The sequence below is a fragment of the Aedes albopictus genome, chromosome 2 (assembly GCF_035046485.1).
Source record: "Aedes albopictus strain Foshan chromosome 2, AalbF5, whole genome shotgun sequence".
NCBI lineage: Eukaryota > Metazoa > Arthropoda > Insecta > Diptera > Culicidae > Aedes > Aedes albopictus.
In genome coordinates this window covers 147,109,899-147,178,445 of record NC_085137.1, presented here as the reverse complement: position 1 = coordinate 147,178,445, position 68,547 = coordinate 147,109,899, and the positions used below count along the sequence as shown (strand labels likewise).

Genomic DNA, 68,547 nt, shown 5'->3' with positions numbered 1-68,547 from the left:
TGAGTTACGATATTTGTAGTAGGCGGCGGGCGTTCTTTTACCTTGCAGAGGTGTTAAAGCTGAAGTAGATAAACATAGGGCGACTGGGTCGCCATATTGTATGAACTGATTTTGAGTTTAAGACAGCGAGCAGGATTCACAGTTGAAGAGACGTAAAATAACCAAGAACAAGAATATTAAGAAGGACCTTCGCAATGGACTTGAAAAAGTTTTTGTTTGCTGAATTTAAAAAGAGCAGAAAAGGCTTGTTTGTCACATACAGCGCTTTTATCACAGAGTTCTTTAATTGTAATCTCATTTCAGGGAAAGTCGCCTTATCTAGACCAAATAGTAGCAATCTGTTCTTGTTCACTTTTCTTCAAATGGGTTTTATCTCATTTTGACTTTGATTTCAAAGTACATAAAGAGATTGTTGCATTGCATTGATGAGGTAAAGGACGAACAGGTAAGATGTCGCCTTTGGTTATTTTAATCTTTGACCTTATATAGCAAGGAGCTCAAATAAGTTATGTACGACAAATAAATGAAGAGCAGTGGTTTCCAAGTTTTTATTCAGCAAGACTGGTCGGGATTCTGCTAAACCGAACCAAAGACAATTTTTTGAAAAATTGAGTTTTCTCAACCATTGGATGAAGTATGAGATGATCTTCCTTCCATGTAAAAATCCAGTAATTCTGACAGCTCGTCGTGGAGTAAATTTAAAATTTCTGTGTGGCAGAACATACAAAAAATAAAATTGCATCCAACCAGAGTGAACTGTAAACCATTCTATAGAATCAGCGAAATGTTTCAGTTTTGGTCCAGAAGATGAACATTTCAAGTTCTCCTCATTACCGTCAGATTTCTTACTTCTAGCCGACTCATAGTAACATACTTTGATAGAATTGAACACGTAATTAGAAACTTGGGTGTTGGAGGATCCAATTATGTTTCGATGGCGCTGAGCGCCATTTTCCCAAATCACATTCAGCCAGACCGAACCAAATCCACTGCATTTTAGAATCAATTTATTCTGAACAATACAAAATTCAACAGGTTTTGAATACCTGCAATATGTCGACACTCCTCATACTGATAATTTAACACAAAACCGTCAATGAACAACAAGGCTAATTAGAATAATAGAGCTTGAAAAAAAATCAAACACTTGGTTCACTTTGGCTGATCGAAAAATAGCGTTTTCACGAAAAACCATCCTTAAGAAGAATGTTTAGAACTTGATTCAGACTTAACGACTGACCTTCAGCTAGGTGAAAAGCCCTAGAGGTAACGCGCTTGGTTATCACTGAAATGATCCAAGTTTGAATCGCTTTCATATTTTTGATTGTTGATTTTTGTCTTGATTTTTGTCTTAGTTCACTTTGGCAGAACATTTTCATGGTTTTCTTCGACCAGCATAAATTTGAAGTACACAAATTGCTCCACCTTCACATCTTAGGACCTCAGGACATGCAAGGATATCATTTGACATAATCACACTTGCTCTGTGCCTGCACATGCACTGCCTATGAAAAAAAAATGGGTGGGAAGGGCTGAATTGTTCATATTTCAAACTTATTTTGAGACCTCCGTGCTACCATACTATACGCGTCCTCTCTGATTCATGTAAAGGATTGTGAGTGATATCGATTTCAAACTTCATAGACGATGAAAAATCGAGATTTTTTTCACAATCCGAATGGTTTTCTCTGAACCAAAGAAACACAGTCAGCCACACTGAACTATAAACCATATTCCAATGTTTTTGTTCAGCCAGAGTGAACTGAGTGCAAAGTACAGAGAAATTAAATGTAATTCAATTAATTTACATATATTCTTCATTTCTGATGGTAAATAAAGGCTTTTAAGTTACATGTGTGCGGAAAAGTTTCAAATAATCTTAGCTTGTTGTTTATTTGTGAGTGGTTGAACTTTAACCTTAAATATTTCGGAATAAAGTTTTTGGCTTTTAGTTCGGTTTAGCAGAACCCCGGCCATCTTATAAAATTATTTTACAGCCTGTATTTCATAATGTACAGCCTTAACATGAGTGTGCAGTGGCTCGACAGCTGGAAAGCATGTCAAACTATAGCATAGTATTTTTTTCCTATTTAGTATCAGTTTGCGTTGATAAGCAGCAATGGAGAGATACACTGCCCATATTCGCATAGGTGACGTAAACGCCACATAAGTCAAAATCCACTTTTTTAGCTTAACATATCCTACACCATGTATAGCATATGCTCCAATTATTAAAAAAATGTGTTTGTTCTAAAACTTGTGAGTATATTGAAAAGAACCTTTTGACGTAACCACCATGTGGTCGCAATACTGACGTCTGTGTACAAGAAAACTATAATCTCCCCACAAAACGTTATTGAACACAATTTATTGAGATAATTTATTGACATAAACATAATTTATATTTGAGATATCTAATTATTTGATTTCAGATGCCTGAAAATCATTTTCAATATCAACAACTTTCATAGTGAATATTATCAATTATGTTCAATACTTATTATGGATGCAAAGTAGATACAGAAACATTTATGATGCTTTAACAACAACATGCGAATAATATAACAAATTGATACTTGAAAGCCTACAACTCGTAATGGTGAGTCTACGCTGATTGAAGTAATCGTTTCCACTGGTCTTAGTCCTGGATCAATCGCTTCCAGTCGCCCTGAGATTTTGGAGCCCCTTAGGGCCGTAAAATGCAGTTGAGGAAGACTTAAAAGGCCAACGTGCGCGCCCTACCACGAAGCCACCAGCTCCTTCCTGGTTCTTTGCTAATCTATCTATCTATCTATCTATATCTATATCTACATCTACATATATATAAAAATGAGTTTGACTTCCCTTTGAGGCAACAAAAGTCACGAACGGCTGAACGGATCAGGATGACCCTTGCACAGTTCAATTCGTATTCGTGGTGGCTGTGTTTATATGTAGAAAAAGTTACGAAAATCATTTAAAAAAGTATAAAAGTTGTGAAAATACTGATTTTTCATGAGCTGGGAACAAAATCAACACGATCGAAATGAAACCAATCTAGAGTGCGGTGCTGCAATGGCCTTAATAGTTGTCAAATCACCGCAACTTGGCAAGACAAAGTTTGCCGGGCCAGCTAGTATGGTATAAGTTTGTCACTTCTCTGGCATACGAGCTACGTACCCAGCCCACCGCAGCCTGCCGTGTTTTATCCGCTTCATTATACATCAGTTAAACGATTTTGTCAGCCTGTTCCGGGGACACATCTTTTGTTCATCTTAAATATATAAGTAGATTTTCAAGCAGTAGTTTAGTGATGAACATGATTGAATTAGTTAAAGTCAGTTGGTTACGGTCAGTTAATGAGAGCAAAAAGTTTGTGGGGCTGACAAAATTGGGTTCATACTGTATCGATTTATTTACATACTTGGTACAATTCGTAGTTCATGCAACGCCGCCATATACCGTGATCCTGGTTAGCGGCGAGTATTGTTCGCAGTTAACGTGCTTCCTTTAAATTACTCTAAAATGGGTGTTTGTTAAATCTCCTAAGTATAGAATCTAAACACCTCATGTATGATCAGTTATATTTTTTGTATGGATAGTTGTGGTAGATCTCTATCGCTTCCTCTGAATTACGACGTAAACTCCTCAAACCCCCTTTCAGCTACTTACTAAGTGCTTGAAGCAAACTCATTGAAACCCGAAACGTGAGTTTTTGTGGCACCTGATTGATTAATGAAATAGTAAACTCATGGTTAGCCATGAGTAAAATCATTCCACAGCAAAACTATTATAAGTTTTACGTTTTGTTTCAAAACCATCATTGAAACAATACTACTGAACTGTTGTGGCTTTTCAGTCTAACAAAATTGAAACGGTCAGGAGTTTGGCATAGCCGTTTTAATCCTGTTAGACTGAGAAAGCCACAACAGTTCAACATTTCTTCCCAGTCGTAAACATCCTCCAAAACTTAGATAAATTAAATCCATATCTATCTGATTAGGCGTTCGGTGTATGAGCTTTTGATGTTTACTAATTTAATTGTAAAAACTTAGTGTAGAGGAATAGTACAAGGTTGTTAAAATGAAATTAGTTTCGTAACATTTCGTAATTTGTCGAATATGAGAAAAAATAAATGAGGCCCGCGGGTGACACTTAATGTTTCAGTTTATCAAGTAAATCTAAAAAAAATGTAAATATTACTAATGTATTTCTTAATAAATAGTTACGTACAACACCATATTTTGGATAAGGCATAAAATAACCTTTTCAACATTGACTGCCTTAATTGCAAGGTGCATTGGAAGAAGCCGTTAGGATCCATCGCAGAGCCTGGGGATTAATGTTAATTCCGGTATTTTGCACACATTAAATGAAATAAGAAAACTGGTCGGCGTAAAGTCCAATTGGACTAGGCGATTTTTTGGACAGGTAAAGATAAGCCAAGGAATCATAGTATTTCAAAAAATAATGCACGTGCTTTGATATCCCAATTTCTTGCAGGACATTTTCACATAATCATTGAAAAACAGTTGGTCCGGTCTGATTTAAATGAGCCATTTTACGAGTGACAACAATGTTGATGATGATATCGATTTTCACGGGTTATTGGACGCTACCTCCTGTCAAAATTCATTCATAAAATCGGCTCGTAAAATGGACTATTCGACCAACTGTGAATCTTACTACGATGCCCACGCTTTATGGTACGCTCGACCGCACTATCAGATAGTTCACATTTTCAGAATGTGACGTGTTAGATTTTTTCTGAAACCACGGTTAGTACATCTTCTTTCGAGTCGGGACTGCTGCTTATCAACAAAAAATGTATTTAACGCACGAATACGGACATTCAGCCGGAGACCCGGGTTCGATTCCCGTTCCGGTCGGGAATTTTTTTTCGACTTCCTGGGCATGGTGTATCATTGCACATGCCTCACAATATACAAATGCATGCAATGGCAGGCAAAGGAAGCCCTTCAAATAATAACTGTGGAAGTGCTCAAAGAACACTAAGTTGAAGCGAGGCAGGCCAAGTCTCAGTGGGGACGTAGAGTCATATAGAAGAAGAAGAAGACGGACATTCCGGAAAAAAATCTAACACGTGTTCAGAAAACGGGTACCGTAATAGCTAACATAACGGTCATAGCAATCTGGTTGTTACGTCAACTTATCCGTGTAATCATTCATCAAAACGACTGAATGGTCGCATAAACTGACGTACACGTTTTCAATATGGAAAAATTACATGAAACATCTTAAAATCATTGCGGCTCACTTTTTGTAGCTGTAATTCACGAAACTGACAGATTATTTCATTCAAATAGTCGGTACATATGTAAATCCGGAAAAAAATCTATAAAATCGTGTTTTCCCATCAGAGGAGACGTTGGTGGTTACATCGACTATGCGAATATGGGCAAACAGGGGATAGACAAAATGATCGGGACAGGAAAAAATTTCACCTCTCAAAAAATGGTAAAAGAGCTGTAACTTTTTTAAAAGTGCATCAAATAATCTATATTTTTTTCTGAAAGTTGAATAACTAGTTGTGTATCGATGGTAAAAATTTGAGAAAGATCGATCTATTCTACATACAGTTAGAAAAATTCTAGAAAAAGTCAAAATTATCCGATAGCCAACTTTGAACTGTTATATCTTCGGTTTCAATGAACCGAATGCAATGAAATTTTGAGCGTTTATGATTCATATAATGAGCTTTAAAAAAAGTTTGACTAAACTTGAAATAATTAATAAGAAAAAAAAATAACAGCGATTTCATTTATTTTATGATTTTTTTTAATTGGTCTAATTTTCATATGTTTCCCATTACTTTTTTCAATTTATTGCCGATTATTTTGTTACTTCTTGTCAAAACATATTCATATGGAAGTCAATTAGAGGGAATTTAAATAAACTATAATTACCATAATTTCGAATTTTTAAGCGATGTTGAAAATTTCGATGACTTGGTGTTATATCAGAAAAATAGACTAAACGCTATAATTTTTTTCCGTGTCAACAATTTTAGGTTATGTCAAAAGTTTTTGAAAGCTTATTATATATGTCATAAACGCTCAAAATGTCATTGATATTTGGTTCATTGAATCCGGAAATAAAACAGTTCAAAGTTGGCAATCGGATAATTATGACTTTTTCAAGAATCTTTATAACTTCATGTAGAATATCCCGATCTTTCCCAAATTTTGACCATTCATACACAACTAGTTGATCAACTTCCAGTAAAAAAATTAGGTATTTTGGTGCACTTTGAAAAAAGTTGCAGCTCTTTTACCATTTTTTGAAAAGTAAAAATTTTGCCTGTCCCGATCATTTTGTCTATCCCCTGTATATTAAGGGGCTACAGTTGACTCTCTACATCATGATATTGCAGGGTCCATCGAGATAGGGAGAGATCGAATTCAAAAACCCATTTTTTATTGCATACTAGATTGAAAAATCGGTCGTAACTAGTAAAAACCGTCAACAAAAAGATGGCACCTCCCAGAATGTTTTGCACCTGAGAAACGAGATCTAGTAACGTATAAAAATGGACCTATATCGACATACACTCCCGTTCAAAAGTTTGGGGTCACCCCCTCAAAAACATGTCATTTTTTTATGCCCATATCTCCGCCAATTTGCGTCCGATTTCAAAACCCTAGGTTTCATTCAAAAGATAATAAGTCAAAGAAACTTTGAACATGATTTAAAAGAAACTTTTTCAAAAAATGTTGTATGTAAACTTAACCCAAAGTTGCCAAATTTTCTTAAAAATGAATATAAACTTACGGCAGTGTCGCTGGAAGTTGGGTCGCCCAAATTTTAAGATGAGAGCGGTAATATGACCCATTTTCTATTAGCTTTCAACTGCTTTTTACAGAACTTAGCTAAAAAATCTAGAAAAAAAGTTATTAAGTAAATTAATCCTTGATATCATCGACCAAAAGTTTGGGGTCACCCCTCAATATGATGTATCGGCCAAAAGTTTGGGGTCACTTTCGTAAAACATGGAAAAGTGATTTTGGTGATATCTTCGTCATCTATAGTTCAATTTTAATTATTTTTGGCTCATTTCAAAGATAATTAACTAAATTTACGTTTGATGTCTTCAACTTAACGTATTTAACGATTTTTGTAAATAAAAATGTTATGTAAAGTTAGCACATTTTACCACGCTTCAAAAAATGAGGCAACTTTACGTTAAGTTTTAGTATGTAAATTTCAACAAATATGTGTGGTTCAATGTCTATGCAGTAAGTATCATTCATTTTGTTTCAAATAAGCCAAGAAGAATTAAAATTGAATGAAAGATGACAAAGATATCAACAAATCACTTTTCCATGTTTTACGATAGTGACCCTAAACTTTTGGCCGATGCAGCATTTTGAGGGGTGACCCCAAACTTTTGGTCGATAACATCAAGGAATAATTTACTTAATAACTTTTTTTCTAGATTTTTTAGCTAAGTTCTGTAAAAAGCAGTTGAAAGCTAATAGAAAATGGGTGATATTACCGCTCCCTTCTTAAAATTTGGTCGACCCAATTTCCAGCGACAGTGCCGTAACTTTATATTTATTTTTTAGAAAATTTGGCAACTTTGGGTTAAGTTTACATACAAATTTTTTTGTAAAAGTTTCTTTTAAATCATGTTCAAAGTTTCTTTGACTTATTATCTTTTGAATGAAACCTAGGGTTTTGAAATCGGACGCAAATTGGCGGAGATATGGGCCTAAAAAAATGACATGTTTTTGAGGGGGTGACCCCAAACTTTTGAACGGGAGTGTATGTAGAGAAAATCTAGAACAAAAACGAACGAGATCACATTGAAATAAAGAGATATCAAGATAAGGAGAGATCAACACGCAGAAAGGTAAAATGTATGCAGATTGAGGGGACCGACCAAACGATTGAGAAATATCGAGATGCAGAACATTGACATGTGGAGAGTCGACTGTGTTCATAAGCCACGTAGTCCAAATTTTGGCCATCTCAGACTCCCCCTCCCCTTCGTAGACTTTCGTCCATACAAAAATTTTGAAATTTGTATCGAGCGTTGATTTCGGCGAGACCTCCCCTCTCCCCTCAAAAGTCTACGTGGTTTATGAATGATTCCTAATGCACACAAACGGGTGAGCTCGTTTCATGTTATTATAGTGAAAATTGAAAAAAAAAAGAATCGTTATACAATAACAAATAATTAAGATCGCAAGTAGATCTTGGAGTAGATGACGTTTTGAATTTGATCAAATATTGAGCGACCATCTGAAACGGTACCTAGGGAATCGCGCCACTTGGGCGGTGGCTTCTATATTCGTCTGTTTTCCAATATAACTCAGTCAAATTTGAACCAATTGACACAACTTTTGGAATGTGGTGAGATAGGTATAGTATCTACCCGTGTACAATATTTCAAGTCAATTGGTTCAAAATTGACTGAGTTATAGTGGAAAACAAACGAATATAAAAGCCACCGCCCAAGTGGCGCGATACCCTACGAAATGTGTGCGACTTGCTTAATGCTAATGGTTACTTTTTCAGTGGTAACCAGGTAAATGATTCATTCGTAACAATTTCTCATACGCTTTTTCGCCAAGGAAAGCACCCCATTAAACCCTATCCAATTTCCAACTCCAGATATCTATGAAAAAGAACCAAGTTCTTGAGCATATTCTGAGTAGATATCTAATCAACATTTCTTCCCTATCCCCGCCGATCGTAAGGACCTGGCCAGGTGTCAAGAGTTCGTTAAATGAAAGATTTGTCAAGTCACAGGAAACTTTTCTGACTCATTAAACGTCTCTATCGACAGCCACCCCAGGATGTATACGGTCGGCTATGCTATGCTATGCTATATTGAGCGACCATCTGAAACGGGTAGTCGGTTGTCTATTTTCCACGTAAAACGCTGCAGTCATATCACTTTCAAAGTGAATCCCGACCTTACGTGCCTTTCCTAAAAACTAGTACACCTTCCTGTGCCCTATGGTGGAGAAGTAGCGGTAAACGCTGTCTTTTACATAACAGATTGGTACAACTGTTCCTTCCCTCTTCTAAGTGGAAGAAAGTAGCTGACGCCGAAATTGTACCGCTAAAAATATCTCTGAAGCTTGCACAGTAAGAATGGTATGGCCACTCCCAATCAGCTTTTTTTTTTACTGGACACTCCAAGAGGACCAGAGCCTAGGGAAACACGAGAGGAATTATAGAGGAATTCCTTGATTGATTCTAGGACTCCTCCAGAAATTATTGCAAGAATATTTACCTCTGGAAAAGACACAGCTGAGATTCCTACAAAAATCCTGCTGTGATTCCTTCAGGGATTTCTACAAGGATTCCCAGTAATTCCTGCTGGAAATCCACTTGAGATTACTTCAGCAAGCAATACTTGCTGGGATTGTTCCAGGAATAATGCTGAGATTCATTCAGGAGTTTGGTGAAATCCACCAGGAAGTCTTGCTGGGATTCCCCCAGGAATGCTTAGAGGACTCCCAAGAGCAATAAGTGAAGAATCTCAGCTGAAATTTCTAGAACAATCTCTGCAAACATTCCTGAAGAAATATTAGTAGAAATATCTGTAGGAATCTTTGCAGACATTTCTGGTGGTATTCCAAGAGAAATTCATAAAGGAATCCTTTGAGAAATCTCTGGAGAAGTTACAAGAGGAATTTCTATAGAAATCCTTGGAAGGTACACCCTCTGGAGCAATTGCTGGAGAAATCACATCAGGTATTTGTGGAGGAATACCAAGAGGATTTCTCCATGGATTCCTCCAAAAGTTCTGTTGGGGCAGTTTTCTAGTGAAACTGGCAACACTGGAGAAATACACGCAGGAAAATTGCCTCATACTTAATGGCAAATATCCATGTGCCAAACCACATCCAAAGTATATGCAACCAATACCCGATTACGCAGGCAAATTAGCGCATGAATAGTATGTGCTCTAATTGTATGAGTCGCACTAATAAGGCAATCCATGAGACAGACGCGATCAGCTGATTTTTTTTGTTTACCATGTATTTTTGACATTCGATGATCGGGGTGACAGTTGAACACAAAGGAATTTGTTAAGCACCGACGACACTTGACGAAACTTTGTTAAGTAGTACTCACACTGTGTTTACATTTTTGGCTGTCACCCCCATCGCGATAAGTCGTCATGGATTGCCTTATGGAAAACATTTGTTTACCCCCATTGCAAAAATCCCCATTGCATGTCCCGGACACGTAGAAGGAATGAAGATTTTTTTCCCAGTGTAGGAAAGTGGTCAAAACGGAGGCGATGAAGTGAGCAATTTGGAAGTACAATCCCTTTGCAAACGTCGGATTTGTACATTTAAATGTAAGTTCGAAATAATGTAGATAATTAGATAATAGTTCGGAAATAAATAAATATTTCAGCACAGACAAACAGACGTAACACTCTTCAAAACGGCTTGGCACATGCATTTAATGCTCAATTCAAATTTTATTTGATTTGCACGATCGTTCCACCAGATGCGCTAGTGTTCGATCGCTTTGACGTTTGCCAGTGTACACGTTGCTGATGCAAACGAAAATTACAGGCAATTTGTGTAGTAGTGTGCGTGTCAGCAAAACGTCAAATCGATATCCATCATGGCTGACAGTGTCACGTGCGGTTCTACTAACAGGTGGCAGTGTGGTCATGAAAATGACACCGGACAAAAGTTTTTGATGAATTTCCTCTAAGAGTTACGTCTGTCTGTGAATTCAGCATTGAAGGTGCGTAACCGAAATGCTGCTGGTTGTGTGTGTGTGTGTGTGTGTTTTTTTTTCCCTTCTAAACCATAGGGGGATAAATCTGCTCATCAGACACCCTAACAGGAAGGTTAGGGTAGTGTGGGGATGAGGCCGTCTTCTACAATGCCGGTAGAAGCCAGGACTACTCTCTCCTCGACCCACTAAAACACATTCCTATGGTCGCCAAACCCTACGTCTCTCCGGAACCACCAAGAAGGTATTGCTTCAGAGAGGAGCTAGTGCATATCGCACCCTCAAGGTTAGCTGCCGTAGCCTAGCAGCAACGAACATCGATGACTCGCACTGGAGAGTCCATCACGATAGCATGCTGGCGCTTAGACAGTTTCCCGAGTGGTCCTCGCCACTCCCTTTGTCCTCGGAAGGCGGGCAGGGTCAACCCCGCCCGCGCCCTACTGCTGAGCGGACATCAAGAACTGATGCCCACATGCAACCCGATCTGACCTGCTGAAGGCAAGGGTATCACTACCCTTCAGGCCTTATCAGCTGCATCCGTAGGTTGCAGACAGCAGGGTCTCACCTACCCCGACCCTTGCCGGGGACCCCTTTCCAACCGCGGGCTCAGATCCAACCCAGTAGACTGACGCCACGACAGCACCGCTACCGGGACTTCCTCTCCGCGGCCACTTAATCGCTGTAAGGGTCGATCTCGACCGCAGGGCACCGGTATGACCTACGAAGCCGACTTCGAACCCCTGGACCACCTCTTGTACTGCATCTGGACTAGCCATTCTCCGAGTCCACGCGCCACCTCCTTTGTAGCTCCCAGACGATATGGGTGATAGCCGTTGAAACGGCATTCCAGCTAATCTCATCCCTACACATTCTCTGGACCAAGTTGTCCGGAGTTGTGTCCTCCCCGCATGTGGCAAGCATGCGGTCACGCATTGTGCGAAAACGCGGGCACACGAACAAAACGTGTTCCGCCGTTTCCTCTAAACCATTGCACACTGGGCATTCGGGAGAATCCGCATGCCCGAAACGGTGTAGATACTGTCGGAAGCAACCATGACCTGTAAGGACCTGTGTCAGGTGGAATGAAACTTCCCCATGGCGCCTATTAATCCAACTATCTACCCTCGGTATCAACCTATGGGTCCACCTTCCTTTGGTGGAACTGTCCCACGCGCGCTGCCATTTGACCATAGAGGCCATCCTGACAGTCTTGCGTATGTCTCTTGTGCCGCGCATTTCGAAGCACTCCATATCCTCACTGATAAGAATGCTGATGGGCACCATACCAGTAATGACACAGAGAGCGTCGTGTGACACGGTACGGTACGCGCTTGCAACCCTCAGACACATAAGCCTGTAAGTACTTTCCAGCTTCCGTCGGTAGCATTCAGTACTTAGCGCGGTACCCCACGCCGGGCCGCCATACCTAAGTATGGACGTAGCAACACTAGCCAGAAGCTTGCGCTTACTGGCGTACACCGCTGAGCTATTGGACATCATCCGGGACAGTGCCGCAATAGCTGTGGAGGCTCTTTTACAGGCATAATCGACGTGGCTACCGAAGGTAAGCTTATCGTCGATCATCACGCCCAAGTGCTTGACAGAGCGCTTCGACAGGATAGTGCATTCTCCTACACTGATCTCCGTCTGCTGCGCCGACTGCATGTTGTTAACAACCGTCACCTCTGTCTTGTGGTGAGCCAGCTCCAGTTTTCTGGACCGCATCCACGCCTCCACAACCTTGATCGAGTGGTCGGTAGTCAACTTCACCTCCTCGATCGTTTCACCGTAGACTTCGAGCGTAGTATCGTCGGCAAATCCGACAATCACCACTCCCACTGGGTACTCTAACCTCAACACCTCGTCGTACATGACATTCCATAACACCGGACCCAGGATGGCACCTTGCGGGACTCCTGAGGTTATGTGAAAGCACTTCCGACCCACCTCCGTGTCGTATACTAGTACGCGATTCTGGAAGTAGCTTCCGAGAATCTTGTACAAGTACTCCGGTATCCCCAGACGCAAGAGCGCATCAGCAATAGCAGCCCAACTGGCGCTATTAAATGCATTCCTTACATCCAGAGTCACTACCCCGCAAAAGCGAATTCCCCTCCTCTTAGGCTCGAGTGCTTTCTCGGCGGTTTTTGTAACCGACAAGATAGCGTCTACGGTGGACCTCCCCTTCCGGAAGCCATACTGGTTGCTCGAGAGACCATTTACGCCCTCAGTGAACTTCAACATTCTATTGAGGATGATCTTTTCGAGCACCTTCCCCGCCGTGTCAATCAAGCATATTGGTCTATATGCCGACGGGTCTCCGGGTGGTTTCCCCGCCTTTGGCAATAGTACCAGGCTCTGCCTCTTCCAAGCTTCTGGGAAAACTCCCTCGTCCAGGCATTTCTGCATAGCAGACCTGAACATCTCGGGAGCTTCTGCAATAGCTACTTTTAAGGCCAGGTTCGGAACTCCGTCCGGACCTGGGGCCTTACCTACGCTAAGGGATTTAGCTATCCCCGCAAGTTCCACATCGGTGACCCTTTCCTCATCGCCAGCCCCAGTCCCCGGCTGTCCTACGAAAGGAGGCCAAGGACTAGGATCATGACGCGGAAAAAGTCCTCCAATGATCCCCTCCAACATCTCTGGAGATTGCTCTGTAGGAGCCATCACACCTCTCGTCTTGGCCATAACGATCCTGTAGGCATCACCCCACGGGGTCGTATTGGCACTCTGACAGAGACCCTCAAAGCAGGCCTTCTTGCTTGCTCTTATCTCGGTCTTGAGCGCGGCTTTTGCAGCGGCGAACACCACCCGCCGTTCGTTTCGCTCTTCCTCTGATCGTGCTCGCTGCATCCGCCGCCTAGCCCGTAGGCAGGCGCGGCGCAGGTCCGCAATCGCGTCGGTCCACCAGTAAGCCAGTGGCCTCCCATTTCTAGGGTGGACTCTCCTAGGCATGGTCGCATCACACGCACGTGAGAGCACCGCTACCAGCTCGTCGCCGTCTAAACCGAGTAAGTTTCGCTCACGGCGGAGCGCTTCCCTAAATACCTCTTCGTCGAAGTATGATGTCTTCCACCTACGAGGGCTTGGCCTTGGCCTAGCCGCCTCTTCTTCTATCCGCTGTCTGCTGTTGTTGTAGTCGATACTGTAGCGAACCGCCAGGTGGTCGCTGTGAGTGTAGCCATCATCTACTCTCCAGTTCGAACTACTTGTTAGGCCAGGACTACAAAAGGTCACGTCAATAATTGACTCCGCTCCATTTCGACTATAGGTACTCTTGGTACCGACGTTAGCCAAGTCGACATCTAAGATGGCCAGTGTTTCTAGCAGGATCTGACCCCGCTGGTTCGTGAAACGGCTTCCCCATTCCACAGCCCAGGCATTAAAGTCACCCGCTATTACCACCGGCCTTCGCCCTGTTAGCACGGTCGTTAAGCGGTCCAGCATTTGCGTGAACCGCTCGATCGGCCACCGCGGAGGCGCATAACAGCTACAGAAGAAGACCCCGTTTACTTTGGCGACCACGAAGCCCTCATAGGTAGTAGACACCAACTCCTGCACGGGGTATTTACCCGTCGTCCATATCGCCGCCATTTTCCTGGTCCCATCCGAGGCCCAGTTGCCGTTGCCGGCGGGTACTCGGTATGGGTCCGAAATGATGGCGATATCCGTCTCCCACTCAGAAACCGCCTGACAAAGCAGTTGCTGAGCCGCATCACAGTGGTTCAGGTTCAGCTGCGTTACCTGCACTGTGATTTGTTGCTCACTGCGGCTTTCTTAAAGGCCGGGCACCCTGGACCACCCATCGCATGTCTGTTTTTCGAGGTTTTCCCGGTACAGATCATGCAGATGGGCGGACTCGTGCAGCTTTGGGCCTTATGACCTTCAGCGCCGCATCGCCTACACAGTTTGCGCCTGTCGGGGCCTTTGCAGTCCCACGACTTGTGTCCTGGTTCCAGACACCTGAAGCAAACCTCAGGTGGCTCGTGGAATGTCAGGTGACAAACACACCAGCCCATCTTAATACTCCCTACTTTAACGGACTTTTTAACATCCGCCACAGGTAGCTGAACCAGAGCTATCTGTGTCCCTGCTGGCCCCTTCCGCAGCCTGACGGCTGTGGCGGCCACCTGAACATCGCACTGTTGCCGCAGTGCCGTGACGAGCTCTTCCGCTTCGGTGATCTCGTCTAGGTCTTTGACCTTCAGAGTCGCCTCATGCGTAAGAGCCCTCACCTCCACTCCATCTCCAAGGACCTCTTCTGCCAGCCTCTTGTAGGCGGCGCCCTTGTGATCCTTCTGGCGCTTAAGCTCCAGGATCATTTCGCCCGTACGAGTACGTCTGATACTGCGTACGTCGGCTCCCAGACCCTCGAGCTTGGCGTCGCACCTCATCGCCTTCAAGACGTCCGAGTATTTCGACTGTTCGGTCTTGATGACGATAGCGTCACCTTTTTCGCGCCTGGCACCTGCCTTCCTACGCCTTGGCTTGGCGACCTGCACTTCTACCTGCGGATTCCCCTTCTTCTTCCTCTTCCGCTCTACCTTTGTCCAAGGAGGGTCCTCTCCTTGGATCGCCCTGCTCTGTGGCTGCTGAGGGCCCACCATTGGTCGCAACCCCTTGTTCCCATCATTCCGGGACGGGCCTGCCTTTTCAGGCCCACCCTTCCCAGCTTTCCGGGAACCCTGGCTGGGGTCCGACTTTCCAGCGTTACCACCGGCTTTCGGGGTTATTATACGCCTGGCCTTGCGGGCGCCGCCAGACAGCTCCTCACCTGACGGCTGCCTCGCCCGCTTCTGCGAATGCTTGTCGCTTTTGTCGCGAGCATTCGCTTCCACTCTCTTCGGACTACCCGCGAAGGAGAAGGCCTCCGTTTGCGTAAACTTAGACGCTTTCTCCTTTGCGGGTTCCGCCGCTGCTGCAGCCAGCAACGCAACCGCGTGCTCCTGCTTGGCATTATCGACAGACGCCCTAAGCCGAAGCAAGGCCGTTTTCAGGTCCTTGCTTATATTCGACTTAGTTGTCGCAAAGTCGATAATTTTGCCGAGCTTGTGTGTGTATGTGTGTGTGTGTGTGTGTGTGTGTGTGTGTGTGTGTGTGTGTGTGTGTGTTTTTTTTTTTTCCTCCCAACCTCCCCAGCAGAGAAAACCGATTGGAAAAACTCTGCTACACCTTGATGCCTCGATCCCCCTGGTACCACTGATATGCGACTGCTTCAGGGGGGGGCAATGCGCTCATGCGCTCTTCTGCTACTGTGCTCATGCACTTTTTGTCGCTCCTAATCTATACTCATACACGTCTCGTATTTTGCGTACTCCGGCTGGTGTTGGCTCGCCATTAAGCGGACAACATGCTTAGTTTCAAATTTGTTATTCTACACGTTCTAGGTACAACATACACACAATTTGTTATTCTAATACCACGCAAGGCATTCGGATCCTACTAACTTGCTCCGAACGGTGTCCTCCCCGTGCCGCCGTTGCGCCATTAAGCACTCCAGCTTTCCGCGCACGACTCGTGTAGTCCCCGACGGTGGATCTACCCTACGCCGACAAAGAGTTCCCCGGCAGTGGAACATCTTCCGAAACCGTTTCTTCCCAGACAGGTGCCGAGGTCTCTCCTGCGATTCCGGTTGGAGACTGGCTTCCGGTTCACAGGCGCCCCGACGACCAAATTCCGGTGCTTCTTCGCGATAGACTCGGTCTAGTCCCCGGCGGTGGCCCTAGCCTACTCCGACGGAGAAAAACCCCGGCGGTGGAAGTTCTCCCGATACCGATGTTTCTATCCCGACCAGTAAGGTGCCGAAGTCGGTCCGGCGATTCCGGTTGGTGGTGGACTTCCGGTTCACCGGCGCTCCGACGACCAAAAACCGGTGCCACGTTACGGACGACTCAGTCATGTCCCCGGCGGTGGATCATGCCTACCCGGATCGCGTTCCGCCGCTCTCTGGTCTTCGCGCCACTTCCTCTGCAGCGCGGACAGCATCCTCGTTACTGCTCTGTCGACAGCGTTCCACGTGTTTTCATCGCGACACATCTCTTCGACAATGTTGTCGACTGTCACTCCGCCCAGCAAGACGCGAATTTCTTCGAACCTGGGACATTCGAAAACGACATGTTCCGGTGACTCCTCCACGTTAACACACTCCGGGCAAAAGGGCGAAAGAGCATGCCCAAACCGGTGCAGGTACTTCCTGAAGCAGCCATGGCCGGACAGGAACTGCGTCAGATGGAAGTTCACCTCCCCATGCTTCCTATTCACCCACGCTGACACGCTAGGGATAAGCCGGTGAGTCCACCTGCCATTCGCCGAATTGTCCCACTCTTGCTGCCATTTAGCCAACGAGTTCGCTCTGACGATATCTCTTACGCTCCTGGTACTTCTGCGTTGGTAGCATTCCACGTCTTCGGCGATGGTGATGCAAATGGGCATCATTCCCGCGATAACACATACTGCCTCCGTCGAAATGGTTCTGTACGCGCTGGCGACCCGAGTGGCCATGAGTCGGAATGCGCTGTCTAGCGCTCTTCGATTCCGCTTCGTACTCAGTGCTTCAGCCCATGCTGGGGCACCATACCTGAGTATTGAGCCTGCTACGCTCGCCAGAAGACGCCTCTTACTACTTCGCGGTCCCCCGACGTTCGGCATGATCGTCGCTATAGCATTGACAGCCTTCGCTGCCTTTCCGCAGGCGTAGTCAACGTGCTCCTTGAAGTTAAGTCGATCATCGACCATCACTCCTAGATGCTTCAAAGCTCGTTTCGATGTGATAACATGCTCTCCGACTACGATCTCCATCGTTTGGACTGCTTTACAGTTGCTGACCAGAAGCACCTCCGTTTTGTGATGGGCAATCTGTAGCTTGACCCCAGTCATCCATCTTTCAACAGTGGACATTGATTCCGTCGCCAGCATTTCAACTTCTTCAAGAGTCTCTCCCATTACCGTCAACACGACGTCGTCTGCGAAGCCCACAATGACGACTCCTTTGGGAAGTTTTAACGACAGTACGCCGTTGTACATGGCATTCCAGAGTGTTGGGCCTAGTATGGACCCTTGTGGAACACCTGCCGTTACTTCTATAGACCTCTGCCCTTCGTTGGTCTCGTACACCAGTACCCTGTTCTGAAAGTAGCTCCGTAAAATCTGACACAGATAATCGGGAACCCGCATACTGTGTAGCGCTACGGCGATAGCCTCCCAGCTGGCACTATTAAACGCATTTTTGACGTCTATCGTTACCACAGCGCAGAATCGATCACCTCTCCGTTTTTTCTTGGACGCCTTCTGGGCATTCTCGATGACTACCCGAATCGCATCCACCGTCGATTTTCCCTTACGGAATCCGAATTGCATCGCTGACAGTCCCCTGTCACTTTCGACGTATTCTGTCAACCTGTTAAGGATGACCTTCTCTAACAGTTTTCCTAGGGTATCCAGCAGGCAGATCGGTCTATACGATCCTGGGTCCCCCGGCGGCTTTCCTGGTTTCGGTAGAAGCACCAACTTTTGAACCTTCCAACCGTTTGGGAAGTAGCCTTCATCCAGGCATTTTTGGAGAACCATCCTGATCATATCCGGAAACGCCAATATCGCCGTTCTAACTGCTACGTTCGGGATCCCATCCGGACCGGGAGCTTTCCCGATCTTGAGCCCCTTCGCAATTACCAGCAACTCTGCATTGGATATCCGAGCACCTTCGTTGGGTTCTTCTGCATTCTCTGCGTATGGTGTGGGAGGCCAAAACGTTGGGCCATGGTGCGGAAAAAGACCTTCCACGATCCTCCTTAGTTTGTCCGGGCACATTTCCACGGGTACTGCTGGACCTTTGAGCTTCGATACCACGATTCGGTACGCGTTGCCCCAGGGGTTGGCGTCGGCTTCTCGACACAACTCTTTGTAGCAGTTCGACTTACTCAGCCTTATCTCGCGTTTAAGAGCGGCTCGAGCTCCCCGAAAAACGGTTCGCCTTGCTTCTCTCTCAGCTTCATTTCTGGCCCTCTGGAAGCGTCTCCTAGCACGGAGGCAAGCAGCACGGAGGGTACTGATCGTCGCGTTCCACCAATACGCTGGCCGTCTTCTGTTTCTGGGCTCTATCTTCCTCGGCATTGCTATGTCGCATGCCGTAACAATCGCTTCCGTTAGTTCACCTGCATCAAGGGTTGCACCGCCGCACAGTGGCTGATTTCGTCATTTTAGCGCGCTTAATTAATAACTTTTTTACTATGAAGTTTAGCGTCATGGTGTCTTCGGGAAAGTTTTTCACTATAATAAGGAGCTTCTTTTGAGCTTCTGTGAAAAATGATCGATCCCCCTAAAAGTGAGATAGAAAATTTATTTTTTGAAATTTTCAAGATACGAGGTTGGTGTCTTCACAAAAGTTGTAGAAAATGTTGTTTGGAGCAACTTTGCCGAAGACACCAAGTTTGTAACTCCGTTACTTTTCAAGATACGTTGCGTTTTCTTTCATCGACCCCTTGAAAAAGGTTTTTGTGCAATAACTTTCTAAAAATTGATTCTACAATTTTCTCATGTTCTACAAAGTTATAGATAATGGTAAAACACACAACTTTGCCAAACGTGACATCCCGCTAATTCCAAAATTAAAATAGTTATAACGGTTTTTATAGTTTTTTGGGCCATATTTCAAGCATATATAACTTAGCTATAGGCAAATATATGCAAATTTCCTTTTACGCATGTGAAAGTACATGTAATTGCCTCTCTTAGAAAGCCAAAATCATCAAACTGTAAGAAACTGTAAGATGGTTTTTGTATAGAAACTTACATCCATTTATGTTACTCTTACATGGGATTCATATATATTTTCAACATATTTATTTGACGTTTCATGTCAGCTTGCATTTTTATTGTTATTGTAAGTGTGTGTTAATATAAAGAAAGGTTTGTGGTGCATTCTGGATCATTCGTGAAGTACGTTACATAAATACTTACCATCTAATTCTTTTGCCTTACTAACTCAAGTGCTCCACGTAGTCCACGAAAAGAGCGAATGAAGTGCGATTTCTTAAAAAATTCCAAACATGCGCGTGACATATTCTGTCAATGCTCTCACTAGTACATATCTATGTCTACATTGGTTATAGTAAATTATAAATCTTACTACACTTCAAAGAAAGCTGCTGTTAAATCGTGATCCGAAGAAAGAAGTTTCAATTTATGCGTTTTTTTTTCGTGGACTACGTGGAGCATTGTGAGTTAGTAAGAAAATAGAAGTAGTTGGTGAGTTTTTATGTAACGCACTTCATGAATGATCCAGAATACACAACAAACCTTTCTCTATATTAACACACACTTACAATAACAATAAAAATGCAAGCTGAAATTAACTGTCAAATAAATATGTTGAAAATATATATGAATCCCATATAAGAGTAAAATAAATGGATGTAAGTTTCTATACAAAAACCATCTTACAGTTTCTTACAGTTTGATGACTTTGGCTTCCTAAGAGAGGCAATTACATGTACTTTCACATGCGTAAAAGGAAATTTGCATCTATAACTTTGTAGAACATGAGAAAATTGTAGAATTAATTTTTAGAAAGTTATTGCGCAAAAACCTTTTTCAAGGGGTCGATGAAAGAAAACGTAACGTATCTTGAAAAGTAACGGAGTTACAAACTTGGTGTCTTCGGCAAAGTTGCTCCAAACAACATTTTCTACAACTTTTGTGAAGACACCAATCTCGTATCTTGAAAAATTCAAAAAATAAATTTTCTATCTCACTTTTAGGGGGATTGATCATTTTTCACAGAAGCTCAAAAGAAGCTCCTTATTATAGTGAAAAACTTTCCCGAAGCCACCATGACGCTAAACTTCATAGTAAAAAAGTTATTAATTAAGCGCGCTAAAATGACGAAATCAGCCACTGTGCGCCGTATGGCCGCAGCACCTCGACAAAGACTTCCTTGTCGAACTCTTTTGTCTTCCACCTTCGTTCGCATGTTCGCGTTCTCCTCGTCGAAGTAGAGGCTCGCCGGCCAATACTGTAGAGGATCGCCTGGTGATCACTGTTGGAATATTCCTCGCTGACTCTCCAGTTCATGTCTTCCGTAAGCGACGGACTACAGAACGTAACATCGATGATGGATTCACGGCCGTCTCTGCGGAATGTGCTGGCCATACCATCGTTGCAAAGCCTCACATCCAGCTTCGCCAGGGCTTCCAGTAGGCTGTACCCCCTAGCATTGGTGAGCCTACTACCCCATTCCACGGCCCAGGCGTTGAAATCTCCTCCGATGACTACCGGCTTCCGCCCGACCAGCGTGTCCGTGAGTGCATCCAACATCCTGTTGTACTCTTCATCTGACCACCTTGGAGGTGCATAGCAACTGCAAACGAAGACTCCATTAATTTTGGCAACCACAAAGCCTTCGTACGAACACTCGATCACTTCTTCAATGGGGAATCTACCCATCACCTGTATGGCCGCTATCTGGGATCTGTCCGTCACCCAATTGCCGTTCTCAGGGGGCACCCGATACGGCTCTGCGATGATTGCAACATCGCACTTAGTCTCTGTTGTCGACTGCCACAACAGTTGCTGTGCGACGTCGCAGTGATTGAGGTTGATTTGGGTTATCTCAATCATTGTTGACCTGCCATCGCCTTTTTATAGGCCGGGCACTTAAAGCCTCCCGTCTTATGGTCGTTTCCGTCCTCCGGCTTACACAGCATGCACTTGGGTTGGCTCGTGCAGTCCCGAGCAACGTGGCCGTTTCCACCGCAACTCCAGCATCGTCCGGACCTGTCGGGGCCCTTGCAATTTCTCGCCTGATGACCAAATTCCATGCATTTAAAGCATCGCTCCATTTGTTTGGTGGCTCGGGGAGCCAGTCGCAACGAGCACTCCGCCCATCGAATTTTTACCTTGACAGTTGCTACCAGCTTATTGGCAATATCCACAGGCAATCGGATTGCCGCCGTCTTTTTTTTTTTTTTTTTTCCTTCTAAACCATAGGGGGATAATCTGCTCAACAGACACCCTAACAGAAGGTTAGGGTAGTGTAGGTCTGACAGGCCGTCTTCTACAACAAAAGTAAAATCCAGGACTACTCTCTCCTCGTACCCACTAAACCATTCCTATGGTCGCCAAACCCTACGTCTCTCCGGAACCACCAAGAAGGTATTGCTTCAGAGAGGGGCTAGTGCACATCGCACCCACAAGGTTAGCTGCGTAGCCTGCAGCAACGAACATCGATGACTCGCTTTGGAGAGTCCATCACGGTAGCATGCTGGCGCTTAGCCAGTTTCCCGAGTGGTCCTCGCCACTCCCTTTGTCCTCGGAAGGCGGGCAGAGTCAACCCCGCCCGCGCCCTACTGCTGAGCGGACATCAAGAACTGATGCCCACATGCAACCCGATCTGACCTGCCCGCAAAGGAAGGGTATCACTACCCTTCAGGCCCTATCAGATGCATCCGTAGGTTGCTGACGGCAGGGTCTCCACCTGCCCCGACCCTTGCCGGGGACCCCTTTCCAACCGCGGGCTTGGATCCAACCCAGTAGACCGACGCCACGACAGCACCGCTACCGGGACTTCCTCTCCGCGGCCACTTAATCGTTGTAAGGGTCGATCTCGACCGCAGGGCACCGGTATGACCTACGAAGCCGACTCCGAACCCCTGGACCACCTCTTGTACTGCATCTGGACTAGCCATTCTCCGAGTCCACACGCCACCTCCTCTGTAGCTCCCAGACGATGTGGGTAATAGCCGTTGAAACGGCGTTCCAGCCAAACTCATCCCTACACATCCTCTGGACCAAGTTGTCCGGAGTTGTGTCCTCCCCGCATGTGGCAAGCATGCGGTCACGCATTGTGCGAAAACGCGGGCACACGAACAAAACGTGTTCCGCCGTTTCCTCTGAACCATTGCACACTGGGCATTCGGGAGAATCCGCATGCCCGAAACGGTGTAGATACTGTCGGAAGCAACCATGACCTGTAAGGACCTGTGTCAGGTGGAATGTGACTTCCCCATGGCGCCTATTAATCCAACTATCTACCCTCGGTATCAACCTATAGGTCCACCTTCCTTTGGTGGAACTGTCCCACGCGCGCTGCCATTTGACCATAGAGGCCATCCTGACAGTCCTGCGTATGCCTCTTGTGCCGCGCATTTCGAAGCACTCCATGTCCTCACTGATAAGAATGCTGATAGGCACCATACCAGTAATGACGCAGAGAGCGTCGTGTGACACGGTACGGTACGCGCTCGCAACCCTCAGGCACATAAGCCTGTAAGTACTTTCCAGCTTCCGTCGGTAGCATTTAGTACTTAGCGCGGTGCCCCACGCCGGGCCGCCATACCTAAGTATGGATGTAGCAACACTAGCCAGAAGCTTGCGCTTACTGGCGTACACCGCAGAGCTATTGGACATCATCCGGGACAGTGCCGCAATAGCTGTGGAGGCTCTTTTACAGGCATAATCGACGTGGCTACCGAAGGTAAGCTTATCGTCGATCATCACGCCCAAGTGTTTGACGGAGCGCTTTGACAGGATAGTACAGTCTCCTACACTGATCTCCGTCTGCTGCTCCGACTTCAGGTTGTTAACAACCGTCACCTCTGTCTTGTGGTGAGCCAGCTCCAGTTTCCTGGACCGCATCCACGCCTCCACAACCTTAATCGAGTGGTTGGTAGTCAACTTTACCTCCTCGATCGTTTCACCGTAGACTTCGAGCGTAATGTCGTCGGCAAATCCGACAATCACCATTGCCGCCGTCTGAGTGCCTCCATACGACTTCCTTATCCGAATCACCATCGGTCCTTCGACGTTGCACTGCTCCTTCAATGCGCGTTTCAGATCATCTTCTGTCGTGATCTCGTCCAGATCCTTGACTTCAACCACCGCTTCCTGTGATAAGGCTCTCACATTGGCCTCGTTCTCCAGCGATTTGGCAACGAGCTCCCTGAACGCCGAGCTCTTAACCGTCGGATCCTTCTTGAGCTCGAACAGCATCTCTCCTGTTTGGGTGCGTCTGGTCTTCACAACGTTTTCGCCCAACACCTTCAACTCCGGGTCCTCCTGCAGTTTCCTAAGCAGAGCAGCGTACGTCGTCTTGTCCTTCGCCTCAACGATCAATGCATCGCCCTTCTTCCTCTCCCTAGGAGGCCGCTGGGTTTCTTTCTTCTTCTGTTCCTTCTTCTTTTCTTCCTTCTTCTTATCTTCTTTCTCCTTTCGCTTTTTCTTCTTCTTCGCCTGCTGGTTCTCCACAGTGCGCCATCCATCATCACTCCGATTGCTGGCACGCTCACGTTCGCTTCTCTGTTTCTTCGGGACTTCCTCTTCTCTTGGCGTGTCCCTGCCTCGTTTCTCTGAGCGAGTACTCCGGTGGCTCCTCGGCGTCTCCATGTTTTCAGCCGTAGGTCTATCCGTGGCTTCCGCCAGACTTCTCGGCTGTTTCCACTCTCAGCTTGAGCGCCTTCTGATCGTGTGTGTGTGTGTGTGTGTGTGTGTGTGTGTGTGTGTGTGTGTGTGTGTGTGTGTGTGTGTGTGTGTGTGTGTGTGTGTGTGTGTGTGTGTGTGTGTGTGTGTGTGTGTGTGTGTGTGTGTGTGTGTGTGTGTGTGTGTGTGTGTGTGTGTGTGTGTGTGTGTGTGTGTGTGTGTGTGTGTGTGTGTGTGTGTGTGTGTGTGTGTGTGTGTGTGTGTGTGTGTGTGTGTGTGTTTTTTTTTCCTCTTAACCTCCCAAGCAGAGAAAACCGATTGGAAAAACTCTGCTACACTTTGACGCCTCGATCCCCCTGGTACCACTGATATGCGACTGCTTCAGGGGGGGCAATGCGCTCATGCGCTCTTCTGCTATTGTGCTCATGCACTTTTTGTCGCTTCTAAATTTGTTATTCTAGTCGTTCTCGTTTTCCTACCTAACCTATCGCCATTCAGCGACACAGTTAGCACAAACATACACCAAATTTGTTATTCTAATACCACCAGCAAGTACTTCGGATCATACTGAGTTCCCGACGGTGGATCTACCCTACGCCGACAAAGACTTCCCCGGCAGTGGAACATCTTCCGAAACCGTTTCTTCCCGGACAGGTGCCGAGGTCTCTCCTGCGATTCCGGTTGGAGACTGGCTTCCGGTTCACAGGCGCCCCGACGACCAAGTTCCGGTGCTTCTCCCCGATATACTCGGTCTAGTCCCCGGCGGTGGACGGACCTAGCCTACTCCGACAGAGAAAGACCCCGACGGTGGAAGTTCTCTTGACACCGATGTTTTCATCCCGACCAGTAAGGTGCCGAAGTCGACCCGGCGATTCCGGTTGGTGGTAGACTTCCGGTTCACCGGCGCTCCGACGACCAAAAACCGGTACTACGCAACGGACGACTCAGTCATGTCCCCGGCGGTGGATCAAGCCTACTCCGATCACGTTCCGGCGCTCTCTGGTCTTCGCGCCACTTCCTTTGCAGCGCGGACAGCATCCTCGTTACTGCTCTGTCGACAGCGTTCCACGTAGCTTCGTCGCGACACATTTCTTAGACAATGTTGTCGACTGTCAGGTCGCGCATATCCCTGCGCATCTCCGAGAACCTAGGGCATTCGAAGACGACGTGCGCCGGTGTTTCCTCCACGTTCACACACTCCGGACAGAGGGGAAGACGCGTGACCGAATCGAAACAGGTACTTCCGGAAACAGCCGTGCCCGGACAGAAACTGCGTCAGATGGAAGTTCACCTCCCCATGCTTCCAGTTCACCCACGCCGACACATTTGGGATCAGTCGGAGGGTCCACCTTCCGTTCGCCGCATTGTCCCACTCTTGTTGCCACTTCACCAGCGAATCCATTCTAGCAGCTGCTCTCGCATTCCTTACGTTACTCCGCTGATAGCACTTGACGTCTTCTTCTAGGGTGTTGCAGATGGGCATCATCCCAGCGATAACGCATACAGCCTCCGACGAGATTGTTCTGTAGGCACTCGCGACTCTCATAGCCATGAGCCGGAACACACTGCCCAGCCTTCCACGGTTTCTCTTCGTTTTTAGCGCCGGAGCCCAGGCTGGCACTCCATACCTAAGTATTGAGGTTGCAACATTTGCCAAGAGGCGCCTCCTACTGCTTCTTGGACCGCTCGCGTTTGGCATAATCCTCGCTACTGTGTTAACCGCCTTCGCCGCCTTTTCGCAGGCGTAGTCAACGTGCGCGTTAAAGTTTAAGCGGTCGTCGACCATCACGCCCAGGTGCTTCAACGCGCGCTGCGATGAAATTCTCTCCTCTCCGATCGTGATCTCCAACCTTTGCACTGCTTTGCGGTTACTGACTACGAGCACTTCTGTCTTGTGATGGGCTATCTGCAGCTTCACTCCATTCATCCATCTTTCTACTGTGTCGATTGCCTCCGATACCAGCACTTCGACTTCATCGATTGATTCGCCAGATACCGCTAATACAACGTCGTCTGCGAACCCCACGATAATGACACCTGCCGGAAGCTTCAGTGTTAACACACCGTTGTACATTGCGTTCCAGAGCGTAGGGCCAAGTATTGACCCTTGTGGAACACCTGCTGTCACTCTAAACGACCTCTGCCCTACGTTGGTTTCGTACACAAGGACTCTATTCTGGAAGTAGTTCCTTATAATCCTACACAGATAGTCGGGGACCCGCATATTATGCAGGGCTACGGCGATAGCTTCCCAACTGGCGCTGTTAAACGCGTTTTTAACGTCTATCGTTACCACGGCGCAGTAGCGATCTCCTCTCCGCTTTTGTAAGGATGCCCTTTCCGCCATCTCAACGACGGTCCGAATTGCGTCAACCGTCGATTTTCCCTTGCGGAAGCCGAACTGCATCGTGGACAGCCCTCTAACACTTTCGGTATAATCGGTCAGCCTGTTCAGGATAATCCTCTCCAGGAGTTTTCCGAGCGTATCCAACAGACAGATCGGCCTGTACGATGCTGGATCTCCCGGCTGCTTTCCTGGTTTTGGCAGCAGCACTAGTTTTTGGACCTTCCATATATCCGGAAAGATGCCTTCCTCCAGGCATTTCTGCAACACTGACCTGAACATATCGGGATACTCCAGGATCGCTGCTTTCAACGCCACGTTGGGGATTCCATCCGAACCGGGAGCCTTCTTCACCTTCAATGCTTTCGCCACGGCAACGAGCTCGTCGTTGGAGACCAGTCGGTTTACGTCAAATTCCGCATCGCCCTCGCTGTACGGCGTAGGTGGCCACGTTGTTGTATCGTGTTTTGGAAACAAACCCTCCTGTTGGCTTTGGTCCAACGTGAGGGAATTTTCCGGAACTATGATTCTCCACCGGAAGTGAAATAAGGAACACGCGATCCGGTTTGTGGTAGTAAAGCAGAGAATATAATTTTCCTATTGGGAAACACGATTAACAATGAGTTTTAATTTTTATGAACTTGTTGTGATAATTCTCAAATGATCTGTGACTATAGATTTATGGACCCCTGTCTAGCAGATTCAGGCAGTTCAACGAATGGTAACAATATTATATATGACAAAGCGAACTACTTACGTTTAGTTCCCTATATGTGCGTGATGTATGACGAGTTGTGTAATTAGGCCTATTAATAGTAGAATAGTTTAAGTACTCATTTGGAAGATGATCTATGGTTTATGTCTTACCGATTATCGATCGTTATTAGGTGCTCTGGGCAAATTCAGTAGGAGGGAGATTTTGTGTTGGGGTAACCTTACTATTCACAAGTTTAGCATTAGGATTGATATAGGCACTTTAACACATATAATCTTACCAATTTAGGGTTTAAATCGTGGAGCAATAAAAATACTAATTCACTAGTTTTGTAGTTCAACCTCAGGGTATTAACAATATAATTATACTAATTACCAAGGAAGATTGTTAGTTCACTTCTGCATATCTGCATGACACAGCGTGTTTTCATCGACTCTCTGTAGACTCACCCGGTGACAGGTCGTATACCTGTCACTCCCGTGTCATCCATCGTATCGTTCGCATGGTAGCGAACGCTGTAGATACCGTGCGGTGATAGAAGTGCGCGCTGGCCTAATGGGGTAGGCCAACACCTCCACGATACCCTTCAGTTTGTCTGGGCACATTTCGACTGGCGTCATTGGGCCCTTCAGCTTTGCCATTATGATGCGGTAGGCATTTCCCCAGGGGTTAGCGTCGGCTTCCTGACATAGCTTCTTGTAACAGTTCGCCTTGCTCTGCTTGATAGCTCGTTTGAAGGCAGCTCTAGCTTCACGGAACGCAACCTTGCGCTCTTCTCTATCGGCCGCAGTTCTTGCCCTCTGAACTCGTCTCCTAGCTCGGAGGCAAGTCGCACGAAGGGTGCTGAGCGTCGCATTCCACCAGTACGCTGGGCGTCTAGCGTTCCTAGGTTCAATCTTCCTCGGCATTGCTGCATCACATGCCCTTGCTAGCGCTTCCGTCAACCACCCTGGGTCGAGGTTTGCCGCATCGCTATTTGGCCGAAGTGCCTCGATAAAAGTCTCCTTGTCGAAGTCCTTCGTCTTCCACTTCCGCTCATAAGTTCTAGTTCTCTGTATGGACGTAGGAGCTCTCTGGCCTATCTTGTAGAGGATCGCCTGGTGGTCGCTGTGGGAGTACTCCTCACTCACCCTCCAGTCCATGTCTTCCATCAACGATGGACTACAAAATGTAATGTCGATGATGGATTCACGACCGTCTTTGCGGAATGTGCTGACTGTTCCTACATTGCACAGCTTTACGTCCAGCTTCGCCAGAGCTTCAAGTAGACTATATCCTCTTGCATTGGTTTGCCGGCTGCCCCACTCAACGGCCCAGGCGTTGAAATCGCCGCCGATGACTACTGGCCTACGTCCTACCATCGTGTCAGTGAGTACATCCAACATCCGTTTGTATTGCTCCTCGGTCCATCTTGGAGGCGCATAGCAGCTACATACGAAGACACCGTTAACTTTGGCGATCACGAAACCTTCGTAAGAGTTTTCCACCACTTCCTCTATAGGGAATCTGCCCATAACTTGTATAGCTGCCAATCCTGCTAAATCCGCTACCCAATTGCCGTTCTCAGGAGGAACCCGATACGGCTCTGCGATGATCGCAACATCGCACTTCGTCTCTGTTGTCGACTGCCACAACAGTTGCTGTGCGATGTCGCAATGATTCAGATTAATTTGCGATATCTGCATCATTGTTGGCCTGCCTTCGCCTTTTTGTAGGCCGGGCATTTATAGCCTCCCGTCCGGTGGCCATTTCCTTCCTCCGACTTGCACAGCATGCACTTGGGTTGCTTCGTGCAGTCTCGAGCAACGTGTCCGTTTTCGCCGCAGTTCCAGCACCGTTTGGACCTATCTGGACCCTTGCAGTGTCTTGACTGGTGACCAAATTCCATGCACCTGAAACACCTCTCCATTTTCTTGGTGACTCGGGGAGCCAGTCGCAGCGGGCACACCGCCCATCCGACCTTAATCTTGCCGGCTACCGCAATCTTGTTGGCCGCATCTACTGGTAGTAGGATTGCCGCCGTCTGGGTACCTGCAAACGATCTCCTGATTCGGATTGTCACCGGTACTTCCAAGTTACACTGCTCGGTCAATGCGACTCTCAGCTCTTCCTCAGTTGTGACCTCGTCCAAATCCTTGACCTCGAGCACTGCCTCCTGTGAAAGTGCTCTCACGGTGGCCTCGCTGCCTACGGATTTCGCAATGAGCTCCCGGTACTCTGAGCTCTTAATCGCCGGATCTTTCTTGAGCTCGAACAGCATCTCTCCTTTCTGGGTGCGCCTGGTCTTTACCACGTTTTCACCCAACTCTTTTAGCTCCGGGTCCTCCCTCACTTTCCTGAGGAGCGCAGCGTACGTCGTCTTGTCCTTCGCCTCGACGATCAGTGCATCACCCTTCTTCCTCTGCCTAGGGGGCCGGCGATTTACTTTCTTCTCCTGTTCCTTCCTCTTTTCTTCCTTTTTCTGTTCTTCCTTCTCCTTTCGCTTCTTCTTCTTCGCCTGCTGACTCTCCACAGTGCGCCATCCATCATCTCTCCGATTGCTGGCGCGCTCCCGTTCACTTCTGTGTGTGTGTGTGTGTGTGTGTGTGTGTGTGTGTGTGTGTGTGTGTGTGTGTGTGTGTGTGTGTGTGTGTGTGTGTGTGTGTGTGTGTGTGTGTGTGTGTGTGTGTGTGTGTGTGTGTGTGTGTGTGTGTGTGTGTGTGTGTGTGTGTGTGTGTGTGTGTGTGTGTGTGTGTGTGTGTGTGTGTGTGTGTGTGTGTGTGTGTGTGTGTGTGTGTGTGTGTGTGTGTGTGTGTTTGTGTGTGTGCGTATGTTACAAAAAAAGTCACGCACGTTTCTCAGCCGTCTGATATCCGATTTGGATTCTCTTAGTTGCAAATGAAAGCTATAATATCCTAGAGAACTCTATTGAATTTTATTACGATCGGACATTTGGTTACCGAGATATCTTTCGAAGAGTACTTTGAAGTAATATAGGTTATCTTTTTGAGAGATTTTTGACATTTAGCATATTGATGAATTTCTCAGCCGTCTGTCAACCGATTTAGTTCTCTTGGCAGCAAATGAAAGCTACAACATCCTAGTAAAAGGCTCTGAAATTTTATTTCGATTGGACATTTGATTACTGAGATATCTTTCGAAGAGTATAGGAGTTATATAACTAAACTTTTTGAGATTTTTGACCGAGTTTATCATAATAAATCACGGTGTGCCAAAAACCGTTATTAACAAATAAAAATGTCCACCCAAATGGCACCCGGCATTCGAAAGATATACTGTTCTAGTATCTCCTCTGAAAATTTGAAAATGTTTCATCGAGGGAAACTAAAGTTTTTGTTATTTGAAGATTTTGAGCCATTTCTATAGGATTTTCTTATTTGAGTAAATATGCACGCACGGTGTGCCAAAAACCGTTATTAACAAATAAAAATGTCCACCCAAATGGCACCCGGTATTCGAAAGATATACTGTTTTAGTATCTCCTCTGAAAATTTGAAAATGTTTCGCCGAGGGGAACTAAAGTTTTTGTTATTTGAAGATTTTGAGCCATTTCTATAGGATATTTTTATATGAAAAAATATACACGCACGGTGTCCCTAATATCGCTTGCAACAAATAAAAATGAACTCCAAACTAACACTCGGCATTCGAAAGATATACTATTGTAGTATACCCTCCGAAAATTTCAAAATGTTTCATCGAGGGAAACCAAAGTTTTTACTGTTTGAAGATTTTCCTCTATTTTCATAGAATTAGCTCATATATGGGAATATTGTCATACGGTGCTCTTCATATCATAAACAAATAATAACACTGCTCAACACAATATTAAAAAAGTTCGTGTTATGAGATCTGAAAAAAAGAACAGGGTTTTGGAACCCTGGAAGTGTCATAGTGAAAGATTTTTCGAAAAATATTGGAACGGGATTTCACAGTTCAAGACCGAAGCTTGAATTCAGAACTTGGGGTGTTCTATTGATATACGCATTAGGGTTTCTAGGGTTCCATATCCCTATTATTTTTTTCTCATCCCATAATGCGAACTAGTGTTGAACGGTGTAATGAGTTTCACAAATTCCAAAAGTACAATATTCAAGCAACTTTTCTGAAAATTTGGCAATAGTGTTGCTAATAAAACAAAACAAAAAGCCATTCGTTGGATCGCTAATCTGTAATAAATCAATAACTTTTCCACAAGCATCCAATTGTTTTACGGTCTTCGAAGGAAAATTTCATAAATGATTTTTCTACAAGAAACGATGATCGATTTGAATTAAGGAGACAAGGGGCGACCTCTGGGATTTTTATCTGAAAGTATATCTTTTCCCATAGTAAATCCTATGAAAACTTTGAATCGGTTGCGCTAAATTATAGTATTACCGATTGCGCTGAATTTTGCACAGTTCATGTGGGACCTAAATGGAATCAAAAATGTCGATTGGAGCGAGAATTTGATGTTTGTCCCATACTAATGTTGGTATCTTTTCGCTGAATTTTAAAACGTTTCATGGTGAAACGAGAGTTTAAGTGAATGAACAGCCCAAGGTTTTGTTATTCCTAGGAAGCTTCGTAAATCGTTGGTATAATGTTTAAGATATTGAAGCTTTTAAAGCAAACCTAAATGCCAATCGTTTTTCTAGCCAACTTTCATACGTCATCTTACTAAAGTGCTTTCTGTGAATTTAGAAGTATTTCATTTGAATGATCATCACTACCAACAATTTCAAGCTTTGATTTCAGTTTCATTGGATATATGCAAACTATCGCTTTTTCTATAAACATGTTAAAAACACTCAGTAGGTAACAGTATCGCAAGAAATGTGATACTGATATATATAATCAAAGTTTTAGATGAGTTACAAAATATATATTCATTGCGAAGAATGATTAAAACGAGAAATTGAAAGAATATTCTATGAAGTTACTACATTTTCAATATACTTTATCATATCTTATATTTTCAAACCACTGTAATTTGCGATAGTTTCAATGAAATGTTGTCAAATTTTCAGAGAAGTTTTTGAATGATGTATCTTTGGAATGGTGTTTATGAAACTTATTAATATTTGTTTATGTTTTGAAGAGCCAATGAAACATCCTTTGACAATATTGCCATATATGAGCTAATTATATGAAAATAGAGGAAAATCTTCAAACAGTAAAAACTTTCGTTTCCCTCGATGAAACATTTTCAAATTTTCGGAGGATATACTAGACAAGTATATCTTTCGAATGCCGGGTGTTAGTTTGGAGTACATTTTTATTTGTTGATAGCGATATTAGGGACACCGTGCGTGTATATTTTTTCATATAAAAATATCCTATAGAAATGGCTCAAAATCTTCAAATAACAAAAACTTTAGTTCCCCTCGGCGAAACATTTTCAAATTTTCAGAGGAGATACTAAAACAGTATATCTTTCGAATGCCGGGTGCCATTTGGGTGGACATTTTTATTTGTTAATAACGGTTTTTGGCACACCGTGAAATATCTCAACCATCTGTCAACCGATTTCGGTTCTCCTGGCACCAAATGAAATCTACAGTATCCTTGTAAAAGGCCCTGAAATTTTATTTCGATTGGGCATTTGGTTACTGAGATATTTTTCGAAGAGTATTTCAATAAATTCCATTTTTTTTATTATTATATTCGTTTGTTATCTTGCATGAGCTTTTGACCAGCCTATGGGAAATTATTGTTCAATCAATAATGCTGACCTCATACAAAGTGTATACTAGCAGATTATTGTTTTCAATAAAATCATAAATAACAAATTACAAATAAACAGGAATTCTATCTTGTAGCGACCGGAATTAAAAGGTACGAAACTGATTACACTCATTCGAAAAAGGAATTCTATGAAAACTAACAATATGGTAAATGAAAGCTTTGAATTTATGTATTATGGGAAAAATGCAAGAACTGAACAGCCAAAATAACTAGCCAATTCCAAAACTGATTAGCATAGTAGATATAATATATCTATTATAATATAATAATATTATTATTTTTTTCCTTTTTACACCATAACCATGAATACCAAGTACTTCGGAGCTAATTTATTCGATTGATTAAGAGATATTAGACAAAGTGTATCTCGCTCATTTTCTTATCCATTTGTGAATCGATTTAAGATTTTACACGAGATTCTATAAGGTGTCTGACATTTCTGGTAGTTTAGTCCATGGTCCATGATGCTATTTTGGAAACCAATCCACTAGATGCCATCACACAAAATAGATATGTTAAATACAAATAATATAACTATAGTTTTAATAAGTGTAAGATGGGTTCTGTTCACCATAGGTGGATTAAATCGGGTTTTTTAGTAACCTTTACTTTCAACTGTTTTTCAAATGCATTCATTCGCTTGTTTAAATCCATTCTCGATTTGATTGATTTACCTGATGCCGAATCAGAGTTAAGTAAAATACACCAAGCGTTGGAATAATATTACCCAGGTAACCACTAAGCATTTAAACAAGCCGTATTTCAGCATTATATCTTCATTCCACCTGCTTTCTGCTCTATCATAGCAGTTCAACTGCTAAACTGTACTAAATTAGCAACTGAACTGCTACTGAAAATGTGACAGCTGTTGCGTAGCATTTCAAATGCACGATCTTTTGGGGTCTTCTAGCATGAAAATACTGCCCAGCACATTCGAAATTGCATGAATTACCTCTTTTGGAAGCGCAAAGTGAAGAAAAGAGAAATGGGAGAGAGATAGAAAAGACGGTGAGATGAGAAATGTGGAATTATACACATATTTTCGTTTTCATTTTCGATAGTCTGAGAGATTAGCATTAAATCAGCCGTATATTGGGCCAAAACCTGCATTTAAGCAGCACTTATGGCGCATATACGACTTATTTCCATTTTTTGACCTGCTGTAAAGGCGCATTCCAACTGCTTACTGGTTACCTGGGTAGGTCAATGCTAGTCGAGCTTTGAGCTAGCTCAGCAGCTACACTGCATTTTATGTTTGCAAATTATAGCTCCATTAATCGGCCTTTTTTCTGTTGCAAATTTCGTAAAACGCAATCGATTTGTTTAAATATTCATATCAGCCGTGGGAAAAACTAGTTTTAAGTTAATTCACGAAAATAAAAAAAATCATCCCAGCCAAGACCGTATATAAAATCTATTTGCAGTCTTGGAAAATTGTCTGTCTTTACCACGTTTATGTAAGACGTTCAACATTCAAGTCGACGTGGGAGAAATTACAATGCCAAAATAGTAGCTTCTAGAATATTTTCAGTCAACGGTACGGCACGCATGGTCATATTGACAATGTTTCAGTACAATTAACAAAACATTGCATTCGGTTGAAAATCGTTGGTGTAGTTCTCAATTTTACTATGGATTTGGTAGAAACTACAACAAAATTTATTTCAGTGTAGGGTTTAATCTGTTTACGCTGTTGGGGACGCTAATAATAGGGGAACTGCGGGCATAACGCCCCCCGGGGGAAAACGCCTTCACGATTTCATCATATTGTGGAGGTCTTCGTTAGATGCAAGCAAACTAGAACTCAAACTGAGCAGGTCAAGCCCAAGAACGGCTGCTATTGTCGAAAGAAAAGCGTGAAAAACGACGATTTTCCACATTTGGAAAGATTCTCTAATTTGCAGCGTAAGACATTGCGCGCTGATTATGAGGAATCAACCTATTAAACTACCACGCGCCTTCCACTCCTTCATTTGCTGCTGGGAAGAGTTCGATGGAACCCCTTGGGATTTCCCAACAAGTCAAAGCGGGAAATGCCAGCGGGCGTTTTGCCTCATCCAAAAAGGCGTCTTGCCTCCTGCAGTTTTCCGGCACCTAAAAAGTAACACTCTTTTGAATTTATTATTTGAATGGGAAATTTTGTAGGCACGAGGGCCAAAAGTTGAAGTCTCTTAGGTAAGGGAGTAAACTGCTCTCCAAGGCAGAATACGACCTTAAAATAAGCATCATTTGAAGTTTATGACCACATATGCTTAGCCGGGGCGTTATGCCTCTCTTTCCCCTATTTTTTTTTTTCTTTGCGTTATCTCTTCGGACGGCTAAGACCGCTCACGGTCCATCTCGCCACTAGTAATAAATTGAAAATCCTCCCATACCACCCTACAACCATCAGCTGACGAGCGAGTGCGGTGTGAACGGAGCCGAAGGTTTTCCACGGTTTGTTTTGATTCTCACCAGCCGACGCGTCGCGTCGCCACCACTCACACACGCGTAATCCGCCCATGTGGTAGGACCGCTGCGTACGCAATGTAGGGTGTTGTTTATGCTTGCTTATGTTGCCGCTTGATGGTGTTCCTTTCACCACCGTACCTACAGCTGATGCCGCTCAACTCGAAATCGTATTGGTGAGCTCCGCATCTGCGTCAGGCGACGGCGTACCGATGTCGTCGTCAGCCCACCAGCAGCCACAGTCAGTAGTGGCGTGATTTCGAGTTATGTTGTGAGTCTTCTTCTCATTACCATCATTGTTGGTCAAAAATTTTCTTCGATCGCTTCGAAATTGGCTCTAAAAATAATGCACTTTGCGTTGGAAGCCGAGCTATCCTAGTGCTGAGTGGTGTGGCTAAAACATGAGCAGCTGGAAGGCAATTGGTTCGTTTCGTGGTAACAAGAAGAAAATCTAAGGGTGTTGAATCTTGAGGATCACCTCTTCTAGTGGGGGTTTTGGGTGGTGCTTTGTGTTTTATGCTAGAAGATTGAAGATGTTCGTGTGCATCAGGGTTTCTGATAGCGAATGTTTGTACTTTGTTGTCGTTCTGTAAACAGGTAGTAGACTGCCAATAGTGGCCAGTAGAATATTTCCTACGGTGGAGGCATGGAGTTCATCGGATCAGCTCCCGAAGCAGCAAGTGGTAAGTCTGAATGGATTTATCGATTTTCGATATCACCAAAACTGCAAATTTACATTACATAATGGACCTGTTGTAGTGGCCGAAGGTTTAGGAGAACATGAAAGGATTAGAATTTCAAACCTTGTCCTGTTCAAGTTTGTCTTTCAGTAATTGATATAACCCACTCAAAATTTTAGCTCATTCAGTGTACGGACAGTGCTGCTGCTGGAAAGGTGTAAGGGAAAATTGAACAAAATGTATAAAGTATTGTGTCAGGAATCGGCTTCACATTTTGGGCTGGTATTGACGATATAGATGATGATTTTCTTTCGTTTTTTGAATGAATTTATACATACATGACGTGTACATTGATGATGGTATGCTGGTCCTAAGACCCAATCTTATGGCTCTCTCTGCAATTCGGCTAGATCTGGTGAATTACGAAGTAGCAACTACGTAGTGTACGATCACCAATGCTTGTGCTGTTTTGTCCTTGGCTTGAGAAGCACCACTACAAATTATGCATATGTGCATTTATGTATGTGACAATGTTTAGTTTCATGGCCCCAGCAATTATTCAGATCAGTGTTAACAATACTGATGATTAAAATAAAACTCTACAAAGCGATACCCTTCTGAAAATTTCCAGAGTGAGTTCTCTTTTTTGATTTCTATTAATTGAACTGGAGCAAATCCAAGCAATAAGCAGAGTTCATTTTTGATCTCGTCAGATGATGATAATCACTTGATAGACCTTTTGAGACGACCTTGAACAAGTGTTCAGAAGCAGATCCCAATCCTTCAGGGTTTCTGGCAAGAGACTACCTTGTCTTTCCTCGCATTTTGAAAGGAAACCCTGATTTTCCTTGTGGAGTTCAAGATCTGCTAACTAAATCCAGCACTCAGAGACACTGAGTATGATGGGAGGAATAATTTATTTTGTTGTTTTGAATTGAAGATCCTGGGCTAGAGGCAACTTAAATTTGCTGTTCCAAAATAGGTTAAGCATTTCATATGACTGGATTACTCATTTCAACGAAAACATCATCCTAAAACATTTTATTAGAAAGAAACGAATACACTGAAACTTTTTCCATCCTTCCTCAGTTTTACGGAATTTTAATATCCGCAATCTGATCAGTAATAATACAAAAAATATTACCGTTAGTATTATTATTTCAAAGATAATGTCATGATGGAATCTATCTATATAAATGCAAATGGAATTGTGTTTGTATGTTACAATTTGCCAGGGGGATGAAAGAAGTTTTCACAAAAGTTGGCATATCCACTGAAAAGGAATTTTTGGGGGATTTCCCCAAAGAATGCTTGGAGAAATTCTTCAACTTCTTTGGAGAACTACCTGAGGGAATGCTTGCACTAGTCTCTGGAAAAATTATAGAAAGAACTTTGGAATGAGTTTTTGGTGTAAGATTTTTTTTAAATTTTTCTGTGTATTTTCACGACACGACACGACACGACACATAAATAACGAAAATTGAAAGAAGAATTGGTTGAAATCGAATGAGAACGGTTTCCGCTATCGTAGTCACCGCATCGACATTAAAAAAAAAAGAAATATGATTCCGAGATAATCGCGTGAATAGTTTCAAGTATGCACTATGCACCCGTAATGAAGCGAGTGACAAAGCGCTATGTCTTTGCGTCTACTGCTTGGATCTCAATGAAAATTTGATGGATGAACTAGTAAAAGATTTCTTGAAGAAAGTTGTGAAAAAAGAATTCCTAGATGAACACTTGGAGGATTTCTTGGCTCCTAAATGGATTCCTGTAAAATCACCTCAAAAAATTTTAAGACAAATCGTTGAAGGAAACCTATAGAAATCCTTGAAGTAATCTTAAAACAAGTATTTCTGAAGGCATTCCTGGAGAAATTCTTGGGTATATCCTTCGAAAGGTACTCCTCATTAAATTTCTGAACAGAAGGAATGCCTGGAGAAATTTCTAGAGAAATCCATGGATGCATTCCTAGAGGAATCCCTGGAAGAATTTCTAGAGGAATCCCTGGAGAATTTCCTGAAAGAATTCCGAGAGGAAGCCGTTGGGAAATTCCTAATGGAATTCCTGAAAAAATCCTAAAGATTTTCTAGAGGAACCCCTGGCGGAATTCTTGTACGCATTCCTGGCGGAATTTCCGGAGGAATTCTTGGAGAAATTTTTGTAAATTTCCTGGAGGTACTCCTGGAGGAATTTTTGTAGAAATTCTTGGATGATTTCCTGGAAGAATTTTTTGAGGGATTCATGGAGAAATTTCTGGAGGAACTTCTGGAGAAATTTCTGAAGGAACTCCTGGAGGAATTCCTGTATAAATTTCTGGAGGAATTTTTGAAGGAGGAATCCCTGGAGGAATTCCTGGCGGAATCCCTGGAAGAATTTCTAGAGGATTCCCTGGAGGAATTCCTGAAAGAATTCCTAGAGGAAGCCGTTGGGAAATTCCTAATGGAATTCCTGAAAAAATCCTAAAGATTTGCTAGAGGAACCCCTGGCGGAATTCTTGTAGGCATTCCTGGTGGAATTGCCGGAGGAATATCTGGTGGAATTTTTGTAGAATATCCTGGAGGACTTTTTGAAGTAATTCTTCGATGAATTCCTGGAGGATTTTTTGGAGGGATTCCTGGAGATTCATGAAAAAAATCTAAAGATTTTCTAGAGGAACCCCTGGCGGAATTCTTGTTGGCATTCCTGGCGGAATTTCCGGAAGAATACCTGGAGGATTTTTTGTAAAATTTCCTGCATGGAGGTCCTTTAGGAATTCTTGGAGGTTTTTTTTTGTAGAAATTCTTGGATGAATTCCTGTATGCAGGAATTTGTGGAGGGGTTCCTGGAGAAATTTCTAGAGCAACTTCTGGAGAAATTTCTGTATAAATTCCTGGAGGAATTTCTGAAGGAGGAATCCCTGGAGAATCACTTGACGAAATCTCTGAAGGAATTTCTGGCGGAATCCCTTGGAGAATTTGTAACCCACTCATAACCAACAGTCTCGCGGGGGCATTTAATTTGCTCTACAGTGTCGCTGTATAGAATGGAGGCATATATTATATAAATACTCTTACCATGTGAAATACACTACACGTACAACACAACAACAAAACACAAATCATCTAGAGTGGACATTATCATCTCGTCTCCAACAACATATTGAGCCCCGTCACTGCCGGCCGATCTCCCATTTAGAACCTTCCTTGCCTGTGTGGTTCTTGTTTCGGACTGTATGCCATAATCTGATGATTAGGAACCCTATCGATAATCACTCTACCGCAGCACCCAGATCTCACTCTCCCATCTCATTACTTATCTGCTCTTATCGCCACCCGCTGATGATAAGCAAGAGCAATTGCCATGAAATGCTACCTGCGCACTAGATGTATGCACCATCCGATATCGATCAGCAGTATTCGGTTAATCGTAAAGCAGGCAGTGTCAACGCAAGCAATATAGCCTGACCGGAAAATTTGACCATTGAGTCGTATTTTGTGCGGAAAAGTTTGTGATATATTCTGTGCTGGAGCAAATGTTTTATTTGTGCTTAAGGCCAAGGTAGCAAATCTAGCCAAATCATGGGGAATTGGCCTAATCCATTCTTTAATTCAACAGCCACGAGCATGGTTAATGCCAACGAATTCCCAGCTTTGGCGGAAAAAGTGATGATGGAGTAGGGTGGGGTGTGAATTTGAGATCGGTAAGAGTGAATTTTAAAGCAAGTTCGAAAGTGTTATTTTGGCATTCGTTAAGTGGTCCTTGCCATTCTCTTACCACACTAGGCCTTTGGGGCTGTCCAATAATTATGTAAGGGTTTTTGGGGGGAGTGAGGCTTTGAAAAATCTTACGCGCCATACAAAAATTTTTGGATTCTCATACAAAAAATCTTACAAGGGGGGGAGGGGGTGTCGAAAAATCGCAAAAACCCCCTTACGTAATTAATGGACAGCCCCTTTCTATGATTACCAAAAATCCTACGGCAGTGTAAACCTTGCCTGGTGCGATGGCGAGACAGCAAAGCAGCGATGGAGTAGCCAGCATGGTGCTGGCAAACCTTTTGTCCGGGCAGCTCCGTTGTCCAGCAGTCGCCGAGGGATAGACTGGGGTATACACTGACGACCACACAGATTAACCTAAGTACAACCCGTAGAGTAAGCATCAACAAATAGAGTAAGTACTAAAATACACCTTTTATTTGCATGTGAAGTATATGCTTTTATTTATTATGGATGACCCGATTCTTGCTTCGTGAATGGTTCCACTGGATACGAACCAATATTTAGGCTGGTATAGGTACTTGGGTGTAGGGATCAGTACCTCCAGCCCCTCTTTAACCTGTTTTGTCTCCGTCTCATGCGGCCTTCTTAAGGGGAGGTGACAAATTCTTGGAGGAATTCCTGGCGGAATCCCTGGAGGAATCCCTGAAGGAATTCCTAGAGGAATTCCTGAAGGAATTCCTAGATAAATCCCTGAAGGAAGTTTCTTGACGAGTTATTTAAGAAATCTCTTGATAAACTCCTTAAGGTTTCTTTGTGGAAAATTTCGATCAAATGACATAGAACGCTGAAAATCTCACTCTATTCACAACTCAGCTGAATTTCTTAAGAATATTTATATTATACATATACTTTTCCACACTAGATCCACACCTGCCCTACTACATGAGCAGGAGAAAATACCTGTAGGATACCAAACTCAGATTGGGCATTTTTTATGATCGTATCAATTGGGCCGAAGGGTCTCAGATTTTCATGAAACTTTTTCCACAGGCAGGGCTCATGGATATATGAACAAAACAAATTGAGGAAAATTCAGGGTCGTCTATTTTTCCGGAAAACTCAGGTGGAATTTTTTTGTTTTTCCCTGACACTACTTTGAAAAATCATAACTCAAGAACGAAGCATCGTAGAAACAAAGTTTTTTAATGAAATTTTCTCAGGAATCCAAAAAAAAATATGAAGTGGAAAAAGTTTTCCACAAAATTTACCACCGTTGAGAAAATGCATAAACACTATGTCCGAACTCGTGGAAAATTTTCGAAAAAAAAATATTTTTGGGAATGTAATTTTATAAGCTTTGATCGCTGATTTTTTTTTGAATGTACTTTTTTCTCGTTACTGAGTTATGGCCAATTTTGTTGAAAAATGTCCAAATGTGCCACAAAAGCCTTTTCTTTGAAAAACCACTCGGGTCGGGCCAGTGTGTGGATTTTTATCGCGAACCACTGAATGGTCCATGCTCAGCAAGTGATACATTCGCGATTGTAACATTTCATGAACCAACATGCTCGGGAACGCTCCCCGAAATGCTGTTCATTCTCTTGCCCGGTTCGATACGAGAGCGTAATCAAGAGAGAAGATGCTCGATGACGCTAATGAAAGCGATGCATTCGGTAAGAATATTTTATTGCCATAATTCTTTTTTTATTGTGACTACACAACTTGCAACGTCATGAATACAGTTAAATTAAATAGTATTTCACGTTTTTAAAGCGAAAACGCATTAAATACTGATGAAAATAACGATTATTCACAGTTGCCCCAAGCCAATGATGAGCGATCATCGGTAAGTGTTACACTTAGCGATGCCCGCTCATCGCCGCAGCTTGTTTATATCGGAGTATCCTCTTTGTGTTCCTTCGTGAACCATGCGACTCGACGAGAGAACATACACCGCTTGGTAATTGAAACAGAACCAACAGAAGGGAAGAAAAACTGCCGATCGGTTCACTGATCACTTTTTCGTCCAAACACTGGGTCGGGCTCAAGCAGTCTTATCAAACTAACTAACTAACTAACACGATTAGGTGTTTTATCAATGCTTACAAAATACCAAAATAAGCTATATTCAGTACCAGAATAACCTATCAATCAAAGGGGGGGGGGGTGGTTACAGGACCCCGAGCCCCCACATTTTAAGGGGTCCCACAAAAACAGTTTTTACTTGTTAAATATTAACTTTATTTCTCATTTTACTCAAGTACTGTTGTTTTGTTTGTTTTGTATTTATATTGTTATAATTTTATTTTAGGTTTACTCTGGCCAAGTTCGCACCCTGGTCAAGTTCGCAGGGGTTGACGGTATTAAAGTGAAGGAGTTTCATTTTGATTATTGTAATGTTATGTTCTTTAGTGAAACATATCACCTATTTAACACTTTAATGCGCCTCCAACGGTTCATCACGAACCGGCTGCTGCAGATAGAGTATGGCTGATCATATGCATCAGACATGCTTGATAAACACGGAGGAACCGCCGGGGCTCAGTAGAGTCTATTCCCAAGCAATAGTTCCAAGTCGGTTGGATTTGAGATGGTCTCGAGGATCGTTGCAAATCCTAATTAAGGTATTATAGCATTTGTGACAGGTTTTGGAAGTTTTTACAGCCAGCAGACTTCAAAATTTTGTTTGGGCTTTCTTTCCCACGTTTCTCGGTTGATTTTGATTAGTAATTTATTAATGTCATAGTCGCATTTTCGAATTTTTACAATGTTACTTGGTCATATTTTCTTTAAATAAAGGAATTAAAATCAACCGAAGAATTAATAGTGGGAAGGAGATTTGCAGCACTTAATTGTGCCGATAGATTCGAAGCTAACGTGCGAACGCTTAAATGTATTGTTGACGTCAATGCGCTCGACGTGACATTTTGGATAAAAAACTGACTGCTTTTTATCAGCTGAACAAAGTTACTTGTGTATGACTAGGTTGACATTGCTAGGCCACGCTTGAAAAATGACATGGTTTATCGAGGCAGGACCGATAGGACAATTGAACGAATTTGAATACTTATTTGGAATACATAAGTCGAGTCAAGTACAAGACACTGAAGACGACCTTACAGTTGAGGTCGAAATACGGATACGGGGATTCTCTCGGCTTTTGCAGTCGGTGACAGCAGCGAAAACAAGTTTGCCTCAACTTCCCTGAAGAAGGTTTAAAATAAACCGAAACCGTCGGAAGTTGAGGCAAACTTGTTTTCGCTGCTGTCACCAACTGCAAAAGCCGAGAGAATCCCCGTATCCGTTCAAGCCTACAGTCGATAAGCAATCAGGTCGAAATACGTATCTGTCAAAGGATGCAAATTCTTAGTGGAATTCAAAGGAACAGTACTTAACTCGATTTTCTTTTTATTTAAGCAATCTTTATTATTTTAAAATTTGGCTGACCAACTTGGCGTATTTTTGCTTATCTTAGGTGGTAATAGGACACCAACAGAAAAATATCAGAAGCTCAGTTACATGTTTCTGTGGGTTTTGGACAGATGACAATTTAAGGACACGAGAGATGAACACAGAGAAGTAGAAAACGATAAGCGAAATCAAGAAAACAATTTGACACAAGATCGACTATATTTTAACATACGAGGTTCGACTGATTCGATAAACAACAAACATACTACAACTGACTTAACGAGGAGGAAAACGTATTGAACCTTACCACAAAACCAAACAAGAAGACAAATACAAACCGTGTGACCATAACACTACATAGTCAATCCTGACTGACTAACCAATTGAAAACTTTCTTATCTTCTACCGTAACTTTCTGAGTCAGTTTGCAACGTGTCTTAATGGATATCATTTTCCGCGTACGGCTGGTAAACTGCTTCTGAAAGATTACGTACTCTTTTCTATCTTCGGGTCTAGTGGAGAGGTTTCAACTCTATTCAGAGTGCAGCTAGAAACCTAGCAAAAAAAAAAAAAAATATGCTGTCTAAAAAAAATCGATGTTCTAATTGATCTTGAAGATATTAATTTCAGTTCATACTGCACTGATGTAGCTGAAACTTTGGTCGATTATGCACAACAAGTGAGCAAGCAGATCCATTTCCTAGTGTATAATACGTAGTAGAATCTGATATTAATATCTTGATAGCAGCAAAGCAATGGCGAACGATTGAGCTGATGTAGCATGACCCCTTAAGTTAGAGATTATTTCATGGAATCTCCGACTACGGCGGCTCTTTTTTTATTAAGTAGAAAGAATAATTATATTCGGAGTTTACGTATTGGTGACGAAATCAATAAACAAACCTAATTAAGTCAGGATTGAAACTAAATGGGCTTCTGATATGATATACCTACTAAATTTAGTTTTTGTTAGGATTTCTTGGCCCTTAAATGCATCCCTGTAAAATTACTTTAAAAAATCCAAGACAAATTGCTGAAAGAAACCTCTCGAAACCTTAAATCAAAATCTAATCTAATCTAATCTAATACATACACAGCCAGTACGAGAAAGCATCCTGAAAAGTAATCGGGTTAGATCACGCCCAACCACTTTTCTTGTCAATATTGAGGCTTACAGCATATCAAAGATATGACGCAAGCGTCAAAGCGGCCAGGCCTACTGCGTTGTATTTGCCGCAGAGATGATTCTTCGAATTACCTCGACTATTGAACAATTGTTGTTCTTTTGTCGAAGTAATTCTCGAATCTACAGGGGAGGAAGGATGCGTGGACATACCGTACCAAACGCTCCAGACATTATATAGTTAAGAATGATTGAAGATTTGAATAATAATGAAAATATTATGAAATAGAATTTTATATAATGCATATTGGAAAGTTCTCACCAATTTCTTGAGCAGCTTTTGTAGAAAGTTCATTGCTCCAGTTTTTTAGGAGGAAGGCGCCTCCTTGCAGAGTCTTCAGTCACAGTTCCGTCTTTTTCTTATTTTCTCATTGGTTCTATCATTGAGAAGTGAAAGACACACCAGCTCGGAAAAGTTCGTTCTTCATCGTGCTTTTGAAAAACACTACCGCTATTTCCCGATCGAATCACAGTTGGGCCAGCACCCCCCAATTCCACCCTGTACTTTGAAAACCCGAAAAATAAGACGAATTCTGACAGCCTGACAGGAAAACTACAAACTACACTACGCGAATCAAGCACCTAAATCGCATTGCACAGGCACTTTTCACGCGAATGCCGGATGGCATAGCACCACCACCAAACGTTTCGCAATCGTCCGAATTCAAAACCAAAATTCTTCAATTCATCTTTCATTCACAAACACAACAAAAACCGTTAAATCGGAACTAAAACCTAGATTGATGCAAAATACACAGATTTTTGTTCAACGAATTCCGAAAATCATACGCATTATATTTCAGATATCGTAGCACCAGCCAAATCATTGGTAAAATCACACAAAACGGAAGAGTGAAAAAAATCCTGACAGGCAAAACAAAATCACGTCCGTTCGCGGCGATGCCTACTTCGATCCTCCGAAACCTTTAATCAAAATCTAAATCTAAAAACAAAATCTGCGAGTATTTCTGAAGGCATTCCCGTAAAAAATCTTAGGTACATCCTTGGAAAAGTAGAAGAAAGGATTTCTAGAATTTCTGAAGTTACTTCTGACTGATTCCTGCAGGAATCACAGAACGACTTCCTGAAGGAATCCCTGGAGGAATCCTTGGAGAAATTTCTAGATAAATTCATGGACACAGAAATCCTAGAGGAATCCCTGGAAGAATTTTTAAAAGAATCCCTGGAGGAATTTCAGGAAGAATTACTAAAGAAATTCCTTGGGGAATTCTCAGGTATATTTCTTGGGGAATTCTCAGGAGGTATTTCTGAAAAATTTCTAGAGGAATCCCTGGAGGATTTTTTTTAGGAATCCCTGGCGTAGTTTCTGTATAAATTCCTGGAGGAATTTCCGGAGGAATTCCTGGAGGATTTTTGCAGAGTTTCTTGGTGGAATTCCTGGAGGAATTCCTAGAGGAATCCCTAGAGAAATAGGCTATTTTCAGTACCAGGATAAGCAGGATACCAATTTCTTGTCTTGGTATGATACCTGACTTTGGTACCCTGCAGTTATATATGTGTCAGTTATTCGTTCCTGCTCGGGCAACATATACTTATTCTCTTGACAACTGTGGAGATGCTGTGGATTCCATCATTTCACGTTCTCTAGTAGCAAGGGTATTTGAACTAACATCCCTTCCCTATCATGTCGATCGTAACGTGGTTGGCGCTGTAATTGGTTTTTTAAATGGTAGCTCACCACCCTAATAAACCAACACCATACACGGACCGTAACACAGACGGTTCAACAATACCACATACTGTTCGAATTGTATCCCAAATGGGTGGTTAAGCACATCTTATGGTTATCGTTTATGCGGGCATTTGCCACAGATCCCATTCACGGTTCCCGTACACGAGTATACTTGGTTGACTTTGAAAATGACCTTCAATTTCAATGAAAATGAAATTACCTTATATTTACTTCTATAGTCGGGGATGAAGTTTTAACTTTAACTTTACCATTTTAAGGCTACACTACATGAGATAACTATACTCTACAATTTCTTTCACCCCTCTGCAGCGTTCGAATCAATCCCAGACACGCCATGCCCTGATGGATTTGCGCCGAAAGGCGATACCGGTGGAACGTCAGCGACAGGTCCTTCACGAACTGGTAGACAAATTGGACCGATCGCCCGATGAGAAGAAATTCGCCATCCAGGAGGGGGCCATCGAGTTGCTCAAAGAGCTGCAGTATTCACCGGACAAAGTGATAGTTGAACATTCTCGTCTCGGGTTGGCTCTGTTGGGCTACGTGCCCCCTTTGCCGGGACCTGGAATTCGTATCCTGAGTGTCGATGGAGGCGGTATCCGAGGTCTGATCACTGCGGAGCTGTTGCGACGAATTGAGAAAATGACCGGCCAAAAGATTTTCGAGCTGTTCGATATGGTGTGCGGAGTGTCGACGGGGGCCATTCTACTGTGTGCTTTGAGTATGTATAACGTCGATAAAATTATTCTATACATGTGGGATTCGAACCGTTACTCTTGGAACTCTGCTAATCTTAATCTTCACTCATACCCTCTGAATCTCTCTGAGACTGCAACCAGTCTTGTGCATTATCACCATCATAACACAAAAAAGCCGCAACATCAACATTGCCCTTCTTCCTCCATCAACGCTACAGCCGACCGTCTCTATGTTGCTATCGAACACATTCGAGACGAACGCATTGATACGGTGGCTGCCGCCGCCACGCTCTTTCTCTGCAAATCTCTTGAGTAGCCGAACGCTTCTTAACCGTCGTTCCGACGCAGAGCTATGTCACTCACTGCTGGGTGACTCTCGTCTGAAAATGCCAGGATGAGGGTCAATTTGTTAAGTAGTATTGCATGGCGCAGCAAACACAACCATAGCACGCCCTATGAATAGAATGCAAAGCGTAGAACAAAAACTCGCTTCGGTGTTTCATCGTGTGGTTCGAAAACAAGAGACGATCGCTGCTGTTGGATGTGGTTGACTCTGCATTGAACGAGGGTTGGCTTGAGTGGCTTTTGCGTGAATCGATTATGTTTTGATGGACTGCGTTTGTCGTATGAAGTGATGGTTAGAGCGAGTGTCATTCGACATTGACCCTCCTGAAACTGCACAACCCTGACTGCAACGCCTTGAAACCGCTCTGAAACTGGCCTGAAAGTCCCTGACATTTTCCTGAAGAAACCCGCTATAGCTTGTTTGGAACGCCTTAAAAACGCTTTGAAACCTTCCTGCAACATCCGGACACTCTTCTGAAACCCCAAGAAGGTTCTCTGAAGTACCTCTGAAAGCCCTCTAAAACTCCCTGAACCACTCCTCACCTTATAATCTCCTAGCCATCCTCCTTGAAGCCCCCTGTAATCTTGAAATGCATTTAAACAGTCTATTGATTCCATTTGGGTAAACATTTCATTTGTGCATCCCGACTCCTTACCTAAATGGAGTTTTGGGTGTAAAATCCTGCTACTCAGCTTCAGAATTAAACATTTTCATGTTCTTTTCATATTTGAAGAATACATTACAAAATAACGTTTTTGTTTACAGTGTCGGAAAAGAATCTCACCCTGGACGAAAGCATAATCCTCTACAAAAAGTTGAGTCACAAAATGTTCCACCGACCGTCCCCGCTGGATAAAATTACCGGCGCATCTCGGATGGTACTGTCTCATGCATACTACGACATCGAGCTGTGGGAGAGTTTACTGAAGCAGTACTTGGGCTACCGGCGAATAATTGACACTTCAAAGCTACCGCACATACCCAAGGTAACAGCTCCAACAATATTGCAACCAAACACCTTCAATCGATACAGTCAGTCAGCGTGAGGTGAAACAATTTTGCTTCTTTCTTTCCAGTTCTGCTGCGTTTCGACCACCATCTGCGACGAGCACATCGAAGCGCACGTGTTTCGGAATTACACGTTCCCCCTGAATGCACACTCGGTGTACTCGGGTAGTCATACGGCGCGGATGTGGGAGGTGGTGCGGGCGTCCTCGGCGGCACCGGCTTACTTCGGAGACTTTCAGCTGAACGGCCAGCTACACCAGGACGGAGGAATATTGTACAACAATCCGACGGCTGTGGCCATCCACGAGGCTAAGTGTCTGTGGCCGAATGAACCCATACAGTGTGTGGTTTCGTTTGGGACGGGCCGGACGAGAACCAGGGCGTGGAAAGATGGCCAGAAAATTATTAGTAAAAACATCATTGAACAGACGTCACTGTCAAGTTCGTGGAAAACGAAGTTTCTGCGAATTCTGGACTCAGCGACGGATACGGAAGGTGAGGGAAATGCAAAATTACTTTTACCAACTGTGCATATATTATTCCTGTTGAAGCTTCTGAAGTTACGTTTTAAATCCGATGGTCTATACTCCAAGGTCTCCTCTGATATTCTTCTTCTTATTCTTAATGGCTCTACGTCCCTACTTGGCCTGCCTCGCTTAAACTTAGTGCTTTTTGAGCACTTCCACAGTTATTAATTGAAGGGCTTCCTTTGCCCGCCATTGCATGAATTTGTATATTGTGAGGCAAGTACAATGATACACTATGCCCAGAGAGTCGAGAAAATTTTCCCAACCGGAACGGGAATCGAACCCGCCGTCTCCGGTTTGGCAATCCATAGCCTTACCCACTAGGCTAACTGGAAACCCCTCGGATATTCTTAGACAATGCTTAACTAGATAAAACAGATGTATGAGTCAGACTTTCAGTATATGTGATAAGGCATAATACATAATACAGCGTGAGCTTACAAGCTATGCATGTGGATTAGATAACTTATTCTCAAGAAAGTTTTTGAGGAGTTTTGAGACGGGCTTGGAGGACGATTCAAATATGACGTCCATTATTTTTTGGAGATTTTGGACCCTCCTCCCCCTCTGTCACACTTTTTTGTATACCTTTAACATGGAGTGGTCTTTCTCCGACCATCCCCCCTCCCCCCTAGACGATGGACGTCATATTTGAATGACCTCTGGTGGTCTAGTGGCTACCGCTTCTGATTCGTACGCAAAAGGTCCTCAGGTCAATCCCTGGTCATTCACTTCCTCTTACTTTGTATCTTTATAAATTCAGGGTGTCGACTACCTGGAAAAACCTGGAAAGTCAGGGAAAGTCAGGGAATTCATTTTTGGAGCTGGAAAATCAGGGAAAGTCAGGGAATTTTGTTGATGGTCAGGGAAATTTTTTTACGATAATCATAAAACGATGTTTTTGAGTTATACATATTCCTACAGCTTGGAATTTGAAAAAAAAACAAGCTTAATTGTTTCTTTAAACTATTTCATCGATGATTCTGATTAACGATCAAATCAATGTATGAACTTCATCCTGATTTTTGTAGTATTCAGTACACACTAAACGCTTTCAGCAATATTTTGCTGAATTTTGCCGAGCTGAAGGGTCCAGCAAATTTTTTGCTGAACTTTCAGCAAAATTTGCTGAATTTCAGCAAAACGTTACTGGTGATCAGCAGAGTTTACTGAACAAATCAGCAAAATTTTGCTGAAACCCTCAATCGATTTTTTGTGTGTATAATGCTGAAATGTTACCATGAAGACTCATTTCATGTAAAAATTACAAGTCCGGTTTACATCTAGCAAATAAGCTAGAAATTAAAAGTACATCACACTGTACTCAATGTAATCTTTGGTGGATTTACGGCCGATTCATTGGTGATATCGTTTTGAAATGTCTCATTCCTGCTGCAGAAACACTTATGCGGCTAGACCATTTCTGCAAGAAAGTCACGGAAAAACCGTTATTTTTCCAATATTTGATGTAAATGCCACGGAATACCTTTGAAAAATGCCAAATGATATCACCGTGAATACCATTCGGATTTTTCAAAGGTAGTCCGTGACATTTACCTTAAATATTCGAAAAGTAGTGGCTTTTCCGTGACTTTCTTGCAGAACTGGTCTAGCCGTACAAGTTTTTCATATACCATACTCACAGCTTCAGCTTCTAAAATGAGCTGTAGGTGATTGAATTTAGATATGACGAAATGCATTTTTCAGCACTGTTCCTGCATCTTGATGGGTTTCTAATAAATTTATTAGCGAGTTCAGTCTTAAGATGCCCAGACATTTGTTGTACAGACCAATGATGATTTTTATTGTTTTGTAGAGAAATTTTTGTTGAATCTTTGATAAGAATCTCGGGAAAATGATGATTGCGCAGTACTTCATCTGATTCGTTCTAGATCTACGCTCTCAGTGGAGCTTGCTCTGCCTCTTCAATTAAGTGTTCTTAGGGATTGCTAAAGGCAATCAAAGCCTTATGCACTAGAGAACTGGATACCAAAGTGACTTCACAGCTTTTTAATGCATTTTAACTCATGGTGATATCTAAACCCTACAAAAGTCAAAAATATTTTACCCAGATTCTTGAAAGCAAAAACAAAAATGCGATTACCTCGACCCTTGGTGTATTGGTATATTCATGATTTAGTTTCTTGATGGTTTTATGTGTAGTTTAAAAGGAATATTTTACAAGATATCTGAACGATTCTTGTCGGGATTTTTCATAAATTAGCTAAAATTATTTAGCAAACTTTCTTTGTCAAGTCATTACCAGACTTTTGCATGTCTTTCACAAACTTTCGTATCCAAACGCCATCTCTAGTGGCCTTTTACTTTTAACATGATTTGGTAACATCAAGAAACACCATTCTTCCGAGTTTTTTTTTCTAAGATTAATTAATAATAGTTTTCTGACGTGTTCTCGAACAGACCACAATGGAAAATTTATGTGAATTTACAATTTGGATGAACTTTTGAAGTGTTTTTTGGTACGTTAAAATATCTGTGTTGATAACTCAAGAGTACATCCGATATTATCAATGATGCGTATCAGATAGTATTATATGCAGGTTTAAATGTTTGATGAAAATACCTTTGTGGGTTTAAAAGCAAAATCTTGTCGTTCTGCAAAAAATCAATCAAGAATTTAGATGAGAATATGGATAGAATCAAGTAACGAGTTTACCAAAGATCCCAATAAAATTGCAAATTTATTGAGACTTAAGAAAATAAAAGCACAATAAATCAGAAAAGACATTCTTATACTGGTTGATCCATTCCTGAAAAGCATTTGAAAAGTTTCAGCTATTTCAAGATGATAACTATGTAACGAATACAGGATTATCAAATGTTCTAAAAGTCCTTCAAGTCAAATTCATGTTGCAATTCCTAGTTTTAGAAGAATTTCGAAACATAACCTGCTAGATATCCTGTAATCTTATTTTAGGTTTCAACAGATTTTCCATCAATGCTTAGAGACATCAGAAAGTTTAGCAAAAAAAACCGGACAACTTTTCGGAAGCGCTTGATGGAGCTTTCAAAAATAGTTTTGGGACATAATTTCTACAAAACAAGTGTGGTGAATTTTCGAGAAAAAAAATATAAATGAGTTCTAAGCGAGTTTGTCAACATTGTGGCAGACCTCTTACAAAATTTGCCATTAAAAGTTACACTATTCATGAAGGTCTTTTCGACATATTAGGAATGTTTATAAACTGCATTAAAATATTGCCAATACATTTACTGTATGTACTTATTTACTTCAGTATCAGAAATAATATTGCAGAACTTTTGGATGAATCTCTTGCTGAAGGATTTTTCTGGAGTGCTCGACGGATTTTATTTTTGAGATTTTTTTCATTATGAAATTCACATATACAATGTATATTATACATACCTACATGCAAAATTTGCTCATAGAGTAGTTCTAACTAATGAAACCAAATCAAGATGTCATCCTAATGATGTTCTGGGGGTATGTCTTTCGAATATCCTAGTTGTAATTATGGCGTTTTTTAAAAAATTGTTTGTTGGCCTTCTGAAAGGATTTTCATCTAAATTTAGGGAGTTTTTGGTGGACGTGTCAAAAGATATTTCCAACACAGCGTATCAGATAGGAGAATACTGAAGAAATACTGCAAATATGCCTTAAATTAATTGAAAAAAAAATCTGGTTCAATTTACTTGTTTTTTTTCTTTCTCTTTTTCTACTACTAGAAAAACCAGGAAAATTCAGAGAATTTTATTTTATCTAATGATCAGACACCTTTAAGCTATGATTTACATGACCTGGAATTTTCAGTGAAAGCGACTGGAAAGTCAGGGAAAGTCAGGGAATTTGATTTTCAAAATTGAGTCGACACCCTGTAAATACTTTCTCCCTTTCTCTCTACATATACAACTAATGTATATTCAGCCGTAGAACAGAACCGAGACCTTTTTCTTCCAAACTTTAACAACGTTAAAGCCTACGTTATGCATTACTATGCCGCACATCTTCAGAATAATGAAACACACTACTCTATCACCTTACGCACCGAAGTGTGAACCCTCTGCCCACCATATCCCAATAGAACTCCGACATCCGCATAAATTTGTGCAGACGCAGAGGTATATTCGGTCTGCTGTAGTTACAAACGATTGCAATCATCATTTCCTTCCCCCATTGACCAGCAACCTGGCATGGCAGACGACAATGACCTCGCTTGAAAATAGATCATCAACACTTTGAAGATGCTTGCGGAAGATATCTCTTACTTACCGATCAGGCTAAGGCCGGGATGGCCTCTCCAGTACATAGTAGCCGTCTCCATTCCACTCGGTCCATGGCTGTTTGTCTCCAGTTCCGCACTCTGCGTAGGGTCCGCAGATCGCCCTCCACTTGGTCGACCCACCTAGCTCGCTGCGCTCCACGTCGTCTTGTACCGGTCGGATGACTCTCGAGAACCATTTTAGTCGGGTTGCTATCCGACATCCTGATGACGTGACTCGCCCACCGTAGCCTCCCGATTTTCGCGGTATGGACGATGGTTGGTTCTCTCATTCGCCTTCTCCAATTCCCGTCTTCCATCTGCACTCCACCGTAGATGGTACGCAACACCTTCCGTTCGAAAACTGCAAGGGCGCGTTGGTCCTCTGCACGTAGGGTCCATGTTTCGTGCCCATAGAGGACGACTGGTCTAATCAGCATTTTGTAGATAGTAGTGTTACGGCGAACTTTATTCGATCGTAGAGTTCTGCGGAGTCCAAAGTAAGCACGATTTCCTGCCACAATGCGCCTCTAAATTTCTCTGCTGGTGTCGTTGTCGGCGGTCAGCAGTGAGCCCAAGTACCGTCAAGGCACCATTTACCGTGGATCTAAGAGGATTTGGGGCGAATAAGGGTTGTCATTTGACACCAATCTTATAAACATTGTTGGTGCCGCTGTTAATTGCTTTCATTAGAGGTTAAAATTAAAGTAATATTCACAAAACTGGAAAAAATTTCAAGAAAATTGGTGATATAGTACAATTAGTAGAGGGTAGTAAGCAAGGTCGCCTGATTCCGTGGTAGGTCACTATTCACCGTGGTAGTAGGGACCCATTCACCGTGTGTCAGAAATTTTATTCTATTTCATTGGAAAAGATCAAAACAACCCAACCTAGTGAATTTTCTTCGTTTTTATTTATTTCAAGTAATAAATTGCCAGATTTAATTAGAAAAACGAATGTTCAGATTTTCAATTTATTTCTAGGTATATGGGACAATATGGGGCACGGTGAATGGAGACCATTGATTTTTAGGGTACCCATTTACCGTGTCTTTTTGTTTCAATAGGAAGTAAGCAGCTGCGCTTTTGCTAAAGTGCCGGTAGTGGCGCTTTTCTGATAAATGCGGTAAATGTGATAACAGTGTAAACAAGCAGAACAGTTTGCGCTACGGAATCATAGATGGCGCTCGTGTTCCATGTGTTTTTCACATATACAGCGGCGCCGCCTGGCACCTATCCACTCGAAACATCATGCGCAACACGGGTGGAAAATGCCAGTCAGGAAAAAAGAAGTAAACAACTTGAAATTTGTATGGTGATGTAATCAATTCTCTGTTACTGCAATGAATCCAGAAGAAACGCGTAGGTATAATGATTTTGTTTCTAATTTGCAACTTTTTGCCCCAAGGCACAAATCGCTGCGATGCGGAACAAGGGCAAGCCAGCGATTTGTCCATACAAGAAAAATGATTTTACTTTTAATGTGGTGGCGCCATCTCTGAGAGAATCAAGCTTTGATTTCTTGCTATTAAAAAGTACGAGTAATCGTACTTTCTTGTTAAACTTCTTCAGTAATGCAAAATACATACCTAATACGTGAACTTAATTGCTTCTTAGTTGCATAAAAACGTCACTACATTTAGTTTATCGCTTAAATCACCTTAGCGCAGTTTTAGTTTTTTTCACTATGAATGCAGTGAACGAGCAGAAAACCCCTTCATGTAAACACACCTTAGTGTTAAAATGGTACTTTAAAAAGTTTCTAATGAGCGTTTTGACATGGTAACAATTCATTGGCGTTGTATTGGTGAAATTGAAGGGAAACTGTCATACCATTCAATCGTAATATGGAAATAATGAAAAAATATTCGCAGGCACACGGTGAATGGCGCCTTGACGGTACACGAATTCTTCAACCGCCTCGATTTCATCACCGTCGATATAAATTCGGGGTGGCGGGTGCGGTGATTCTTCTCTGGAGCCCTTTGCCATCATGTACTTTGTCTTCGACACATTAATTACTAAGCCGATTCGCCTGGCTTCACTCTTTAGTCGGGTGTACGTTTCCGCCATCGTCTCAAATTTACGAGCAATAATATCAATAGCATCAGCGAAACCAAGCAGCTGAACGAACTTCGTGAAAATCGTACCACTCGTGTTAATCCCCGCTCTCCTTATTACACCCTCTAACGCAATGTTGAACAGCAAGCACGAAAGACCATCACCTTGCCGTAACCCTCTGCGAGATTCGAAGGGACTCGAGAGTGTCCCTGATACTCGAACTACGCACATCACTCGATCCATCGTCACCTTGATCAATCGTATCAGTTTATCCGTGAATCCGTATTCGTGCATAATCTGCCATAGCTGTTCTCGATCGATTGTATCATACGCCAATTTGAAATCGATGAACAAGTGATGTGTGGGCACGTTGTATTCGCGGCATTTCTGAAACACCTGGCGGATGGCAAACATCTGGTCCATTGTAGCGCGTTCACCCATGCCTGATATTGCTCCACGAACTCTCTTGCAATCGGTGATAGACGGCGGCATAAAATTTGAGAGAGTATCTTGTAGGCAGCGCTCAGTAGTGTGATCGCGCGGTAGTTCCCGCAATCCAACTTGTCGCCCTTTTTGTAGATGGGACACACGATACCTTCCATCCATTCCTCCGGTAATACTTCCTCCTCCCGAATCTTGGTAATGACCCAGTGTAGTGCTCTCACCAGTGCTTCTCCACCGTATTTTAGAAGCTCGCTTGGTAGTTGATCTGCTCCAGCAGCTTTGTTGTTTTTCAACCGGCCAACCTCCTCCTCAATCTCTTGAAGGTCAGGGGCCGGAAGTCTTTCGTCCTGTGCACATACTCCTAGATCTGTTACCACGCCACCTTCGGTACTTGCAACCTCGCCATTGAGGTGCTCATCGTAATGCTGCCGCCACCTGTCGACCACCTCACGCTCGCTCGTGAGAATATTCCCGTAATTATCTCGGCACATGTCGGCTTGTGGTACGAAGCCTCTGCGCGAGCGGTTCAGTTTCTCGTAGAACTTTCGTGTGTCCTTAGCGCGGTGCAGCTCTTCCATCGCTTCGCGGTCTCGTTCTTCCTGCTGGCGCTTCTTCATCCGGAAGACTGAGTTCTGCCTGTTCCGCACCTGTCTGTAACGTGCCTCATTTGCTCTCGTACGGTGTTGCAGCATTCTCACCCATGCTGCATTCTTCTCGTTTTTCAACTGTTCGCATTCGCCGTCGTACCAGTCGTTTCTGTGATTCGGAGTCACGAAGCCTAGTGCTGTAGCTGAGGTACTATTTATGGCGGATCGGATGTGCCTCCAGCCATCTTCAAGTGTAGCCAAGCCAAGCGCCAAGCTGCTCTTCCGTTGGTAGGGCCACTGCTAACTGCTGCGCGTAGTCTTGAGCCATTTCTGCGTTACGAAGTTGCTCGATGTTGAGCCGCGGCGTTCGACTTCGACGCGTGGTGATAACTGTCGAAAGTTTTGAGCGCATGCATACAGCGACTAAGTAGTGATCCGAATCTTTATTCGCACTGCGGTATGTGCGGACGTTGGTTATATCCGAGAAGAATTTATCGTCGATTAGAACGTGGTCGATTTGGTTTTCTGTTTGATGGTCGGGTGATCTCCAGGTGGCTTTGTGGATATCTTTGCGGGGGAAGAAGGTGCTTCGGACTTCCATACCACGGGAGGCTGCAAAGTTTACGCATCGCTGGCCGTTATCATTCGATACGGCGTGCAGGCTGTTTCGCCCGATTACCGGTCTGTACATTTCCTCCCTTCCTACCTGCGCGTTCATGTCGCCGACAACGATTTTCACGTCACGCCACCGGGGATGAACCAGCCTCGGGCTGAATTTCCCCATAATAAAAAGTCAATAATAATAACGTCACGCGACGAGCAACGCTTCTTTCTCGTTATCAGGTCTCCCTTCGTGTGGGCAGTGGACGTTGATGATGCTGTAATTGAAGAAACGGCCATTAACTCTCAACATGCACATCCTTGCGTTGACCGGCTGCCACTCGATCACACGTTGTCGCAACTTGCCCAACACTATAAATCCTGTTCCCAGTTCATTGGTGGTGCCACAGCTTTGGTAGAAGGTAGCCGGTCGATGCCCGTTTTTCCACACTTTCTGTCCAGTCCAACAAAGTTCCTGCAACGCCACGATGTCGAAGTTGCGGGGATGTATTTCATGTTCCAAGCTTCCAATCCACAGTGGTCCACGAACCGGAATTACGAGGAAAGATGCATTCAACGCCTTCAAATGAGTTTTTATGCAAATATGGTCTTCTACAAAGTTGTCCCTAATAATAAGGCCCTTTTTAAAATGTGCTTGAAAATTAGGGTGGTCTATATTTTCAAAGAAATTGGTAACCAAACTTTTTTATTTGCAAGAATAACTGTATACATTCTTCGGGAAAGTTTTAGATCTATCAATTTTGAGCAAGTTTGCTGAAGACACTTGTAACGCACCTGAGAAGCACCGAACCCCCGAAAACTCCTCCATAACGCTTCCGTAACGCCTCTGAATGCCCCCGAAGAGGCTAGGTTAGACCCCCTCGGACCTCATGTAACGCACATGAGAGGCTCCAAACCCCCCGAAAACTCCTTCGACAAGCTTACGTAACGCCTCTTAATTCCGCAGAAAATGCTCTGAAATGTCCTGAAATGCCTCCAAATTCCCCCTTAAACCTCCTCGGACCCCATGTAACGCACCTGAGAGGCCCCAAACCCCTTGAAAACTAATCCGCAACGCTTCAGACGCCTCTTAATTCCGCAGAAAATGCTCTGAAACGTCCTGAAATGCCTTCCAAATCCCCCGTAAACCCCTTCGGACCCCATGTAACGCACCTGAGAGGCTCCGAACACTCCGAAAACTACTCCGTAACGCTTCCGTAACACCTCTGAATCACACCGAAAATGGCCTGAAACATCCTGAAATGCCTCAAAAATCCTATTAAACCAAAACCCTTAAAAACGCCTCCATAACGCCTCTGAATCCAGCCTAAAATGCTCTGAGACTTCCTGAAATAACACCGAAACCCCCTTAAGACCCCCTCGGTCCCCACGTTACGCACATGAGATCTTCGGAAACACCCAAAAACAAACCTGTAACCTAGCCTGTAACCTTCTTTTGCTCTCCTCTGTAAACACCCCTTGGCCACCGTTGCAATAGTTTCCGTCATTACTAAATATTCTTATGCACAATATTTGTTCTGAGTAGCTTTCCCTTTTTTTATGCAGGGCATAAAATAGGTGCATAAATTAAAAGTGCATAAAAATAACATGCATGAAAAGAGGTTTTATTGTTTCGTTCATTGCCTTGTTGATAACGGAAAGTTTGGAGCGCAGTTTAACCATCATCAGGAAGTGATAAGATTCGATGTAACGTTGAAATCTACTTCATCATATGCGTTAATTCTCGTCATAAGCGCGTTTGCCTTCCTTGCCTGAATCGCCCAAGAAACCGTTTTTCTTCCATCGCAGTACGCAGTTGCGAAGAAATGACAATTCAAATGGCAGTCACCGTAGAAAGTTTCTGCCAGGAATCGCAATTCCTTTTGAACCCTAAACTGCGCTATATCAGACAAAAAAAAAAGGATAATTACAGGTATTACAACTTACCTTTGACAATGGCTCATCAGATGGAAGCAAAAAGACGTAGACTATCAATAACCACCCCCCTATAGCACTGGAACTCGAATAATTACGCAAAATTTCACATTTAAGTTTTACTCTACCTACGAGTTCACAATTTTTCGTACTTTGCGTTTGCCGAAGGCAACCTCATCAAGGCAGCAGCTCGAGGAATTGTTCTTTACTTCAGCAATCGCCTCCAATAAAAGAATTCGTCCCGGGATTTCTTCAGAAATGGGATTGATTCAGATATTTCACTCGTTATTACTCCGAAATGACTCGAAAGAACATTTAAAACAAATCTTGCAAGGATTGCTTCAGGAATTATTCCATGAGTTTCTTCAGAAATCCTCTAGTGATTCCTACCAAAATTCTTTGAGAGATTCTTCTAGAAAATTATCGAAGAGTTCATTTCAAAATTATGCATCTTATATCCTACACCTTAAATTCTTCCTAAAATCCTTCAGAACCATCCTCTTATATCCTTCAGAAAATCTTCCAGGGATTTTTTAAGGAAATTCAGCCGGGAATGCCTTCGGAGATTTATCTGTAATATCCTTCAGGAATTCTTCTATTGATTTCTTCAGAAAATTCATAGATTTCTCTAGAAATTTCCCGATTTTTTTCTAGAAATTACCCCAGAAACTAATTTAGACACTTTTTATAAAATCTTCCCAGGATTCTTTTAGATATTGCTTAATGGATTCCTTTACAAAATCTTCCAGGAACTCTTTTCGGAAAACTTCCATGGATTTCTTTTTTAGGTTCATTAGAACATCCTCTATTAATTGCTTCAGAATTTCCTCTAGAATTTCCGTCGGAATTGTCGTTAGAGCCCCAAGTAACAATTTAAATTCCTTTTAGATTTGTTTATTTTTATGGAAGCTTTATCATAGCATGAAGAATTCATGAAACATTTATAGTTGTTTTTATCAAGTGAAAATAATCTCCGTTCGTATGCGGTTTTTAAGTTTTCTTCAAGTTAATTTTGAAAACTCCGCATAAAACAACTTGATTCCCTAAGGCATTTGATCTTATTATGAGTTTTAAGACGTATTTGAAGTTATTTTCAACACATTACATCAACAAACTTTATTAAAAGTTAATGCTTCGTTTATTCAAGTACAATTCATCTGAGTTATTCTCCTTTAAAAACTTCTTAAAGCTTTCAATTCTTGAGCTAGAGCCACTAGTCTGGAACAAGAACTGAGCGGATTAATAAAATCTCAATAATCCAAATAATAAATTATGCAATAAATTGGGTTTTTTATGCAAATATAAACACTCAAACATTTTTGCTCACTGTTAATTTTGCCGTTTTGGTGCTCAAAAGTAATCATATCGACGAAATATTCATTTTATAGCCAATCAAAAATGCGAGTAGCTTGCTGAGGTCGTCCAACCTTCAACCAGTTACTCACACAGGCCACAGCAGCTTGAATCGAAACTAAAATGGGTACTTACTGTGACTCTTCTCGTGCGTATGCTAAATAGTGTAATATGTACTAGTAAGTTTTAGAAATGCACTTATAAAAAGACGAAATTATAATAGAATAGGCAGTTCCTGAAGCAAAATGTACAGAAACAACTTTCAAGCTCCAAAAAGGTAAACAAACAATTGTCAAAAGCTGTTACTATTGAATGAAACGAATAAGTTTCATTTAAGACGAACAAATCTGCCTTAAGATCATCACTACCCTAGTAGCACATATGTTTTAGAAAAGTCAATATAACTCCTATATGACCAAATTTGGTCATATAAGAGTCACACAAACTGATGTACAACAAGTGTGCTACTGGGGTAGTAAAAACAATCTTCAATAAATGCTGTAGATTTCATGCAAGGTGACTTGGTTCCATCATTGTTTTGAGGTGGTTTGGATTAAAGGTAATAACAATTGATGGCGGCTGCATGAGTTTTGTTCGCCTGGAACGGCAGCCATGTTTAGAAAGAATTGAAAAAGTAGCGTAGCCTTTTGTGTTTACAGGAAATTTATGTCTTCGTATATTCATGAATGATATTATTTTTGAGGCGCTTTGTTATTTTTGTATGTTTTGGGTGGCATATCAACGACAAAGTGGGTATGGCACGGAAAATTTTGATTCCCTGTCATCAATGATCTGTCAGGCAATTTTGATGCATTAGCCATTTCAATTTGATGAAAATTAATTCGCAGTTCAATTAACATTTCATCCATGAAACAAAACTAGTTCGCATCTGCATAATGCTGAGGTAAAAGATTTCATTTATCATGCACTATTAGCATTTTTGAGAAAGACAGCTAAAAGATCAACATGCTTCAAGCTATTCTTGTTAAAGTTTTATGAAGTTCTTATAACCAATCATCAGTGTTAGTACATAAATACAACTAGTTTCAAAGCAGTCTTCAAAACCAGTCTTGAAGATCTCCTGAAGAGTGGGCCAGATTAGTCTTATGGATAGTTCATACCTATTTTATCTCGAATTTGCAGAACAAAGAGCTTTATAGCTAAGTTTTATTATTCAATCTTAGAAATTACTTCAGGATTGCCACAAAAGTATAATTGTTACTTGGGAGGATCCCCAAGAAATTGCTCTAATAGTTCCTCTTGGAAAGCTTTTATGGGTTTCTTCAAAAATTATGCCATAGGTTTTTCAGGAATCCGTACGAAAATAGAATTGTTTCAGGAACTCATCCACGGATCCTTTCAGAAAAGCCTTTTGCGGTTCTGTAAGAATTCTTTGGAAAGTTCCTCCAGAAATTACTACAAAGTTTCCTTCAGAAATTCTTCCAAGGATTCTTTTAAAAACTTCCCTTGAGATTTTTTCAAAAAATCCTAATGAGATTCCTTCATAAATGTATTCAAAGATTCCAAGTACAAGGAAATCTTCTATGGATTTCTTCCAAAATTGATCCATGGATTCTTGCAGAAATTATTCCAGAAATTCGGTTTAAAAATGTACCAAAGTGTCGTCTAGTAACTTCTTCAGTGCAGTGGTTTGTTTTAGAAAATTTGCCAGAGATTATTCAAGAAATTTCTCCAGGGTTTTCTTCAGATATTCTCTCATAAAATTATTAAAATCGGTTTTCGTTCTATGTTTAAGGTGAATATATGACGAAGCCACAGCTGCAATTTTCAAGAGCACAAATCTGAAGAACCGAAAGTCCTATTGCGTTGAAAAGTTGATCGATTGGTCATCACCAGCGTGTAACCAATCGATCAACTTTTCAGCGCAATCCGACATTCGGTTCTTCGAATTTGTGCTCTTTAAAATTTGAGCTGTGGCTTCGTCATATATTCACCTTAAGCAAAGTTACTACCTAATGCATCTCATTCCTCATAACAAAAGCATCGATTGAGCTAATTTTTTACTGTAACTGGCTTGCAACTAATTATTCAAATGTACTTTATCTTTTTTGTTTCAAATTTCTCATCAAAGTTGTCCAAGAACCATTTTTAGAGCTTTAAATAACGCACATTTTCGTGCGCTGAGAATGTTGCTACGTCATTCCGTTCAAAAGATATTGATGATTTTCTAGAAAAAATAGGCACTTTTCAAGTATTTTTCACTTGAGTTACAAAATAACACCCCTCTAATTTTTTGATATATTTTATAACAACATATCAGCTTTTGAGTGCGGGCAAAAGATATTTTTTATGTTTGCCCCAACCCATCATAAACCCTTTAAAAAAAAACTATGATTTAAAAAAAAACGCCTGTAACTTTTGAACCAAAAGAGATAACGACCATCTCAGCGCACGAAACGACGCATCTTCAAATGCTCTACAAGTGTTTCTTGGGCGACTTTGATGAAAAATCGAAACTGAAAAAGTTAACGCCAGAAAACCGGTTTTTCTTGAACCACCCTAAACTTATTTAGTAAAATACCTCTAGATCGATCAATTTTCAAGCTACATAAAAAGTGTCTTCAGCAAACTTGCTCAAAATTGATAGATCTACAACTTTCCCGAAGATTGTATATAGTTATTCTTGCAAATAAAAAAGTTTGATTACCAATTTCTTTGAAAATATGGACCACCCTAATTTTCATGTATACTAAAAGGAGGGCCTTATTTTTAAGAACAACTTTGTAGAAGACCATATTAATCTAGAATATCATTTGAAGGCGCTGAATGCATCTTTCCTTGTAAATCTGTTTCGTGGACCATTGTGCAATCGTAGTCCTTATTTCGTTGCGTGGGTCTTTTTCGATTGTATCGAGTCGTATTTTCTCCTATGTTATTCGCTATGGGAATTTTTACGGGTAGCTTATTGGGTCTACGCCAACACTCCTGTCTCGCCGGAGGGCCATCATGCCAGTTCTGTTTAACGTCTCATCTCAACCAACACTGGGACGATCACGCTGCTGGGGCTACCACCTTGGATCTAGCTGGGCGTGGTGCAGCGTTTCTTATTCAGCCGCTGGATGCGCTCGGGACGTACCTCCTCAATCTAGCTGAAGTCAGAAGGACAACAGTGCCCAGGCTGCACTAATAGCTAAGCCCACAACTCTTGGCTGGTGGTCTTTGTCATCGCTTTACCAGTGGAAGCATGAGGTAGGAACTTGTGAGGATCAGAGCTATGTTGGACGCTCTTCTTTTCGACCGTTTTGCAGTTAAAAAAAAAATCATTCAGTAGAAATCTGTTTTAGATTCCGATAAAGAAAAGAAGGACTAGGTCTTCATTGGGATCAATTTTATCCAGTTTCTCATACTTTCATTTTTATTTGTTTGAAAGCCTAATTATTTCTGATGGGATATCAGATCAAATCCCCAATCTCCTCTATCCCCATAATTTATTGCTCAATTAATAGACGATCTATTTCGACGCTTATCTACCCCACAGCCACCCACACTATGCTGAGCGATCTGCTACCGCCGGGACGCTACTTCCGCTTCAACCCATACCTCACGGAATTCCTCTCGATGGTGGAAACCCGACCGGAGAAAATCTCCCAGCTGGAGCGGGACACGTCCGAGTACTTCCACCGCAATGAGGACAAGTTCGAGCTAGTTTCCCACCTGTTAACCCGCAAGCGAAGTGTCCTCTCCAAGGTGTACAACGCCCTGGTACGCCTCACATACGGCGGTTAATATTTCCCGGACTCCAATAATGTGTTCAATTACGCGCTTGCACGTTCTCCTACCCAGTCAACGACGCAACGCGCGAATCTTGTTTACTTTTAAGAAGTGTGTAAGTTATTAAGTTCCAAAGATTAAGTTAAATACTTTCGCGCCAGAAACAGTATCTCGAATTTCTGCACGCGTAGCGGTCAGACAGAGGCTCATTTTTCACTGGACGCCCCCATTTCGATTCGAATGAACTTGATTTTTAACGCTCTCCTCCGTATTATAGGTAATTAGCTTACAGACATGCCTGGTTTTGTTTAGTCAGAGACTAAAGCGTGTGTTTACGCTGTGATTAATATCTGTTACCATGCCGGACTGGCCGTCCGATTTCGCAGAAGTCCGATGTATTCTCCCCCCGTTCGTTCTATAAGAAGCAAGGTTACATGAATAAACAAACTTTTCAAGCAAACGAGAAATACAAATTGATGGTTTTCCTCCATCGGGTGTGTATGTTTTTGCAGCGCTGAGGTAGGATGGAAAGAAAGCCTGAAGTGAGTCGTTGTTTGGTGATTTCGGGTGTACGGCATTAGCCGAAAAAATAACAACCTGACTGCAACAACCTCACCTAGAGCGAACAGTGTACCACGCGGTGTTGTGGGAAGGTGGCATAGAGTCACACAAGCGCGCAGCAGTGGAGAGAGCGGTATCGTTTGCGGTATGCACGCAGAAAATGGTGATGGAGAAATTGCTTCATAATTTGGGAAATTGCCTTTATGCCCGAAATGCGCGCGCGTCTGTTGCTGTTGCTGCTGCTGTTAGCTAGTGTCGAAGCGTAGTGCGCATGCGAAATTGAGAACGAGTGTTACGTGATGAGAGAATGGTTTACAGTGGAAATTCGTTTATGACGGTTGATGTTATTGGGGGTGTTTGTGAAGCAAGATTGATTGATTCTGATAGGTCAATTTTTCACTGTTTAGCAGTTTTTTCACTCTACTACGAATGATGGCCATCGGCAGACCTACATTACGTGCATTACATGGAGTTTAATGGGATTTCAGGGGGCTTCGGAGACATTTCAGGGGTCCAAAAGAAATTTCAGAGTAACGTTTCCCTGTAACGCCCTTGAATCTCTCCGAAACATATTTGTGGATGAACCTCACCAGTTTTAGCAACCTCTCGCTTCGATACGTTCTGAAACCACCTGAAACGCCTCTGAAATACGTCAAATGTGGTCTCAAACTCATTTTATTTTAGTTTTAAATTCTCTGATACCCCCTCGGCCCCATGCAATGCTTTTGCAGTTGGGGAAAGTTACTCTCCGAAACCACCAAAGATGCCCTGAAACCCCCCCTGTAATGTGCCAGAAACAGGTTCAAAATCCTTAGCAACCTCTTGAAATATTTGTATTTTCGCCTTGAACGCAACATTTTCCATTTTTGTTGGGTAAAAACATGCATCCAAATTCATAAGGATAATTTTTCAGAACATTCATATAAAGTTTGAATAACTATCCTTGTAGTTATTTCTTCACAAAATTACGTATAATACATGAAATTTGTATTTTTTTCATTGATATTTTTTGGGATTTTTCACTCAATATGCCATTCGTATTTTTTGAGAAATTTTCCAGCAATACCTTTGAAAATTCCTTCGACAATTCTCTTTTGAATCCTTTTATTATTTCCTATGAGAATTCTTCAGAAAAATTCGTCGAGATTCCTCCAGCAATTAAATCATTATCCTGCTACAGTTTTTTTTCGAAATGCCATCAGCAATACTACCCAGTCAACACACGATCGCATATGATGTTGCATAAGATGCAAAAGTGGAGGCGATATACGCACACTTTACACGCGGTTAAATGGAAGCATGTACGCATAGGGCCTCCATTTAGCATCCTATTCAATATCATATAAGATTTTGTGTTAGTTTTTTATGTTACTTGATTCGAAAACTTCTTGAACACTTTTGAACACTTCCTCGGTTATTAATTAGTTTGACGTCCTCGGTAATTCTTTTGAAAACTCCTTCGGTAAATTTCTTAGAGGTTTTCCTCACGTATTTCTTTGGAAAAAAAATCAATGGGAATCTAATTTCTCTGGCATGGTGTTTGGGAAATCGTGCCGTACCTACTTAGGAAACTCCTCAAGGAATTCTTTTGAAAATTTCTTCCGAAAGTCCTTTGGCAAATTCTTTGAGAACTCAACAATCAATTAAAACCGGCTACTCAGTCTTGAACTAACAAACGATGTTTATTAGTTGCCCAACGTTTCGACCCGGAGTTAGCATCTTCTTCACCGCCGTAATTCTGCAAAGTGACGTAAGCGCCACTCAAAATTTCGACATTTGTTGGTATATCATCATCATATATATAATAGCCCTGTTTGTCTGTCCGGTGACTAGCCAACCAGACGCAGCACGCGGGGAAATTCTCCCAAAAAAAATAAAATACCGTCAAGGCGCCATTCACCGCGGGGGCTCCATTCACCGTGTGCCTGCCAATATTTTTTTCATTATTTCCATATTACGATTGAATGGTATGACAGTTTCCCTTCAATTTCACCAATACAACGTTGTATTGGTGAAATTGAAGGGAAACTGTCATACCATTCAATCGTAATATGGAAATAATGAAAAAATATTCGCAGGCACACGGTGAATGGAGCACCCACGGTGAATGGCGCCTTGACGGTATTTGACACTTCATTTGTTTTTTACTATCAGATGCAGAAAACAAAACCAATGACAACCTTAGACAATCAGACACAACATTTGATAAAAAAAATCACAGACAACATAGGTTGAAAATTTTGTTTTTTTAAATAGTTGACACTTTAATTCTTTTTACTATCAGATGCAAAACCAGTGACAACCTCAGACAACCAGACACAGCATTTGTTGAAAAAAATCACAGACAACAGACGTTGAAAATTTTGATTTTTTTAAATGCAGAAAAGAATCTGTCACTCTTAGACAACCGAATGCAGATCACCGAAGTTTTTCAGATGTAAATATAAGCTGCATTGAATTCACCGAATAAAAAACTTTTAAAAACGTAGAAAACTGTAATGCTTTTCTTATTTAACAAGCGTGAAAAAACACATGAACCGTTTATATTGAAAAACAAAAAAAACACTTGCCACGGGCGCTACTGCGTCTACAAATACACTAGTTATATATAATATCTGCTGTAAAAATAACACTGTGGTATGCCTTCTGTATTAGGATGCAAGATCTAGTCGTAATCTATCATCTATGGAAAGAAACTTAGAGGATAACCAAGAGTGTTATGCATAATAAAAAAAAAGTCCAAAACTATCAATGTCGCTTACGTCACTTTGCAGAGTTACGGTAGATCAGGGGAAAACTAATTTGGTCGTTTGTGGTCTTATGTTTCTTCGAACTGGAGGGGGTCTCCAGTTAGCCTAGTGGTTAAGGCTATGGATCGCCAATCCGGAGACGGCGGATTCGATTCCCGGCCGGGAAAACTTTCTCGACTCCCTGGGCATAGTTTATCATTGTGCTTGCCTTACAATATTCAAATTCATGCAATGGCAGGCAAAGAAAGCCCTTCAATCAATAGCTATGGAAATGCTCAAAGAACTCTAAGTTGAAGAGAGACAGGCCAAGTTACAGTGAGAACGTCGAGCCATAAAGAAGAAGAAGAAGTTTCTTCGAATTGTAACTGTCCTGCTGTTTGTTTTATGGTACACTAGTTTATTTGTGGACGCAGTAGCACCCGTGGCAGGTTTTTTTTTTCAATATAACGGTTCATGTGTAATTCACGCTTGTAGATTTTAAATAAGAAAAGCATTACCTTTTTCTATGTTTTGAATAAAGTTTTTTGGTGAATTCAATGCAGCTTATATTTGCATCTGAAAATACTTCGGTGAAGTCACCGGACAGGCAAACAGGGCTATCCGTGTTATTTCCAGTAACTGCTGCATTCGGCTGTCTAAGAGTGACAGATTCTTTTCTGCATTAAAAAAATCAAAATTTTCAGCGTCTGTTGTCTGTGTGTGTGTTTTTTTTTTCATCAAATGCTGTGTCTGGTTGTCTATGGTTGTCACTGGTTTTGTTTTCTGCATCTGATAGTAAAAAAGAATTTAAGTGTCAAATACCGTCGATGGGGGTGACAATGGGTCTGGGGGGTGAGATTGGGTTAAAACGGAGAAACATAAAATTTGAAATAGCTCAATAACTATCGCTAATTTATATTGAAAACTTTATATTATTTCAAAGGGAAGATGTTTTTACACGTCATGGTGCAGAATAAGATGTTTTTCAAAAATCGTTTTTTGTTAAATTTGTGGCTTAACTTATATGATGAAACTACTAGTAAGTCACTCTGAAAAAAATTCTCCTTCGTAATATTTAACACAAGTATCTAACCATAAACTTTCTTATAAGTGGTTAGCTGTAGGTATTACCTGGTTGATGTAATGAAAAAAGCGGGCTGTCATTGCTCTTTTTATTTAAAAACTTAATATTTTCGACCCTATGTCTAAATATTAAGAATGGGGGTGAGATTGGGTCAAGCAAGTTATCGAGTGCACATACCCTTAACTAAAAAATCAACTTGTTATCCAGTCCCCATTTGACGTTAGAGTGGTGCCATGTTCAGCGTATTTTCACTGAAGCACGCTTTCTTTCAAAAACATGTCGGGAAGCGTCAAACGAGTGTGTTAATACGTTTAGTGCCTAAAATCATTTATAACAATACACCCATGCGTGTGGACAGCTCCTCTAATCATCAGCTAATATTTAGTGTACTGCAATATCGTAAGCTCACAAAATAAACTTAACATAATATTTGAACGACCCTCTATCTTGAGATGGAGTGATTTGCTTTAGCAATATAGAAGCCAATGATCATGTACATAAGAGTTTATAACGGAGGGATTGGTTAAACATTTCTTATGCTGTATACAAAAACTAGCATGTTTTTTTTACAAACAATCTTTCATTCTTTCTTC

At 42.4% G+C, this 68,547-nt stretch overlaps 1 protein-coding gene across 2 annotated transcripts; it reads left to right on the top strand.

Annotated features, from left to right (window-relative positions):
* Positions 1–35,530: 35,530 nt before the first annotated feature.
* LOC115258741 (calcium-independent phospholipase A2-gamma) lies at positions 35,531–64,070 on the top strand. Of its 2 annotated transcripts, none has more exons than XM_029859108.2 (6): positions 35,531–35,631; positions 35,958–36,043; positions 46,359–46,770; positions 47,859–48,079; positions 48,170–48,596; positions 63,348–64,070. In XM_029859108.2, exons 3-6 carry the CDS (start codon positions 46,392–46,394, stop codon positions 63,593–63,595), a joined length of 1,275 nt encoding a protein of 424 aa, XP_029714968.2. In that variant the 5' UTR covers positions 35,531–35,631; positions 35,958–36,043; positions 46,359–46,391; the 3' UTR covers positions 63,596–64,070. The 2 variants fall into 2 exon arrangements, with proteins under 2 accessions (XP_029714968.2, XP_029714967.2); XM_029859107.2 differs by having other exon boundaries at positions 35,574–35,783.
* The last annotated feature ends 4,477 nt before the right edge of the window (positions 64,071–68,547 follow it).

Coding starts and splice junctions, on each gene's coding strand:
- LOC115258741 (XM_029859107.2), top strand. CDS start 35,762: ATGAGCAGCTGGAAGGCAATTG. Junction 35,784..35,957: donor GAGCAGCTGGAAGGCAATTG/GTTCGTTTCGTG, acceptor TTCTGTAAACAG/GTAGTAGACTGCCAATAGTG. Junction 48,080..48,169: donor AGCTACCGCACATACCCAAG/GTAACAGCTCCA, acceptor CTTTCTTTCCAG/TTCTGCTGCGTTTCGACCAC.